At 46.2% G+C, this 72089-nt stretch overlaps 4 protein-coding genes across 4 annotated transcripts; 1 reads left to right on the plus strand and 3 right to left on the minus strand.

The window, feature by feature from the left end:
- Positions 1-8290: 8290 nt before the first annotated feature.
- LOC131272065 (dystrobrevin beta) lies at positions 8291-16766 on the plus strand. Its single transcript, XM_058273686.1, has 10 exons — positions 8291-8414; positions 8484-8783; positions 8862-9504; positions 9583-9706; positions 10723-11086; positions 11147-11320; positions 12201-12362; positions 15441-15566; positions 16573-16616; positions 16695-16766. Exons 1-10 carry the CDS (start codon positions 8291-8293, stop codon positions 16752-16754), a joined length of 2121 nt encoding a protein of 706 aa, XP_058129669.1. The 3' UTR covers positions 16755-16766.
- Positions 16767-19554: 2788 nt separating this feature from the next.
- LOC131272083 (translocon-associated protein subunit delta) lies at positions 19555-20571 on the minus strand. The gene is made up of 2 exons (XM_058273701.1): positions 20230-20571; positions 19555-20161 (listed from the first exon to the last, which is right to left on the minus strand). The coding sequence occupies exons 1-2, from the start codon at positions 20482-20484 to the stop codon at positions 19901-19903; spliced, it is 516 nt and encodes a 171-aa protein (XP_058129684.1). The 5' UTR covers positions 20485-20571; the 3' UTR covers positions 19555-19900.
- A 785-nt stretch (positions 20572-21356) lies between these two features.
- On the minus strand, positions 21357-25717 carry LOC131272082 (uncharacterized). The gene is made up of 6 exons (XM_058273700.1): positions 25577-25717; positions 23821-24027; positions 23189-23731; positions 22589-23116; positions 21666-22524; positions 21357-21591 (listed from the first exon to the last, which is right to left on the minus strand). The coding sequence occupies exons 1-6, from the start codon at positions 25715-25717 to the stop codon at positions 21452-21454; spliced, it is 2418 nt and encodes an 805-aa protein (XP_058129683.1). The 3' UTR covers positions 21357-21451.
- An 8774-nt stretch (positions 25718-34491) lies between these two features.
- LOC131258494 (uncharacterized) lies at positions 34492-58903 on the minus strand. Its single transcript, XM_058259819.1, has 9 exons — positions 58858-58903; positions 54651-56290; positions 41223-41314; positions 38429-38662; positions 37922-38349; positions 37533-37843; positions 37295-37453; positions 37151-37224; positions 34492-34936 (listed from the first exon to the last, which is right to left on the minus strand). Exons 1-9 carry the CDS (start codon positions 58901-58903, stop codon positions 34492-34494), a joined length of 3429 nt encoding a protein of 1142 aa, XP_058115802.1.
- Positions 58904-72089: the final 13186 nt, after the last annotated feature.

The following is a 72089-nucleotide window of genomic DNA, read 5'->3' on the forward strand; positions in this document are numbered from 1 at the left end:
AAACAAAGTGGTTGTTTGCAAAACTTTCGCTGGAAACTAGTTCAGAGTTATCGAGCTTGTTATAAACGCTAATTCTGATCGTGTCCAAAATTTGAAACAATTGTTTGAAGAACGAGTTTATTTGATTTGTTCTATATTATTTTGTCAAATAAAGAATATGAGAGTTCCTTTTCTGTAATTATAAAGATTCAAGTTTAACTTAAATTTAAAACATTGCCCGATTTTTCATCGTTCAAGTTGTTTTAAGTTTAGTAATTGATTCAGAAGATTTCCGTATCTGCTGCAGCCCAGATTGAGTCGCAAAACCGATATACTTTCGCACGTTTCAAGGCATGTGTTTCGCACGGGAAGCCGACCACTAGCGATAGTCGAGGGGGTCCACTTCCGAAGGCCATGGCAGTGTAGTCAGGCCGAACGGTTCCATCCGCAGCGGGAGTAATTTAATCTCTGCGACGATGTGTCCCCTTATGCCGCCTGGCTGGCTGGATGCTGCCATGGTACGCACTGCGCATTGCATCCTGCCGAGTGGCCAGTACCGAGTGGCAAGGACACCACATTGTCAGCCACATGGGTAGCCGAAGGTTCCATAAATCATTAGCCTCGCGTCCGGGGCGGGGTTGCATGAAATCCGCAAAGCGCCGGCCGCGACTCATTTGGCGTGCAGGCATGGATACGGTCGGGTGGGATAATTTAGCCTGGTGTGACATTAATCAGCCACCATCGACACTCGATATGGGTTGTTCGCGAACGGGTGCTTCGTCCAGCACCGTCGCTTTCCCAAGTGGAAGTCGATTGACGTCTCGCAGATGGGGGAGTTTGCTTCCCCGAGCTAAGCGATAGGCGAGTTGTCACCTTGAGCTGAGGCCCCTCCCTTCACCCCACCGCCGGGATCGAATTCTCCCGATTCCAGATGGATGGTAAAACCAAACCTTTCGACCACAGACCACAAACTGCTACCAGTCCCAGCAACTGGTCATCCGGTGGCACCATGTTTGCTTAACTCTCGTATTAACCACACGGAACATGTCGTCGAAACCCCATACTAATTAAAGAGAGTGCCAAGATAGACCCCGCCGTTCGGTAATCTAATCCACACACACAGGATGTTGTTGTGCTGATTGCTAAGAGTGGTTGTTTAGTCGATTGCAGGGTAAGAAAACTCGTCCGGGAGTATTTCCTATCCGTTTCTTTAATAATTCTTCACTTGATAATGTCGATGAAAACCGTATAATGTAATTTTTATTTGTAAAGAACAAACATTAGCGCACCGATTCGTTAACAGTCGATCAACAGGGGGGTCAAATTTTATTTGCGGGAAAAATTAAAAATCTTATCCGGATTTCCAGAAAAAGGAATCAAAAGGCTTTGCCATAAACTGTGCTTTGGGCGGCTTGTACAGGTCCACAATTCCTTCCATAACCTACAAGCGGAAGCAGAAAGGACCGTAATGAAATAACCCTGGCGGGAAAAAATCTTTGCAAACCCTATAAAAACCCCCAAAACACCCTTTCTCTGCAAACCAAAAAGGAGAATCAAAAACGAAAGGATCCAAATATCTTGAAGGGAAACTCAATCAACCCAAAGCCTAGAACTTCCCGGACGGTAACGAGCCATTTGGGTGAACGAGACAAAAAAACACGCGGGTGGGTATATTTTACATCCCCCTTCACGTCGCCATGTTCCAATTACGTGCGTACAGCATCAATCATGCGGCATTACACACCCGCCTGGAGACATTGTCCAAAGTGTGTGTGTGTGTGCCCGGTGCGTACAGCTTTGGAGCTTTCTTTTTGTGGTTTCTGATTTTGATTTTCTAAACCCTTTTTTCCTCCCGTTACGGACCCCGAACCGATCTGACCAAACAAAACCCCGACACAAACTTTTATTCCAATTTTCCGACCCATATCCTTTTTTTATTGCCGGCATGCTGGAAGACATTTTTACGTCAAACCACACAGGCATCCGCTTCAGTGTTTGGGACTTTTTTGATTATTGTTCAAAAATGTCACTCGTTGAGTTTTCTCCCCATCACTGTCACCGCGTTGTTGGGTGGAAAACTTCGACTTCAAAAAAAAAGGGAAGAACGTGCACTGAAAGTTGTGTGGTACTCCAGTTCCAGTGACCTTGTAGCTTCTTGAAGTATTAGGATATCGAAAAAGTATACCTTTAGGGTAACAAATACCTAGTTTTAGAACAACAAACTTTTTACCGACTGTTTAAAGTCTACCAATGTTGATGAAAGATGCTAGACAGTTTTATTCCCCTTTCTTGCGTTTTCCTGTTAAAAAATTTACAAATAAATTAAATACGCTTTCGACCCTATGATGAATCGAAAACATCACAAGACATTCGCACCCACTGTTAGTATCAAAAGCGAATTCATTTTGTTTGTCACCATCCGCCATTCTCAAAATGATAAATTACATGAAAATGGAAGCCTATTTGGAAACGAAATTTTCCTCTGATTGCAATCAACCGGGACTGGTAGGAAAATTTAAATTTATGATCTATTCAAATATGCCCAACCATTGGTTTTTCGCGGAACGCTCTTTCTCTCCACTGAACGAATACTCGGTGGAACGCATTTTCTGCAAAAAAAAAGGCCGGCAAGTCCCGGCAACCACTAATCGATGGTACACCGGGTAGATGATGGAGATGGATGCGTCCGGAGGGGAGGTGGCCTTTTACCGGGAAGTTTGTAGCCACGGGCGAAAAATCTCATCTACCACAGAGCAAGATCTGAAAGGTTTTCTCAACGAGTTCCACCGAATCCGCCGAAGTTAAATGTTTCAGCCTTTCAGCTTCTCCGGTGCTCCACGACCGGATGGGTACACGTGCGTCTTATGAGAAACGTTGAACGTTTCCACCCGACCTTCCACCGACCACACAATTACAACGATTTGCGTGCACCCGAGCCCTGGTGCTGGCTAGAGTCAAATTGACAGTTCTTTCATCATTGCAAGCGATAGCGAGAACGGTGGAAAAGGCAAATAGCGTCTGTCAGCCATCAGCACCCGTGATTCCGGAGCGCTAGCGGGGCCAATGATTAATCTGACGTTTAATTACATCCCGCGACAACGTGCGGCGGTGCTGGGAAGGCCGGGAAAATGCAGGGAAAAAGGATTGAGAACAAAGACCGCTCGTTCGTACGGTCGTACGAAAACAAGACACTTCCATCCCGACGGAAGAACATGGTTTACATTACTTTTCCCATCGCGATCGAGTTTTCCCTCGCAGATGATCGAGTGCACCTATGGCTGTGTGTGTTGAGCGCGTTTTTTTTTTCATTTGTTTCACTTTTATCACGTCGGCTGTCGGTGTGAGCGGAACGATTTTTTTACGACTTCATAAAACTCACCTTACCATAACAAACACATCGAAATGGACTCCTTGGCCCGCGGTGCGGAGCTACGACCTGCTGCACAAAGCCAAACCCATCGCAACCCTCGCCAAGGTTGCGCCTTTTGTTGCGCCCTGGTTGATGCGGTTTTCCTATCGAATCGTTGACCCGGAAGGCGATAAACAAACACACAGCACAGCACCGTCCGTCGGCGTCGGAACGACATTCGGCGTCATCGTCACGTCGTCATCTGTTGCTGAGGAATTGCTGAGCAGTTTCGCTCGAAATGGTTAACAGCACTGTTTACATTTTTCCAACACTCTTCTTTCCACTGGAAGACAATCGAACAGAAACGTTATGTTGCCGATCATAGTCTGTTTGCTAACGTGCCTGTTACTTCATCACGCTTCCCAGCACGGGGCCAATACAAGTAATATGTTTGAAAAGCGGGCAACATATTGGTTCAATAATTTCAAGATTTATTTATGCGCTCCTCGAATGGCATGGGTTGATTTAAAAGCAAGAAAAACTATTTGTGATACCATATGAAATGTTTTACAAGATGAGATAACATTTTTAAATTATGTTTTGAACGATTTACCAATTCTAAACAACGCTTTGTTTATGAACTTCAATCAAATTGTTTAACCTTTTTTTTTGAGAAGCATCAAACAAGAACAAATGCATGCAAATAACAAATTGAAAAATAAAATTCAATACAAATAAAAATAACTGTGTTTCAACAAACGCTGCGGTAAAAGCACAAATCCCAGCTAAAATCAAAAACACCCGAAAAATGTTCGTAGCATGAATTTGCCTTCGTAACAGAACATAATCAAATTGCACATCCATTTCCTATCAGATCGTCGAGTGGTGAGCACGATGCACTCCACTTTGCTTTATTACGAATTCCACAGCGCTCTGTCGATGCCCGGCAGCAATCTCTCGTGTTCATTTGCCAACCGGAAATTTGAACTACAATGTAGTCCCCGCTGTCGGTACTGAGCAACATAGTATGGGGTTACTTTAGTCATCGCAGCAAAACCATCATGGAACGATAGGTCACGAACAGAAACGACAGTTTAACAAAATTTTAAACAACCATGTAGGAAACTTAGGTTGCAAAAAGAATAAGGGTTGTTTTAAAACCGTAAAATAACATGCTTGATAAAGAAAATGCTCTTAAGTCATAATTTTTTTTTAAAACCTTCAAAAAAGTACATTCCTATTGTGATGTGACATTGTTTGGGAAGTTCTCTACCATTACTTTGAGTTGGATAATTTATCAACCGGAGCGATCCTTCGTCACATCCCAGCGGCCATCAACGACAGGCCCATCATCGGACTTTTCCTCCGCCTCCGGGTGGCGAACGCAACCGGAAAAAAGGAAACCTTAACCTGATCACATCGTTCGGATCCTGCCCCCCCAGTACACGTTTGAAGGGGGTGTATTTTTATCACAAAACGTCGATCGATTACATCGACCCACCCGGCGTCCCGGAAGCACACAACACGGGTAAGTGGTGGTGGCAAGGCAAAGTGGACAGAAACCTGTGAGTAACAATGTAAATTTCCCCGAACGATGGCCCGATGATGATGGCAAAAGGAGGTTGAAGGTGGAGCAAAAAACAGAAAAATAAACCGTACCAAGTCCCGCAGGATGCTCCCATTTCAAGTGGCGTGGTTGACCTCGTTCGAAGGGTCTCCTTGCTGAGGGTCTGAACGGTATTTGCTCACGAACATAAACCACTAGGGTACGCATATACACACCAACACACACACACACACCCGCCCGAACCTCCTGTTGGTCCATAAGCGAACTGATGATGGGAAGATTAATTGTGCAGTTGTTAGACAAATTTATGGAGGGCCAATTTTGACCGTTGGCAGGGAGAGGGGGCAAATGGCGTGACCGTTAACGAAAATGCGTCGAGCACGAGCCATGACAAATTTCCCTCCCTTGTGCGAGGGGAGGCAATACGTTGGTGAAAAACAAACCCCCAAGAATATTTCCTCCCGGGACACATTTTCACCCATCGTTCAGTCTATTTCGTTAATTTTTAACGCACGCCATAACGTCGCGGAAAAACATGAAACTTCACCTCGAGAAAGCCACTTCAGATGTGTTACACACTCATCGTAACGTTTCGTTTTTCAATTATGTTTGTGTACCCCATTTCAATTTCACCCGCACATCCAAGCAACAGTCGAAAAAGCCGGAACCTTTTACCGGAAGCAAAAAGGAGCTGGGTTTAAATGAACACCATGCCGGGTTGGAGCGGTACCATTCGTTCTGGAAAAGTTTTTCTTCTACAACAACAACAACAAAAAAAACACGGCTGAAACGGAAAGCGTCTTGATTCGCGATTGTTTACCCAAAAAACCACTTGCTCGAGAATTTGGGTGAGGAAAAGGAGAAGGGGAGTCCTTTGAAGTACCGGAAGCGAAGCTACTAAACCGGAGAAGCAGAAAAATAGACGTTCCAATGGAAAGGACGCCCTGTGACATACTGAACGCGGGCGAGGGTTACAGGGGAACGAAATCTAAACAAATTCCCCGTAACACAAGGAAGCTTTCAACGGCGATAAAGTAAGCCCCGGAGTTTTCCACCACTCCGGCGAATTCTCCATTCCCCCGGGGTTCACCCCATGCTAGTGTCTCTCGATGGGGAAGTAAAAATTTAAATTGGAAAAGAAAAACCAAAGCTCGTTGAAATTTTCCTTTACTCGGAAGGGTATGCTGTCGCATGGGAAAGGCGACTATCTGCCGTCAGATATTATATGGACACGTAATTGACCTTATCGTTGTTATAGGCGTGTGGTGGGTAAAATGAAAAGTGGGTTGTTTTTTTTCGAAGGACACAGTAAGTTAAAAACCGAAATTTAAAAAAAACGCTCCCCGAAAGCTTGTAGAAAAAAATCAAACAAATAAACATGGTTCTTTGAGAGGGTTTTGGTTTGTTCGGTGGAAGAAAATAACGAACGAAGTGCGAGAAGGAAAGAAAGCTCTCGAACGATCGGAGAAGAAAACCCGCAAGGCACATCAAGCCTTCGTACAAAGAAAAACAATCCACAGCAATCGAAAAGTCCGTGTGTTCGTCTTGCTCCCAGTACCCTCGGGCTCGGGTTGGAAAAACATTTTCCATTAAAGCGTTTGAGCGTTCATCGTTTCATTTTGGTACGCTTTGATGAAGCCGAGTCTTTGAAAGACACAGGTGGAAAGAAGTTGCACAATAAGGTGTTTGTGTATATGATTAGAATGCTGGCTCGTCCTACGATTCCCTACTAGAATACACACACACAAACATGCCCCAAACAACCACGAACCTTCTTAATTCGAATGTCGCGTGACATTTTCCTGCCACACAAACGGTTGTTTTGTTTTGTCGTTCCATTCCTTCGCCGGTTCCAAACATTGGTCTGGTCTCGCCCAAACAGAAGCTCATTTTATTACACCCCTGCCGATGCCGTAATTGGATAGAGGGAATAGAAGCGCGCGGGGTGGGGGTGTTTTGCCCTGGTTGGCAACACAAATACACACCGTCCTCTTACACTTTCCCCCGGGGTACTTGCCGTTGCGAGACCTTGAAAAATCGCGGATGAAAACAACGCTTTTGGTTCGCTTTTATTTCCCCCAGTTTGGTGGGAAGGGATTCGCGCGAATTCCTAGCGAGTTTGTAATTGTCGTTTCGGATGAGCAAGAACCTTTGGAAGCCACAACCGACGGAATTGGAGAGCTGTCGATGATGATAATGTAAATACCAGCCGCGTGAATGTTCAATCTGGCGGAACGAAGTTTCCGCTGCGAAAGTGAACCACAGTCCTCTCTAACAGGTGAATGGGATGTGGCAACACAAAGCTACGGAAATGAAAACGTTTTGGAAAATAATAGCCGAGTAGAAAATAATGAAATCAACTTATCTGATCATCTTACGCGTATCTGAACAACGGAAATTGGCATGAGAACTGTGTTCATACGAAAAACAACCATAATGGTTGAACAATCGGTTCAAGCTCGACAATTCATTTTTTAATGTTAGAAATGCCTTTGAAAACATTTATTGTATTTTAAAATTAATTTACCCAGACCAAAAGAACGTTTTTAAAATGTCTGAAAATAGATTTTCTCTTGGGATTACGTATCCAGGAAGCGGAAAATAAATAAAAGAACCCAAAAACACCAGGCGCCTCCATCGTCCACCTTAATTTGTGTTGATCTAGGAACCAAACGGTTTCAATTTTGGAAACCGTGTTCTTTTATTTTTGTTTTAAAGATAAGTTATTAACTACGTCTAAAACTAGTTTTCTTGATAACTTTGTGTTACTTTTCCCGTTCGCTAATGCTTACCGCAGAATTTGGCAAACAGATTAAACTGATCGTAACGAACTGCACCTTTAAAAGACAGCAGAAAAAGTTCACTAAGCCAAAAGATAACGTTAAATTTTGCGGACCCAACACCATCTGGTCCCTGGTGCTGGATATCCCGAATGAATGGCTGGGCACTGAAGCGCTAGTGTTAAATTAATCCGCACCACTTTTGAGGCGAAAGTTCGTTCGACGACGTTGGATGGAGAGAAGAGAGCGAAGAATTAAACTTTCCCCCCCCCCCGCTAATAGTGTAAAATTAACCGGCACCGTAAACGAATTTAAACCGCACGCTGGTTCCATTCCGGAGCGGAATCGAGGTTAAAACTTTAGCCCCGGGTGTTAGTGAACTTTTTCTTGAACGGTTTCATCCTCATCTGGTGGCGTTGGTTCTATCCACCAAGTCAAGTAACAGTTTTTCTGGCCGGTAAAATTAGAAAATCAACGATATTTCTGAGAGGGATTAAACATGAAAATTGAGTTTATCGTATTTAATGAATTGAAATTGCCCTAACTTTACGTTTCTTGATAATAATTGTTCGCAGGTTCATCCCTTAACGAACTCCAACACACCCCCCCACAAAGATGGAACCGATGGAAGCGCGGGTCGCAATGCTGCAGGACCTGAAGATCCAATCGTTCGACACGATCCGCTTCGCCTCGTACCGGACGGCCTGCAAGCTGCGCTACGTGCAAAAATCTACCAACCGTAAGTTACCGACCCATGGGTTCGCGTTCTCAATAATGGCCACGTTTTCGCTTCCCCTTTTCCCGACAGTGCATCTGGTCGACATTTGGAACGTGATTGAGGCGTTCCGGGAGAATGGACTGAACACCCTGGAGCCGCAGAATGAGGTTAGCGTGAGCCGGCTGGAGACGCTCGTGTCCTCGCTCTACCACAACCTCAACAAGCGTCTCCCGCCGACGCAGCAGGTGCACGTCGACTCCAAGGCCAGCCTGCTGCTAAACTGGCTGCTGGCGGCCTACTCCGGCGACAATTCGGGCAAGATACGCGTCTTCTCCATCAAGGTGGCCCTCGCGATCATGTGCGCCGGCAAGATGGTGGACAAATTGCGTTGTAAGTAGTAGGTGGGACACACACACATGCCGGGGAGAATGATTTTCATGGGAGGATTTTGTTTTCTCGTTGCAACAGATATTTTCTCACAGATCTCGGACGGCGCCGGGCAGCTCATACACTGGAAGCTGGGTGACTTCCTGCGCGAGGTGCTCGCCCTGCCGGCGGCCGTCTTCGAGTCGCCCACTTTCTTCTACAAGGAGGGGCTCGAGTCGGAGATCTTCCCCGTGGAGAACAAGATCACGGTGAACGACTTTATGGCCGGCTTCATGACCGAACCGGGGCCGGCCTGCCTCGTGTGGATGCCGCTGCTGCACCGGCTCGCCACCGTCGAAACCGTCGTCCACCCGACCGTCTGCTCCGTGTGCATGCGGGAGAACTTCACCGGCTTCCGGTACCGGTGCCAGCGCTGCCACGGGTACCAGCTGTGCCAGGACTGCTTCTGGCAGGGGCGCGTCTCGCTCAACCACCAGAACGACCACGAGGTGAAGGAGTACTCGAGCTACAAGAGCCCGAGCAAGCAGATCGGCCACTCGCTGCGCAAAAGCTTCCGGTGCGTGCCGGACAAACCGAACCAGGCGCTGCCCCGGTTTCCCGAGCAGCCGGAGAAGACGCTCAACCTGTCGCACATCGTGCCGCCGTCGCCGCTGCCGTCGCACAACGGTTTCCCGGACGGCGGCATACCGGGACTGTACGACCGAAGCAGCACGCTGGACTCGAGGTACGCTTTGGGCGGGGAGACACGCACTTCGCTTGTAAGAATTCGTCCCACTAATCGATGGTGAAACCCCTTTTCCAGGGCCACCGGACTGTCGCTGGACAGCAACGGAACGTCCGGAACGCGCGGAGCGGTTAATTCTAACGACGAGGAGCACAGACTGATCGCCCGATATGCGGCACGGCTAGCGCAGGAGACGCGAACGGTAGGCAGTGCCCAAAAAACCCTTCAATAACTCCCAAGCAATTGAGGTCTTTCTACGTGAAGAACGCCTTTTGATGGCACATTCTGGTACACAATCCTGTACCGGAATCCTGCAATGAGTGTGGGATGACCTTTAACTCAGATAGATTTCGATCGCGAATCGTGTCTATTAAAAACGGAACGAAACATATTCTAATGATTCAATGTTCGATCTCCAGGAAATTACATAGCATCGCTTGGTTTCTGTTTTGAGCTTTAGTTCAGGAAACATACTACCTTGAAATATTTTCCTGCATTAAGTTATGCCGATGGGCATTATTCGAATTAGAAAAAAAAATACTTTGATAAACTAATCCAACGCTACTATTAGAAAACGAAGGATACAGTAATAGCCATCATGACGATCAACGAAGGAGTTATTGAATTGAAAACCTTTACGTGAAAATTGACTTCCCATAATAAGTGATTTTTTAACATTAAACTTTTTAAGTAAACCACCAAAAAGTGCTTTAAAAGTTGCCGTTAAAAGAGCAATTCGTTTATAACTTATATTATAACTGTATATTAATATTTTTCCCACAACAGTCTTATGAATGCAAAAAAAACTAGCAAGCGATCCACCATCCGTTTTATCAACCTTCATGACTAACAGCATTAAAAGTTTGTTATGTATTGCTTATCTTAACACAGTTTTTTCATGCGTGAACTGCCAAGCGATTTTAGCACACTTTTTTAGTATAATCTTTTATGGTAAAATGTTTTATAACATTTATTAAATCAACGTTTTTGATAGCCAAGCTAACACTTCCAAACTTCCCAAAGAATTCGGTTTTATTGTTACTCTAATTTTATTTATTACAATTACAACCTTTTTAGGATTACAAACTTTTTAGAACTATGTCAACGTTGCAAAACACCAGTTATTATAACGAATTGCATTTATATTTATCATTAATATGTTTATGTTTATCAACGAAGGACAAGCCTCCATCACCGTTGTCGTTTTTCCTCTTCCAGCCGGGCGGCTCGGCACCGGATCCGGTGCAGATAGGGCTAGACAGTTCGCGAGCCCAGCGCGAACTGATCATGCAGCTCGAGTCGAAGAACAAGGAAATTATGCGCGAAATCCAAAAACTGCGCCGCCAGCAGGAAGCGGAACAGGTGGCGCCGGAAAGTCCGGCGCTGATGAACGAGCTGCGCGCCCTGCGGCAGCGCAAGGGCGAGCTGGAGGGGCACCTCGGAGCGCTGCAGGACTCCCGCCGGCAGCTGATGGCGCAGCTCGAGGGCCTGATGCGGATGCTCAAGAACCACCAAACCCAGAGTCCCCGCTCGACGCCCAATTCTAGTCCACGGTCGGGCAAAAGTCCACCGTTACCACAAGGTAAGTACGCCCCATCGGTCGGCCTGGATGAGTCATTAATTCGGCAATCGCCATTCGTAGGGCCACCGATGCCAAACCAGGGCCCCCGGCAGGGGCCGATGAACCCGGGCGGGTCGGGAATGCCACAGAATCTGCCGCCCGGCATGCTTCCACCCGGCGTGGTCATGCACGGCGGACCGGATCCTCACATGGGCGGAATGGACATGCGAGGCTACGCTCCGAACGGAAACAACAGTAAGTAGCGCCGCAGGGCTCGCCAGAAAATCCGTCAAACCGGTCCTTTCCGCATCTCTCCCTCTCTCTCTCTCTCTCGTGTCCCGCGCAATGTCCTTTCCTTCCGCAAGCAAACGCAACTAAGCTAAAACAAGACCATTAAAAAACATGCTGTTAAAAGACGATCCATCCATCACGACTCGGGTGGCATCGCCGGCTAGAGGGTGCGCGGTCTCCTGACCACGGAGGTAGTGGGGGGCGAAGGGGTGGTAAAAAACCACCCCCCTCAAGTCAACACCCATTCGCCGTTGTTAGCAAGCAGCGCGCTCGCTTAAGCTTTCTTCCTTCCGCCAAAAGTTTTCGTTGTGTGCGTTTGTCTGTAACTTTCGCTGTAATTTAATATCGTGCAGTATTAGTATCACATTCAAATTACTATTTCAATGTTTGTTTTCACGCTAACAAACCCAACATGAAACAACACGTTCACACTCTTTCTCGGTGTCGAGAGGTTTGGTTTACAGTACATGGTGTTATATTTTTTTATCACCTTCTGTTGAAATTTTCCTATGTTTTGTTATAACTTGAGGTAAAAATACGGTTGGTTTCCTTTTTTTTAAATACTTTTAAGCTGACTGGATTTATATTTTTTATCATTCTAATTTTCATTTGTTATTTGTGTCACATTTGAGTCATTTTCTTCTTAAACACAGTTTACTTTCGCTTCTTTACCATCATATTCTCGGGGGGTCAGGGTTAAACCATCTCCCCGTCAACTTGGGACTTCTCCAGTCACTCACTTCTCTCACTTCCCCCTCTCGCCCCCTTGGAGAAGGATAATTATTAAAACGTTCAATCTCGCCCCGCATCACCTTCGATTGCGCATTCAACACTTGCTTCCAAGATGGTGGCCATAATGGTAGCGGTGGTGGTGGTGGTGGTGGTCTCAGATCGAACACCGCCGCCGTCGCCTGTCCACCATCGGCCGCCGGACGGTCCGATCTGCACTACGCGGCCGATTCCGTCTCGAGCGCGATGTCCTCGCTGGTGCGAGAGCTCAACTCAGGTACCCGCACGACATCATCCACTCACGCTTTTCTGTCTCCACTTACCCACCACCACTCTCTCTCTCTCTCTTGTACCTCTTCTTCTCTGGGTTTTTCTTTTTATTCTAATGGCACCGCAAAACTCAAAACCTCTTCACCGGATGTTTTAAAAATCACCATTTCCATCACCACCACCACCACTCAGTGTTTGCCGTGGCCAGAAAAGGGTTCAACTCCACCACGGGGGGGACCCTTTTTGATCGTCTATATTTCCTTTTTGTCACACTTTTTTCCCTATCGAACACAGCTCCCGGATGTTTTGTCTTTTCGATTTTCAAACATTTTCTATCTTCCAATTGCTTCTGTGCTCAATGTGTTTCTAAATGTTTTATTTCAAATTTCCTTCTCACTTCTCACTAATACATAGTACGCCTTTTACGTTATTCATCGTGCAAAAATTTGAAAAATTTGTTATGGGTTATATGTCGGAATTTTTATCGGAAACATTTTAAAATTTTCTCATTCGCTACCTTTTCCATGACTCTTTGTATGTTTGTGTGTATGTGTTTGTGTTTATATGTGCACGTGGCTATGTGTGAGCACGATCTTGACTGAAACATTGCGCGAGCGCCTTAACTAACGTTGACCAAGCTTAGAGCCGAAATAGAGCACAAAATGCCGCAAGGAAAGGTCTCATTATTGTCAAACATTACTACCGCATCAGAACGAATCATGGAGGGCAGTACACATTTCAGACACACAAATCCACCACAAAAACAAATGAAACCAATTTTAGTTCCATCTTCATCAACATCATCAGTTAAGGGATCGGAGACAGTTCTCCGGGTTCCTTTGCATCGGAGATCAAAATGCCTTTAAACAACAAAGCAAAATTATTCTGAACTCGTTTCGCTTGTTCGCTGCGATAGAATTTATTTATTTCCATTTCGATGTCGCCCGTTTGGTAGTTTGGTTTTTCCTGTTTTGCTTTCATGTTGGACATGCAAAAAACCAAACCCGCCCCCCTACTAATCTTTCACCCGCCATACACCAAGTACCACACCAATAGCAGCTTCCAGATAGGCGCGCTACTGCTCTTCATTCCTTCATACCGGCCCCGCCCCGCCTTCCCACAGACGTTCATCTAGATTCGGTGTTAATGTTGAATGTGTTTTTCTCTAACTCGCTATTTTCGCTACTCGAAGTAGAACTGGTAGGCGCGAACTGCACTGTCGTCCGTTTTGGCCATTATCAATGTGCGCATGTGTGATGAAACGCGTGAAGCTGTAACTCTTTTATCAAGCTATCCTGTTCCCAAAAAAAACAACATTACAATTAAGTAACGCTTCAAAAACAAAACCCGTTTCTCCACGTGTCCGAAGCCCCACACCGTTGGGCGATCGTCAGACGATCGATTCGGTACACACACTCTCTTCGATGTAGCTTCTCAGAAGAAAAAAAAACGCCAAACCAAACCGAAAAAAAATCCCAAAACCACCTTCCACCGATTCTCGCTTTCTAGGTTCCTCCCCGCCGGAAGCGACGTTCCTGAAGGAGCGCAGAGTTTAAGGGAGGAAACACGATCCGGCCCTTGCGCGCCGCGTCGGCTCCTCCTTCCCTCCAAAAGACCAAAATTCCGGCCGCGCAGTATAAATCACCCTCTCTCCCACCGATCCGACCTAGCGAATGGACTTCCCGACTCGGAGGGGCGTGCTCTCGCTGCGTGAGTGAAAAAACCGGTGCAATGTGAATATCTTCCGTACGCTGCCTTAATCTGCAAGGCAACCATCTGTTGGCTTTAATGTACTAATCTTAAACCAGAAAAAGAAACCATAGGAGATCGTTGCAAAAAGAATACGCAAAGTGCACACGGGCACACCCTGTGTTAGTCTGTGCCAGCTCGATACATACAAAACGGCTTCCAAAACGTCTCTAGAAAAGGATAATAAATTTTACTCGAAACAACCTTAAAAGCCTGCTCACACATCAATGCTAACACATTCACACCCAACACACAAGCAACATACGTTCGTACGGACGTACAAACGCCAAAGTAAACGAGTTGTTTTGTTTTTTTCAAACATTTAATACCTTTGCTGCTCTTCCTCCAAGGATTGAACCGTTTTACTTTGTAAGAATTTTGCATTTTGTGTTTTCATTTTTTGTTTTTTTTTCTAATTCGAATTGTTTTTACATTTTTTACTAAAACTAAAAGTATACCAACACGTATTTTCTGATCCAAACCCGCATAATCGACCCCTCCCGTCGATCCCTTGCAGACACCAAAATTATGCGAAAGTTACCGTGCAATATCCTGACACACAACACAACCTTTAGGAGCACGCAAGGGAAGAGTGCACGTGATCAATGCATCTCCTCTAACACCAGCATCGATCATATTTTGATGCATTTTTTTGCGTGCCATTTTTTTTATAAACTATCATTCAAACGGTTTGTTATGTAAATTTAAATCCGGTGTGCTGCCACCAACAAACACCTTTTTACCAACCCATGAACACAAACTTCCCGTGATATGCAAAAAAAAAAACAACAAACCCACACCACAGCCAAACTTGCTGTACAACCCAATGCCTATAAAAAAAATATATGTTTTGTAATTTAACTCTAAAACACACAAATTTGTAACACACACGATCGTAACAAATTCGGTGTTCCGTTTCCGTTCTGTTTCACTTCTATTCGCATGCGCAATGACAATGATCTACAACACGCTCTACAAAACCACGATCACCACCATCACCATCACCACAAACAACAACCACTATCGACAACAACGAAACGACAATGTTGTCTCTCGAATGCGCCGTTTGTATTTTTGAAAACAAAAAAATAACCATTTAAAAATGTGCCAAATAACATAAACCAATATTCGTGCAAAATAACCACTGTTGAACTATCCAAACTAAAACCAAAACTAACCACAAAACTCACCCACAACAACCATCGATCATCGTTGTTTCTTCCCAAAAAAAAAACAAATCAAAATACGAACAAAAAACTGCAACACCACGTGCCTCTGTGTGTCCGTGCGTGTACGTTATGCGTTTGGGGGCGGGGAAATGTGGGTGGTACTACAGTTTTCTTTCCCCACTACGATGGACATCTTCCGCCCGGCGTCATGCACAAACCGCCGTTGCGCTACTTTTCAGAGGGATCCGACGACGATAGTATTCCGTCGCAGCACGGCATGCGCCACTCGCTAGGTAAGCATAAACCCATTCCCGGCTCGTTTCTATGATCATTCAAAAACAAAAAACAAAATAAACAACAATCGACAAACGAGGAAATCTTGAGCATCCATCGACACTGCCCAACCGCAATCGCAAATAACGATCGCACGTGGAAGGCCAGATAGCTTCGAACTCTCCTGTGTGCTTTCGGAAAGTAGTGGCTTCCGTCATCTTCTTACTTTTTATTTTGGAAAACAATTCGCAAAAAACACAACCAAACAACTTCACTTTCAAGCCATCTCAATTCAAACTATTTCAATCTCACGAAAGTTAGGAATCCATTTGGGGACATCGTGCAGGGATCCGTGCCAAGATTATTTTTTACCCATTGTTTCATGTTAAAATTGTGTTTCGTACATTGTCACAAACAACTGCAAACATTCACCTCCAGAGAACACACTATCGGGGGTTCAGTTTTCGTGTTTTATTTTCTTCTTTTTGCATCGACCATGTTGTTTTGTCCATGTTCCACCCAATGCACAACCGTACACTGCAGCGTTTGATCTGTTTGGCTGTTTGTAGAGGAATGTCCAGGAGTGGAATGACCATCAACTCGCACCATGCAGCACCGAACACAAACACCCGTCTCTCTGTGTTGATGTCATTGTTGCACAGATTTTCTATTTTATTGTACAGAAGAAATTTAATCAATCAAGAAAACATAAAAAAAAGCATTTGCTTACAAGAAATAATTAACCAGCTGCTAATTTATACTAATACTAACTACTGAACAGAAAATTCATAACACAACTAACAAATTAGAGATGTAGTAATTCCATCAATTAAAACCTCGAAGGCAATTAGGAAAAAATAATACCAAAAAATAGTAACTAATACTTTTTATTTAGTTTACTGCACTTCTATTTCCTCGTCTTTATGTATTGAACGAACGCAGCATTCGTTTTGTTAGAAAGAAGCATGAAAAGCAACAATGTCGATTAATTTTTATCACATGTATGTGTTTTACTCTTCTTTTCAGATTTCGATGAAATGCACATGACCACGCACGAGTGGAGTGAAAAGGTGAGTAAGCATACTAGAAGTGCAATATCAAGATGAGACATTAACGTTGTTCTTCCCCATTTTCCTTATTTTTTACAGGACAACACACAGTGGCAGGAACAGTTTGCCGCCTGGAGTCTAAACTCTCAAAACCAGTGAACGAAAAGGAGCACAAAAGCTCATGGAAACGAGTCACGGAGTACCCGATTGTACCCGCCGACCAGAGGACTGTAGTTCAAAGGAATATACGATCCTTAGATCGGTGAGGTAGCCAAACAGAAGAAAACCCGCACACACGTCATTCAGCACACGTGGTTGCCTTCCGATCGCGGCGGGGAGAAAATCGATCGCGAAACTTCAAAACTGAACCATTCCACAGAAACAGTCATGGAACTGGAAGGTGATACTGTAGGATGGTTTGCAAACGAGAACGCATTAAAAGCATATGACAGAACCATTCGATGAAAGAGAGAAACAACCCCTGAAAATGGAGCGCCGTATCTTGCCAGCAATTAGAAACGATTGTAGATTTCATTTTTACCTACGCTTGCCCCACGGGCAGGTAACAAAGGGTATTTAGTCGGTTAGTTCTATCGCAACGTTCCCCTGTAGTGTTTAAGTTACGTGATGCGAAAAGTTTTTTATCTACGTCACATTGAAAGGGCACAAGCTGAGGATTTCATTTGTTACAGGAATTTGTTACATCCCTCACTCGCATTCGTTTTTTATGCAAACTTATTTGAATAAAAGATACCTCCTTACGTTGTCCATTTTACGCTTTTTGTTTGTGTTGTTTTTTTTTGTTTTATATGTTTTATGTGTCGTCTATTCTCTGTGCAATATTCATTTCTAAGGCTTAGACATAGACATATTAGCGACCTAGCAAGAATTGTTATCGTTATCATTGATAAAGCGTGCTTTGTTACAAATGGAAGCATTTTAATCCAACCAAAAGGCTGTCCCTGCTTATAGCGACGCAAGGAAAGTGTTCTTTTTATTTAAAAAAAAAACTTGAGCAGCATTAGGATCGATCGACATCATTAAACGATTATCGCATATCATCAAAACGATCAGCAACATATACACGTACCATCTTCTAGACCATCTTGTAATCTACCCTATATCATAATCATTTTCCGCTTGTTCGGCCAAGATGCCCAAATCGTTGTTCTGCCCGAGAAACTTTAAAGTGGAGCATAACAACTTGGCAAGTTTGAGCAAACGTTGCGTGAATCACACAATCTATGCGTGAATGCAACAGACTCAAGCGCAAAGTAACTTAGTCAAGTTTAATTTGACAACTTATTAAAGGCAAACAAGCTTGAAAAGATGAAATATCGCGTAACATATTACTAGAGGAGCAAAACGGTAGGAGCAGATTTGGCTGCTCGGGCAAGGAGGTAGGCAAAATAATCAAACAAAACTATAACTTCAGGTTTAAACAAAGCATCAGTATTCTCAATAAACATTATTTCAAAGAGACGTGAAAATACCTACATTCGGTGGAAACAATTAGGAACAAATGTAGCAAAATTTAAACGTACCAATAACGGTAACAAAAATTAATAAAATACCCCAACAACGATTGGTGTAAATACATCAGTAGTGTAACAAAAACAATACACGAATAAACTAAAAAAAAAAGATCATTCATGAGCAAACGGAAACATATTTCACACCTAAACCTTAGCAAACAATTGAATAAAACACGACATCTTTCCAAGGAAAAGTAAGTTCCAGGACAACAGGTAGGACAGGAAGTCTTATAGAAAACTTATACCAGTAGCTAGCAAACAACGATTTACAATTACGAGCGGGAAGCGGATGCAGCTTTCTACATCACCCGATGTACCTTTTACTATTTCGCATCCTGTACGACATGGCAACGACATCGTTAGACCACCGTTCAGAGAGTGATTCCGTTTTTCGAACTAGTTTTATCCATTTTCTAATGTTTACCCTTCTCTTCAGCTACCCTTTTTCTAATCTTAAAACCATGGTTGTATGGTGCCTCTTGTTGCTTTACGGTACTCTCCGCCAAATCGCTTGCGTGAATCGTAGCTAAACGATTGGCATGTATCGACGAAACTAGCATAATGTAGGCAGCGGTTCCAATGCTGGGAAAAGCTCCATGGCCGTTAGGGGAAGAACAATTCCTCACAGTAGAATCGAACACTAGGCGCCAAACGTTACTGAAACCACGATCATTTACTACGAGTTCAAACAGTTGTTCAAAAATTCGAACACCCATAATTATGTAGATAGATGAACGTTTTAACGGATACCGAAACCCCGATCCCTGACCATATAGAAAAATATACCTTCTTGCGGGAAAAAAACATACTGAAAGAATGTGACCTGGCGATGCGTACATACAAAATATTTGAAAACAAAACACTCGTAACATTATTTCATAAAAATAGTTGTTTTAAAAACGGATGTGGAACGGATGGTAGAAAACGATCCCAAACGTACGTACATTATCGCAGTTATCGAAAATTCTTAGTGTGTTAGTACAGGAAATTATTTATGAATTCAATGGCATGGTAATGGCATAGCTTTTTGGGATATTTAAAGGAAATATGTCCAACACAAAAAACCCGATACTCAAAACTCTGGATGAGAAGCTCGAGCTCGAACTCTTCAAGAAAAGTAAACGCGACATGTGCACAGCTGCGTATGGAATTATGAAAAACAGTAAAGTAGCAGGAAAAAGGGACAAATTAAAGATTCAAACGCGAAATAACGGAAATACATTACGAGCCGGGACAATGGTGGCATGTTGCACTATTTCGCTGTTACGGAATAAAATAAAGACTAAATGATAACAATACACTTACCAATGGGGATTTGCTGTACACTCCTTTTCTTGTGTTCACTTTCTCGCGGGTCATTCTTCTCGTTCACTACTTCTTCGCGGGGTGATATTCGAAAGGAAAGAAAAAAATCCTAAAACCACTAGGTAAGGCGGCAAAATATGTCGCATCGGTCACCGGAACGGAGGCTTCTCTTTTATTCCATGTAATCTATTTCAGTCTCAGAGGAACGAAAGCACGGGAGCACCTTTCTTGTTCCACTTTATTCCGGAAGATGGTTAGTTTGCTCTTTTGCTTCCGGACGTTGGGCGTGATGTTATTCCCGAAAGGATGGATTCTTTGTAACTTCTGAAGCTAACAAAATCGGTCACATAAATAACAGTGACACAATAGCACATACACCTCCGATGAGTGTCGTTGATGAGATGAATGGTCAATCGAAAAACAAATTAGTTAATTAACGGGAAATTATGGGTAGATGGGTGACGTTTACGCAACCAGCTTTGACCGCGTGGTGAATGCAACGTAGGCAACGAAACCGACCAGACCGGTGGCCAGGATTTCCGAGTTGATCCAAGGACCCTTGTACGCACCGGAGAAGTGAACCGAAACGGTCGTGAGGGGCTTCACCGAATGAACGTCCTCGCCGGCCCGCTGCGCCTTACGCACCGCGGCGAACGATTCCTCGTCGAACAGGCGGATCGTGTACGTTCCGCTGCCGGCCTTCTTGATCTCCTCATTCCAGCTGACCTGAAGGTGACAAACCACGTATGTATGTTATTAGAATACCTCTTTTCCTCGGCAGAAAGTGCACTTACCTGGTACTTGTTTTCACCGAGACGCACAACCGGTGCCAACTTGCCGAGGACCTCGGCGAACAGGGGCAGCTTCTCAGCACCAGCGTTCGAGCACTTCAGTGTGAACTCCGTCACGAAACCGATCTGGCTCACAATCGTGGCATCCGACGTGGAATAGAAATTTGTTTGAACCTGGGGATTCGTGCAGGAGGTTGCCGTGGCAAAGCCCAACACAGAGCAGGACAGCGCAATCGTAGCTAGCACAAACTTGAACATTTTGTTGGTTGGTTGGTTGCTTAATGCACAAACTAGCGTTACTCGTAGGTAAGAGGATGGCGATTTGTTGATCGCAATGCGAAAACACGGTGGCGTACTGTACCGGGGACTGAATTTGACTGCGAATATTGACTTGTTGGATCTTTGACATTCCAACGTGGATGTTCACGACAGCAAGGTTACTAGAGTGAAGCAGTACTTGCTGCATAAGGTTAGTACAATGAATTGACAGACAAATAAAGTGCCATTTTAAAATCTTGATTTCGAAACAATCGTTGATAGCAAAATGTTCAATTCATAGGAGGACCCAAAATGGGTCTTCGGAATCTTTTTGAGGCCATTTATTGACGACGCCTTTCGTATGAATATTCATATAAATTTACTTTATTGTACGATTCACCTCTTGTCAGTGTCTCCCATAAAGTCAATAAATTCTGATGGATAGTAGCGTTTTCCTTTTTATTTGTCATTATTCTTTAAACAACTGGGTATCGAAATCATAATAACACAAAACCAACACCTCTTCTTCATTATACTTGTTATGCATACATATTCTGCTTGTTCAATATTCAAAGAAAAGAGCTGTTAAAAATATTATCACATATCTTTGGGCGGATTTCATGGTGTGAACTTATATTGGGAAACACTGTACTTCACTGCGATTTAACGGCTGCGTTCGTTCGTACGCAGCCGTTGGCTGCACACAGCTTAGAGGTTGCTATAACAATGTCAAGGTTGATAAATACTTATTCGAATCCGTTCGTTTCTAGTTTTGAATGGTTTTAAATGCTTTTCCAATCGAAATATGGTAAATCATGCCCATTCAACTTACACTTGTGTAGCAATTCAATTTTAACAGCTCTTTGGTTTGATTTTCATTGGTGTTCCAGCGTAACTCTTCGCCATGGGACATGTATTGTTAACTGATTATTAACTGGTTTCGTATTTAAATTCCTCCGGATCATTTCTAGTACACATCCATTCCGGCGCAAAGACAGAGACAATTAAGATTGACCGCCCGTCTATCACGGGCACGCAACTCAAGCCAGCGTTTCTGATTCGGAACAAACATCTCCGGGGGCAGTGGTGCTTTCTCGTCGGCAGTTTCTGAAACGATATGATCATTTGTTACTTGATTTGTTACTTGAACTTGATTTGTTACTTTGAACAGGTTTTCCTACCATCGCTCTTTTTGCCCGCTTTCGATGGACTTGGCAAAATGGATATGGTTTCCTCGGGTTTGCGCAGCAACAGTTTGCCCACCCCTTCGCACATCCGCAGCACCTCGTGGTGGCTCAGCGTATCCCGTAACCGTTCGTCCAGCGCCTCGCACGCATTGATCCACTCGGCAACGCCATCAAAGTCCTTCAGCAGATTCAATGCCCCGGCACTGCTGAACTTGGTCTTCTTCATGTAGATGTGATCCAACCACGCCTCGCAGATGATCTTGAGCGTTAGCTTCAGTATTTCGATATCCTTCGTCGCCTGGATGACCGGCAGATAGATCTGGTTGAAAAAGTACGAGACATACTCGTTGGCACGCTCCTGCAGGGCCTCCGTCTGCCAGTGCTTAAAGTACGGGAAGCAGAGCGTCAGCGAGGCCAAACTCGTCGTGCGGCAGACCGCCGCCAGCACGTCGATGCATTCGGTGCAGGTTGCTTTTAGTTTGATAATATTTTCCTTGATCTCCGATACCAGTTTCGCCCGGAGTGCTACGCAAACCTGAACCTGCACCTCGAGCGGATCGTCCGCCGATAGCTCCGGCACGCGGATGTACTGCAGCTGCTCCAGGCACAGCCCGATGTCGCTGTGGACCACCTTGAAGAACATCATCATGTTCCAGTCGGTGCACAGTGATCGGGCCTTGTTCGCCGCCCAGATACGCATCGAGTGAATGGAATGATCGAGCCTATGCAGGACCGGAATCTGTTCGACAAGCGGTAGCTCGTTGGCGATCGTACCGATGTCACAGGTGTTTGAGAGCTGCACCAGCTGGTAAAGAAGCTCGCTCCAAACTTTGCCGCAAATTGTTCCTTCAACCTGAAATGGCATAACGTAGGTATCATTAAGATCGGTAGAATGTAATACCATTGTTTGGACATACATTTACGCTCTTTCCGCAAAACTCACTCTCCTCAAACGGAAAGTCTACCGGCAGGCTCGAAGAGACCACCGCCAACCGGAACTGCTTGTCCCAGATCGTGCTCGTCACGTGTACGGTCAGCGTTTCACCCAGTCCCTTCAGTGTCGAAAGAATCGGTTCTGGTGCTTCGTCCGGCAGCAGCAACGATAACCACTCGCGCAAATACTTTGCACAGGCCGCCGGACGGCAGGCCAACGGAGACGAGCTCCACCACAGCACCACGTGCTCCAGCGTACCACCGATCTGCGTCCAAAGGCCTCGACTTCCCCGGTTCACCCACTTGAGCAGTTCCGATTTCGTGAGCTCCCGATCGAACGCCGACGGGCAGAACTTGATCACCTTCATTATGACGTTTGCGACGAAAATCTCCTCGTCGGCGATCAGATTTTCCAGCAGATCCATCCCGTCCGGTTCGTTCACGAGATAGTTGATGGAGTTGTACGCCACCGCTTCGGCGGCCATCTCGTCGAAGAAGTTTATAGCGGGATCCTAGCGAACCAAAGAAGGGAAAAACATTTGTTTTTAAACCGAATCTCGACGAACACCATCCCACAACCTTACATTGTGCTCCGATGCATCCGGTTCGCGAGCTTCCGGCCTAATGATTGGCGTAACGACCACCTGCCTTCCCGGCGTCATCTTTGGACGCGCGTGAATATCACCACTCGAGATCATGTTCACGCTCGCCTTCCGCCGCACGTTCATCTCCTCCTGGATCGGATCGATGTGCTTTCCCCCTTCAGGACCCTGCAGGTTGGTCGTTAGCGCTCGTAGGATCTCCACGCTCGATGTGTCGGAAACGTTGTCCTCGTGCGCCACCGTCAGCGCACCCTTGCAGGTGGTCAGCAGACAGTTGATCAGCGTACTGCAGCACTCTTCCGCCCGCTGCTTGGTGATGATCTGCAGGATCATCCCGATGTCGATCTTTTTCGGCGCCGACATGAGCGACGGGAACGAGTTGCTGCAGATCTGAGCGTTGGTCTGCGTGCGCGCTTGCGTTGTTTTCTGCGCCAGGATGACACTCTCGTTGTGAAGCGTGCAGAGCAGCAGGGCCCCGTCGACGACAACCTCCGAGCTGAAGGTGGCAGCAAGCATGAGCTTTATCTGCGGGCAATCACAAACACAAGAAACATCCATCATAACGTCTCCCCGTTGGAGAACAACTCCTCCGACCGAGCCCTCCCTTTACCCACCATTTTGTTAATGATGAAAATCAGCTGAAAGTTGCGCTTCCGCAGGTTCTGCCGTATCAGGTGGGCCTTCCGGTTGAGCAGGATCTTGAAAAAACTACGCTCCACGTTCTTGTCCGCCGACGAGGCCGACATCCGAATGAGGCGCGTCTGGACGTGGGCCGACCGTTCGAAGCATTCGCGACTTTGTTGTAGCAACCGTTCGAATTCCTGTTCGACAGCAACGAGGGGATGTGCGGGTGATTAGGTGTGCGGGTCCGGAACATATACATTTGAATGAAATTCGCAAGGACGCGATGGATTCGACCGGCCGTGCTCCTAGACGAGCAAGTATGCTACACCACGTGGCGCTAGCTTTAATCCTTAAGAGGTAACGGATGTGACCGAACCTTTTCGTTCCGGAGTTCGCGTTCCGTGCTGGACGGATTTTGCGCACCGAAACATTGTGGGCTTGGCTTGGTGGAGGAAACACTGAGTGGCACTTCCCCACCGGCGGCGGTGGTGGTGGTGTTGGTGTGCATGCCCTTCGATCACGAACAGCCTGTTTAGCTGTATTTCATTGAACTTCGAAAATTGAGACATTCGAGGACGAGCATTCGTCGAAGTTCGTCTTTTTTTTTCTATCATTCCAGTGAAAGCTATCACTCATACCCGAGCACCAAAGTGAACATCTCCGGTGATCGATACGGCAAATAACATCTATTTAATTCAATATGCTTTCCCTGCGGACTAGCCTTTGTTCCAACTTACTTGCCAGCCAGCAGTATTCGCGGCATTGGGTCAAGGATGTTTGGAGCGGAAACTTTCACCCGGTTCGGTTGTGGAGCTCGCTTTCCGCAAGGTATGATCAAACCGAGCCGCATTTGCTTTCTACCCAGGCCATTCCAGGGAGTCACTTCCATGTGGAATGTCAATCGCAATTAGGTCAAATATGTGTAGAGCAATTTAGTCAGCAAATTGGAATAGTTTTGTTGAATGCCTTTTGTTTCGAAATGTATGGGAAAGGCACGCCAGAACTCGACCATGTTTATGGCGATCCTTGAATGTTAATGGGGCATGCTTTACATGAAAAGAATTCTTTAAGAATGGAGCTATTGATCTAATATAATCTAAGGCTTTTAAAGCAGGTAAAACTATACTGGTTCAGATTTTAAACGTAACGCAAATATATAAAAGTATTAAAGATTTTTTTCAATTGGTGCAAACCTGACAATCAACACTAGTCAAATAATGCGCAATGTGATTTATCCTCCTTCCTTGACTCGGAATTACCTAACCACAAATCAAAGGATATGGAGTTCTTCACCCCAGCAAACCGAAATCCATTCCTTTGAAACCAAGAAAGCGCGCCGCGTGTATCAACGAAAGAACATTTGTCCATTTAATGGCCGTTTGTTTGGTGGTTTGTTTTTCATTCTCACATTACCGAACACGCGAGCGCGCGAATGACTTGCTTTAGGTCCTTTGTCCTTTTCTCGAACGGAACAGCCATTCTCGCCTTCGCACCGCCTGCGCCATCGTCACCCTTTAATAACTCAATATCAAGGCTTCGGGATCGGAGTTCGCAAAGAAGCACCCTTCGACGACGTTCAATGTCGTGTCCCGCCGATTTACGGTCGAGGATGGCGTAACCCTGGCACCCCCGACCCCAACACTTTCCGGTGGTGTACTTGGGCGATTGGGTATAATTCGCACCGAAATCGATGATCGGGCTCTCCGCAACGGTTTGGAAGTTGGGCAAAGCACTACTACTACTTACGTAGTAATCCGGCAGGTCGATGTTGATATCCGTGGCGAACTTTTTGCCCAGTATCCGCAGTTCGCGCTCGAGCTGGCGCGATTGCTCGAACAGCTTGATCACCTCCTGGTGCTGCTTGGGAAGCCACTTCGATGTGTTCATTTCGCGGTGTTGGTCAATTCACTGCACAACGAACGCTGACGACCGCAAAGGTTCGCTAATAGGCATGGCCCCCCCACAAAATGTTGGGTAATCCGAGTGGCCAACTTGGAACACTTGGGTGGTTCAGCACACAAAGCACATTCGGTTGCGGACACCAGTACTGCTGCGGAAAAGTTACGAAATTAGGTCATCATTTAGCGATGATGCACACGCGATCCGAGACCACACCGACTCACTCGTACTCGCCTTACCGGGACACACGGGAAGCGAAGATGTCCATGGTTATATCCGACCGCTGGAAGTGCTTGAGACGGTGCTACGGTGCTACCGTATGCGCCAACATTCGACCGGGAACTGAAACCGAAAGTAGGATTCGCCGTTGCCAACCCTCGCCGACCGTGATATTGGCAACCTTGAATTTCCGATCCAATACTCACCTATGTTCGGCGGAATTCAGCGATACCAACAACTGCTTTTCCTTCCTAGAGGTGGTGTGTTTCTTGGTACCCTTTATCGATTAAGCACCGCGAGGAGAAATCCCTCTGAACGGGCGTTTCCGATTGAACCCGAACCCGGGTGTCCGAAGGAACCGCGCTGCAATCTTGAAGCCCCCGCAAAAGTCAAGTTTACTCCACGTGCCCAAAAGGCAGCTCCGCCACTGCAGCACGAAGGTGGTGGTGGTGCTGGTTGATTGCTCGTTCCGTATCCGGTTGCCATAGTTTCCCGAGGATGCGCCCACCTGATCCGACGATGGATCGAGCCGAAGCCGACTCTACGCCGGAGTCCGTTTGCGTTTACACACGGTGGCTCAAACCATTTGCCAGCGCGATGCATTTTCTCAACTCTTCAAATAATGATCAAAGCAGCCGTCGAAAATGAAAGTACATTCGACACAGTGTTCTTTGTTCTGGTTTACATTTTAATAACTTATCGATCAATTTTACACAGAGTCGGGGTTTTTTTAGTTTTCCTCTTTTGTTATCATCGCTCCCGTTTACGGTTACAGTTTTCTTCCTTTTTCACGGATGTATTTCCTTTTTTTTAATTTCTAACGTCTACATCCACGTCCACGTGTAGCTTTTGCTGGCTCAAAATCATTTTACTTTCATTTTTTCCTGTTACTCCATTCCTACACTCCACCACTTGTCATGTACATCTAGTTATTGTTTAAGTATAAAGAGAGGATTTCTTGTTGGTACATTTTGTCGGGTATGTTATAAATAGGGTTGAACAACTAAACAAACAATGTGCAAATAAAAATAATAGAAAACAAACAAACAAAATTTATAATAAAATTAATAATTTAAAATAATAAAAAACTCAATCCTAGCGCAGGTGCGGTCTTCTTATGGGGCCCGCACCCGTTGCCTGATGTGATCATTTCTCTGGTATCCTTTCCGAACGCTTCTACGCTTCTGCTACTACTGCACTATGGCCACACACACACACACAAACAAACACATGACAGAGGTCGTTCCGTTATTCAGTGCTCCTTCCATCGTTAGTTTCAATCGGAAAACACTTTGAAATCTACAGATAAATTAGTTTCGCAAAAAATAATGTACTCCTTTCACCACCCAAATGGTGGTTTCGAGTGCAGGATCTTCACCGGAGAGATCCTTGAACTTGCGAATTGCTTCTTAAACTAGCTAAAAAGACCATTCCATCGCATTTTCTTTTGTTCTTTATCACCCTCGTCGCGTGGTTCTTTTGTGTCGGTACTTCGGTTCAGTTCATTCCTTCTAGTACACCTATGTGTTACACAAATCTAATATATCCTACATTTGGAGGATATCTTCCAAACAATTCCATTGTTTCGGCCAACTTCTTTTAAAAAGGTGTATAGCTCCATCCTGCCAAATACATGTGTTCCCTAAATCACTTCCGAGTTCTGACCATTTTCTATTCCATGCAGCATATCAATTAATTTGTTTCGAATCAATTTTAGGATTTTGTGGTGTTATATGTAGCAGCAGTCATTTCTAGCACTTATTATTTTGTGTAGCTCCCTCATTCGTTTCTTTTTGCAACGTATTTATGAGATGACATCAAGAACAAGACGCCAATTATTTTCCCCACAGACAGATGAAAGAAAACATATTTCAAAAATTTCCGAAATATATGCCACCCGTTGGACTAATAACAATGATTTTTCCTATGAAGCTCACACCAGTATGAACATAATTTGTTAAAGTAAGCTCTTCATACGAAAAGGATAACCTCTGGTCAACGGCCGGCTCTCGCGAGAGCGCTTCAGAGCTGCAGGAAGGCATCAGGTTAGTGTGCATCAAACATAACATAACATGGTCGCTCGTCAGGACAACTACTAATTGTCGTAGGGTTTTTGGCTCGCAACGAACTCGAGGGAAATTGCCACCATTTCCGCGTGCGCTTCAGCCACAGTCAAAAGTAGAACGATATGAAACACATTCGAATATCTAAACACGCATCAAACATTTACAACCGATGTATGGAGAATACTTTGCTTAAACCGGAACTTGGCTTACTTTCGCATATGCATGGCGGCAGGATTATGAAATATCGTGTTTGTGTGTTTTTCTTTCGACTGGCAGCGCATGCACACAGTTTAGATGAGTGTAAAGTTTAGCTTAGTAATTTAGCACTGATATAACTGGACTAGATAAGACTTACACAAGTAAACTATAACCTAGATATGCGCATGAAGATTTCCATTTTGTTTTGTTTGCTTTTGCTTTTCCCGTCGCGGGAGTTTATACCAAAGTTCACATTTATGTATTACACCACCATGGGGAGCTTTCTAGCCGTTTGATTCATCTTTCTTTTCCGTTTCGTTCGTGTAACCTTATTTACAGACAGTTCCTCTTACCTACTATGACATCGAGAGTACTTTTTCTACCCTTAATCTTACAAAATCTACTTTGATTCCCTAAAACGTTATCATATTGTTGTTTCGGTATGGTTTTCTTTTTTTTTGTTTTGTTTCGGTTTATTCATTTCCGTTACGTTTTTGTTCATATTTGCTCTCAGTCACATTCCTCTATAATTATGAATCGCACAAACGATCGTTACAGTACTGTGGTTGTTTGTTTCGGTTATCATGTCTATGGTAAGTTATCTGCGAATGGGTCATGCTGAAGGATTAGCAAACCGTTGGTGTGAGTTTGTAGAAGAAAAAAATCACCTACTTACACCAATCCATCTCCACCCATTACAGAGTGTACGGTTCTATTATTATTCTCGTTTGCTCAATTTATCAAGTCGTCCCTTCCGTAGGGATGTCAGTTTCAGCGTTGATTATAAAACTAATCCTTCTACAAGATGGCCACTGGGTACACAGTCTCTACCACTGCAACTGCTAAGTCCTTCTACAGAGCACGATCCACTAACATACGCCAGCCATACGGGGTATAAAGATGCTCGTCACGAATTGAATAACGATGTGAGGGGGGAGGAGAGGAGGGGCTGGGGATGATAAGGGGACGGGATCGTATCGGGTCGCGCACCTAGCGTCTATCGGCGCTTCTTCTTGTTGCGTCGCTTGCGTAAGTACCGTTCGCGCCAGCTTATCCTGAGGCTGATCTTTTCACTGTCGCTCTCGTCACTGTCGTCGCCATTTTTCCTAAGAGGACAATTCAAACACAATCATCTTTAATGTCCGCTCGGGCTGGGCACGAAGGGAAGTGAAATACGGAAACGGAACAACGGTACAGAGGGGGGGTGGGGGGAAAGCCTCTCCCCACGGGACAACACACACGTACACACGAATGCAATGTATCAGGGTCCGGCGATCTACTACACAGTAGTAGCAAGGGAAAATCGGGAGTTCAACAATTGGAATTCTTATTCTTCGTTTCTCGTCAACTTCACCAAACGAGAAATCAAATCCTAAACCATTTCTTTGCTCTTCATCTCTCTCGTTCTGAGTTGAAACTGAATAAAGCTATACATTTTTTTGTGTGTGTTATAGTACAGATGTCGATTGCGTTGATGGCGATGATGATCGGCGTACGGTTTATGTTTGATGATGCAGATGGTCAGGATGAGCCGACGCGATGGCATTTACCTCAGCATTGTAACCTGGAGGCGATGGAGTTGGCAATGTAAGTTCATGAGAAGCACGTGTATGAATAAGCATACGCTAGACGAAGATCGACGCTGGTGTGATCGCTTCGCTTTGTGAACGAGTCGGCGGACGGACTTCAACGCTAAGACACAATCTGATATCCGAATATCTGCTAACTTTCCTGCACATGAAGTATATATATTGTTAGGGAATTTGCATACGCGGTTATGCCTACCGACGAAACTGCTTACTGCAACGCAATTGGGGCATGAAAACAATAACTCATTCAACGTGTCCCTTTTCCGGTCACCCACGTCACATCATCTTTGAACTGGCATTTAATAGGCTACAGTAATCATAACGAAACAAACATTTTGGCACCATAATAAAGCTTATAAGAAAAAATCTAAAATCTACCGTGCTTGCGCTGGTTCTATACCTCTTGCAGGAGAACATTCGGCACATTTGCACAACGAAGAACGAATCTATCGTCCAGCGCGAACAACGAGGAACCGTTATTGGGCCCATCGTTAAAATCAACACACCTAATTGACCTAACAACTAACTGCAAAAAGATAAGACCATTGAACGGATATACCACCCTATCTCATGATAGTAGTATTTCTGCTACCCAGCACTGTTGGGCATTATAAATAAGGTCCCGTTATATATAAAGAGTGCTAGAAAAAAATCCTAGAATGCGTTTACAGGTTTAGTCTAACATCTGCTTTCCGTTCTAGCTCCCCTCCCATCTCAAATATGGCTTTGTGACGAATCCTGTCCTTGTTCTTTTTGTCGTAAGCTATAAAATCCTAACATTCTTGGCCGGATGGTAAGCTATTTGCCTACACAAGTTCTTCGGGTCCTAGCGCGTGGAAGTGGTAGTGTTTGTGCATGCCCGCTCGGTACGCTCGCTGCTCGTGATACCTACAAGAAAAGATGAGCCAAAGGTACAAGAATGATGGTGACAGTTCACGGCGAATGGCTGTGAGAGATGGAGATTTTTTTGTTTTTTGAAATTTAAAAAAACGCTTGCAACGAGCGTAAGCAAACCACGCACAGACATAGGAGGAGGGCGGCATGTGCCATGGATATCCTGCCAGATGTCGCTAAATGTTACGCACAATCCGTACAACAATCAATCGATATTACTGCAGCAGTGCGAGCTAATGGTAACTGGTCCAAAGGTGCCTCATACAAAATAACAAAGCTAGGAAGTGGTTTTATGACTTCCAGCGACAACTACTAGCAGGCTGATGGGGTTTGTTTCTGGTTTTAAGTTGTCACAATGATTACTTCATTTGCTCGCTTCTGCTACTGGCTATTTGTTAAAACAAGCATTAGGAGTGTCACTGATGTACATTCACTTATATCCGATACACATCGACTTTCAGTTAAAGCGCCTCTGAGTAGTATTCGAGTAGTAGTGGCCGAGTTTGGCGTGCCTGAAGTTGTTGGCAATGGCTGCTAGTAGCAAACTATCGCTGTAGCAACCGTATTGGCAACGAAGGTAGTGGTAGGTGGTAGTAGTGGTAGTAGTAGCAGAAGTAGCATTACCGCATTGGCAATTTCTAGCAACTAGCTGTGGTTATGCTAATCGAGTTGTTGTTTCCCCTCTTGGTAGCAGCAATGGTAGCATTGAGTGTTCTGTGTTGTATCCTATCACCTCCAATCTGTTCTTTCTCTCCCCCTCCTTAGCGCACCAAATGTGGGTCTGTATGTGTGTATGTGTGTTTCCAAAGGATTCAGTTCTGTGGTTTCCAACAGCTCGCTTGCATTTCACTCCTGGTCCGTCCTGGTTTTCTTCGTGCCCGTTCATTGATGCGCCCCGGGAGCTCCGTGCGTAAGTATAGTTCAAATTAGTGACGCCGTTGACGTTGACGATTTGTGTGAACGATGGTGCACTTGGCTGCCGGCGAGCCTAGAGTCGATCCAACTGCTCCTGGATGGCCCGTTCGGCCCGTTCGAAGTCCTCTTCCGACTCGATCTTCACCGATTCTCACCACTCGTTCAGTATACAATCATCCAGCTGTGACTCGAGTATGTCAATGTTTGGCTCGTAATCATCATCCTCATCATAAGAACTGTTTGCAGTTGATCGATGCCGATGGTCGATCGGGAGGCGGCGTGAGGAAGGTGGTAGTAGTTGTTTCAGTTCATGTTGGTGTGCATTTACGGTGTGCGGTTACATATGCGTGGCACATAGTTTTCGTTTTAGAGGGCGTTAGATAATGGACGCGGCAATGTTTGTCATGTGATTTTTCCATTTTGGTTTTTTATCAAAGGATGCACCATCGATACATACACACACACACATAGCACGATACACCGAACGAGTCCAATAGAATGCGATTTTTACGGTTTAGAGGAAGATGTATATAAGGAGAGAGAGAGAGAGAGAGAGAGAAAGAAAAGAAAAAAGAGATGATATTAATTAGTACATCAACAGCAGCGCGGTGTAGATTTAGGCTAATGGCAGATTAGGGGATTTTATCACGTGTAAGGATAGCGATTCCAACAGTTCCTTCTATCACTTTGGCAATCATTGTTGTGACTAAAGTTATAAAAGCATTAATCTGTTGCTCAATTCAGGATGTGCAAGATAGAAAGCAGTCTGCAAACGAATTTATACGCTATGGAATGCGGTAAGTTGATGATGTTCGGAAAAGCGCATTTATTAGGATTACGATTTCAAACGCAAAAGTAATAATTAATTTCAGAACAAACATAGTCAAAGCATAGTGCGAATTTGTAAGTAAAGCTTTGCTGCCAAAAAAACGATAGTTTTGCAAATAATGGAACGACAATTTTGCGAATAACATGTGAACAAATAAACTCCAGCTGGCTGGGAATAATCACAGAAAACAAATTGATATCTAAGTAGAAAACATAAAGCTGTACCATTGTTTACATTTTCACACTGGACAGGAAAAGTATAATTTACATAGGACATAACACAATAAATTAATACATATTTAAATACACAATGTGCAAGGAATATGCGGTAATTACTCAAAATTACAAACAGTATATATGAAACAACTAAATATTACAAAAAAAAAGATTAAACAATAAAAAAAAGGAAAAAACTATAATAAATTGCCACGGTGAGCTACAGAACGTAAAAGGAGGAAGGCTTATCAACCTTTTAGTATTGCATGATATAACCTCATATTTTACATACGTAACACGGTAGGAATACTACAATTTTCCATGTATCCGGCCGCCTCGAAGCAAGAGGGAGAGAATTTTGACACAGCACACACACAAACACACACGCACACACACGCACACACACACACACGAGTGCACATCTTACATCTTATAAAAGCCAATATCGTAAATCGAATTAATTTGTTAACAACAAGACCTTCATTTATTGTTCAGTTTGACCCAATACTAAAGTTTGTAACTATATACAGAATTCAAAAATGAATGCTAAACTAGTTGAAGAAATATTCTCACCAATTGTGTTTCACTTAAAAGATATGTTAAGGAAAATTAAAAATTGCAAAACCCCAAAATAGTAAAACGGTCAGATACACACTCTACATGTACAGTATTATGAATTTCCGAATATCACCAAAGTCAAGGGCCAATATTGAACAAACGTGAGGAAAGACTGAGACACATAGACAGGAAAATAGACTGACATAAAGAGTTTGTACAAAAATGTGTAGAGGAGCAAAAACAGACAAACAGCGACCGACACAGAGATAGAAAATTGGTAGAGATAAAATAGAAAGAAAGATACGAATTACACGACAGGGTGGACCGGGTTTTACGGGGCCCCAAAATAACGATTTGAGCCCCGACAAAAATCGTCCTGATACAGGAAGCACACCAACTGACAGGAAGAACCACTGTCGGCAAGCACTGCCAAGCTGCCGATGATCGGAGGTCGTCTAGTACAGAAAACATTTATTTCGCTTTAGCGTTTAGCATTTTTCTACGTAAAATTTTCAGCTCTCGCCGGCCAGTGGCATTCTAAAACTCCTTGCAGTAGCTGTCGATCCCACGCACGACGCATTCGAAAGCGCACAGACACGCAAACAGAGAGAAGTAGGGTGAAAGGCCAGATAGTAGTAGATAGATCAGACGAACAGAGAACAGTCAGAGAGCGGGAAAACGTAACAGATTGTGATAGAATACGAAAAAGAATGCATGATGTACCAAACAAGAGCAATGTACAGGGTAAACCAGGTGGTCTATCTGCGAAAAACACTAGATAAAAACAGAAACCTAACCGAAGGTACAACAATTGCAGAGCAATAACAACTCATGAAAATAAAGGCATACACGATTACGCAATGCAAAAAGGTTCTCATTAAACAAACTAACACAAAACGTAAACGAGCAATAGAAAGAAAGATCCTTCCGACAACGTATGGTACACACAACGAAATAAGTGATTGTTCCGAGGCCTAGTAACAGGTACGAGAAGTATGAAAGTAACAGGTAAATTTGAACCTTCGGAAGGTGACTCGATGCAAAAGTCAACTATTAACAGTCAATCAAATAAAATCAGCTCAGATAACAAACTGAAAAACGAAATTGAGTCCATCTTGGTGGAAATAAAATAGAGAAATAGAGTTAGGGAGGATGATAGGGAAAGGAAGGGAGAAGAAAAAGTTTGATAGATCGTCGTTAGGACAGAGATAGTAACAGACAGAAAAAAGAGAGCGAGTAGGGCAGTAGAAAGGAAAGAAAGTGCTGGACGGTTAGTTACTTACACCAAAAATGCGCTATAAAATGTATTAAGATCACTGTCGAGTGCCATCATTTTGCGGCTCGATTGCGACGTTGCTTCTGGTGCAGCAGCTCGGCCGGCGGCAGCATCAGCAGCGGCAGCAACATCGGCAGCAGCGGCATGCTCTGGCATATGCATAGTTTTGCGAGCGTTGTTGTTAGCTTGGGGGCCGCAGTTAGTAGTGCTGGTAGTGATGCCGACATTGGCGGCCCGCGTACCGCCGACCTTCGACCCTTTGCTTGAGCGCGCGTGGTGCACGGTCGTGGCGGACACCGACGTGCTGTGCACGGTGCTGACGGTGGACGACGCACTGCGTCCGGCCGACGGACCGGGAGTACCGGTTTGCAAAGGCGGCACCGGCAGCCGAGTTCTGGCCGTGTCCATCACGTTCGATAGCAAGGGATGGGACGAGATGTAGCAATGGCTGATGAGCCCAGCGGCGGAAGTGGTGTGGTTAGTTTGCAACAAAAAGTTTTGTAAATTTGTTTCGCGGAATATCAATCATTCCCAGTTTTTTTTTGTTTTTTTTCGTACAGTTCCGGCAGCATTTGTGTTTGATGAGGTTAGTGAATGCAGCGAACCAATTTGTTATGGCACATTTTGTGTTCGAATTTCGATTTTGAGCATAATTAAACCACATTTAGCAGTGGAGCGCGGTAAATTACCGGAATGTGTTAAGTTTGTATCATTAGTGGAAGAGTTAAAGGGATAATTTAGAGAGAAAGAAAAAAAGAAAATCACTTATTCACTCTGTGTTCCGAAATGCAGTCAACCGCGCAGGCACACACACACACACACTCAACATTCTCTTCGAGCACTCACAACATTCAGGTACACAACAAAACCGGGTACGAACGGGGACGAACACGACACCTTAGGTTCTACTACTGCTGGTGGCAAAAGCTTAAAGGATGAAGATATTATACATCATGTAACAGGACGGACATAAAGACTTTAAAACACACGCACGTAGCACAGGGAATTTGTAGGCCGGCTTGCGGTAAAACATCTGGCTTATCCATTCTTCTTATCATAGAAGAATTGCGATACGATCAACCATGGAATGGATAATGGTGGACTATCAGGACAGGATTGTCCAATCGACGTTGTTCTTCCAATGCAATCATATTTCTATTTTTAATTTTTTGCAAACCTCACACATGGGAAATAAACCAACAGATGCAGAAGCAATAAAATGTATTATTATCTCGGGTCTGTTATTCACCTAGATGCCTTACAGCACACACAATGCAATGAAAGTAGAAGGGCGCTGGTGTACACAGTGACATTAATTTCCAATTAGGGGTAGCTTAATGTGAACGCAGTCTATTATTTTCGACGTGTGGAGTATGTAGTGTGGATTATGCGAATGTTTTTTTTTTTTGCTGGAGCTTAGTGAACATCAGAACACGACCACGGTGGGTCCATTGATTCTTACCCCTTAGTAGTGTGCTACCCTTAAACATATTGCTCTTCAAACTCATCTTCACCTATCCCTATCGGGTTTCTTCCTCCCTTCACCGTGAACGCAAAAGGGTACACCAAACGAAAATCATACCATCAGTAGTGTATTGTTGAACGAAACGTGGTGTCGCGTGGTGTTGTGTGGAAAGGTATATGGGTAAACAGATTGGTGTAATTCAACAACAGTGTAGAAAAGAAAAATACAAGAGAGAGAGAGAGAAAGAAAAACGGGTAAAAAGAAAACAAACACAAAATAACAAACAAGAAAAGTTGTAGACGAAACGAAAACAAAACAATACATATAATCTTAATAGTAATATGTTCTAACTACATGTTGTAGAGATAGAGGTTTGGACTCTAGGAAATGTACGGCAGGGTACAAAGATAGAGACAGAAACGCAGCGACAGTGGATAGTTGAAAAGAAGAAATTTGCCAGGAAAGACCTAAATTTAAACCGTCCAGAGAGGTGATGTGATTGAAAAACCGAATGCCAATGTTACACACAAATATATGTTCAACAAAGCTGATACAGTTCTCTAGAATCTAGCTCAAATCTGTCACTTACTTAGAAGACTTAGGCAAATAATCTTCGTTTAAGCGAAAAATTAATCAATAAAATCAATACGCATAACTTAATATTTGTATGAGTTCAGAAAAGAAATGTTATCAAAGTGCAATTTGCCATTACTCACTATTCGATTAAATGGTAAAGAAAAGCATAACAATTTAACACCCAACGCATTTTCCATTCTAAATCTTCTCCACGCAGCGGTCAGCGCTGCTTGGGATCGATTTGGTGGATTATCCAAACCTGAACTACTTGAAATAGCCAACAAAACGGTAAACGATAAATACAAAAATCAGCCGCACTTTGTTCCGTGAACAGTGCATCCGATCCGATCCGTTAAAAAAGGATTCAGATTGAACAATAGGTACAACAGCACAGAGAGAAAGAAAGAGTTAGAGAGTGATAGAGAGAAAGAGAGAGATAGAGAAAAGGGGACGAAGAATAGATTCAGGAGAGCGGAAATCGCAGCAGAGGACAGAATAAAAGTCCGTTTCCGGAAAAGCGAACAGATTGAAACGATGGAACGACAGGAAGTATAGAAAAGCAATAGTAGAAAGAGAAATAGGAGCAAGTCATTGAAGCTTGGAAACCGTGAAATTATTTACCCTTGCGTGTCTCCTCCTTCCTCGGCAACCAACAGTTCGTACTCCTGTGCCGCGTATCGGTCCCAGTCGGAGAGCTAAAATCAATGAAATCGGAATTATGATCATGTCCAGGGGCCTAAATCCGCCCTCCGGCGTTCAACTTACATCGTCATTTTCACGCTGTGCGAACGGATCACGCTGTTCGTGCTCCATGTACTTCTCCAGGTTGAAGAACGTATCGAAGAAGATGGGGGTCATCTTGCATCGTTTCAAATCCGCCAGCGTTACACAGCCGGGAGTGGAACACTTGATCATGTCCAACATCTGGTAGAAGAGAGGAAGAAAAAAAAACGGCAACTCTGTTACCACCAAGGGCCATACGCGGACCAATCCACTACACTACCTGACACAGGCAGTCTTCAAATGGAAGCGTTTCGATGCCGAGCGACTCCATGCGGTGCTGTTGCTCCTCGTAGAAGTACTCCAGCTCGTACATCGACAGGACACCGTCGCCGTCGACGTCCATGCAGCGGAACCAGTACTCGATGGCGGTCGGATGGGACTTGTCTTCCTCCGCCAGCAGGAACCACACGAAGTCGGTGTACGACATCTTCGGCCCGTTCGGGCCCTGTATCATCGGGTTGTTGTTGCCCCGCCGCGGGCTTCGCGTCACACACCCGGAGAAGATCCGCTCGATCATGCGCGATGACAGGGCTGAAGAAGACATTTCCAACATGGCGTTAGCTAGCGTAGAGAGACTTCAAAACAAAACAAGCCGAGCTAGCTACATACCGTGATCGTTGTGCCTGGCCAGATCCTGCTGGTCAATGTAGAGATCGTGATCACGGTCCAGCTCCCAGAACTTGCAGTAGATAACGTAGAAGTGCTCGTAGCTGAAGTACGCCATGATCTGGTTGATGTCCTCCTCCTCCTCCAGCAGCTGGATCACGTCCAGCAGGTTCGACTTGCGCAGCTCCGTCGTCGTGATCTTGCCGGTCCAGCTGCGGTTCACGTTGTAGTAGATGCGGGCTATCACGGTGTGCACGTAGCGTGAGTGGAACTCGGCTGCCTCCTTCAGGAAGGCGAGCCCCGGATGGGTGTCCACCACATCCTGTATGAGCGTCGCAAAGTCCTCTGGTAGTATGTAGGGCCGTGAACGGTCACCCCGGGACATGATGTAGACGAAGCGCGATGCCGCATCATGGCAGACAGATGTCATTCTAGGAACGGAGCAGAAAATGGGGTAAGATGAGTTTCATTTTCCCACCCACCGGTGGATTCAAGTTGCCGGGAACTTACTGTCGCCAGAAGGTAAGGAATTTGTCGCCATCGACGCAACCACCGGGCGTTAGCGGGGTACACATGAACAGCGGCAGGCGCCAGTACTGCGGTACCTGGCACATCTGGACGATCACCTGGAAGTTGTCCCGGCTGCACTCGTAGTTTGGTAGTTTGTCGAACACCTGTTCCAACCGCTGCATCGTCGTTTCCGTCGTAATCGTTGGCGGGGGCTTGCCATTCGGGAAGTGGAATCTATGTGGTGGGAAGAGGCACAAGACCGGTGTCAGATGGCATGTGAGGATAGTTAAATTCACACCACTTGAAATATTTGGAAAAGCAGTAAACCGAATGCCAAGTAAATTAAAGTTTCACCCGCCAAGAGTAGTGTCCCTCCTCCGCCGAAGGTAGAGAAGGTGCCAACATTTTCGCATACCTTTCGCCAAACAATTTCATTCACAAAAAAGACCCGTCCCGTCCCAAGCCAAATCCGCTGTGTCCGTCATCGACGGGGGAGGGGTAAAAAAGAGAAAAAGTCATTTGTCGGTCTTTAATGAAGAAAATTTCCCGTACCATCATCGGACACAGTTCTGCCCGTCGGATGTGGGACGCCGTGGTCGCATACAGCGCGTAGATTAACGGCAAATAAATTACCACCCGAGCGAAGTGAGCAAGCAAACTATAAACACCCAAACAGAACCAACATCGGCTATCCGTAGTTGGGTTGGTTTGTGAGTTTGGGTGTGAACATTTGCCGAACGCTGAACCGACAGACTCGCGGACCAAAAACAACGTTGATATTTCCCCCGGTCAGTTCCGGGGGTGAGGGGGAAAGGGGAATGGTCCAACCAAGTCCCGGTAAACGAAAGTACCCCTAAGGGGTCGAGAAGATTGTCGCGAGCTAGCCGAGGCCGCGGTGCAACGGGCAACAGAGAAAAAGTTGGTGATGATCTCTGATGGGACTTAATTTAGATCGAAAAAGGGCCATTGTTGGGTCATAAAAATCCCCCCCGTTTTTTCCTCTTGGGTGAGCCAGACGGGGACGACAGAGTTGTCATCAGGGCTCGAGGGAAGTGTGGCGGATGAAACGGAAAGTTTTCCCTCAATAAAGTTGGCGTCGAAATGGGGCCGAACGAGAGTTGTTTTCGTGACGGTATTCATTGTATTGACAATTTTAGTTTCTCGGCGTTCAGTAAGAGATCACAATTTATAGCGATGTCGTCTCTCGTGAAAGTTAATTAGGAACCACAACAAACGTAGATTCATGCTTGCTTCGGTTGTTCCAAATGAGAAAGTAGAATCGTTGTGGCAGAATATGGTAAGACCACTTTGCCACTCAGAATGATACAGAGAATAATCTTTGCTGCTTTGGCGTCCTAATACGAGCTGAAATATATCTGCTGTTTTTTAGGAAGAATCACAGAAAAGCGATCTAAACCGGCGCAAAAAAAAAAACAATCCGGCAAAGGAATTCGCTCGGGCAAACAAAAAAACAACCGGGCTCGGCACCGTGGAACGGGAAGAATCCTTCCAACTGTCCCAAAAACCGCAAACCGTGGAACCTGAACCATCGCTTTCCGGAACGTCGGTCAAGAGTACTCTGGGATGGTTCGGGTGTATCAAATTGCACGAGTTTAAGACCAGTTTCTTCTAACATTTTTGGTCCCCGAGAGATAGCCCAGCATAAAATGTCACTCGTAAGAGCGTTTGCCAAATATGAAAATGTTAAGTATCAGTTAAATATACGCATCAAAAACCGAGAACGCAGCCAAGCTACTACCGTGCTCTTCGTTCAAAACCATCGCAAGAGAAAACGCAAAACAAAACCCAAAATCATTCAAAAATGCCCAAGACAAACATTTCCTCCTTGTTTCTGCGTGCGTCGACCGAGTGTGACGTTTTTTAAAAGGTGTTTTCCCTCCGTAATGTTTGCCGAGACGCTTTTCTTGACGGATTTGTTTGCTTTTCAGCTTGGTCCACACAAATTCACTCGCTTCCTGCCCCGGCCACAGAATGAAAAAGCCGGTGTTATTTACATTCGTCGTTCAGTCCGTCACTACGGCGATGTGGTGGTCAGTTGACCAGAAGGAATAATTAGAAGAAGCACGGACAACCACCGACCGGCCGTCGACGGATCGGGTGGCGCTTACAAACCCTGCCGCCGCCGTTGACGATGTCCCGCCGCAAAGAAAGGTAAAGAATACCGGCGGGCGGTAGGTATGCGAAGAAACCGGTCTCCTCGATTGCGGCCACCTACACCTCTCGATTTCGATATACTTATATTTTTTTCTAGTTTCATTCTTTTTCCCTGCTGGCCCGATTACAAAACTACGCGGCGAGTTTTTGGGACGACCGAAAAGAAATATCGGAGTCTGCGTTGGTGTTGACGATTGCTACGTAACGACCGAAGGAATGCAGCGGTCCGGCGGCATGCTTACAATTATGCTTACGGGTCTCCTTCCCCGGGGACCGGTTCAAGTGCGGTTAATTTGACGAAGATGCGCTCCCGACGAGTCGAGCGGATGTTGACGGTGAAGATGTTTTACTTTCGAACACCCATTCGAGCGCCCTGTTTAAGCTTGCTGTTTATGTAAATTTCGTTTGTGTGTAGGCGGCGGTCGTTCGATTCGGAACGCCGCTTCTCGAGCACCACACATTGGCGCACTGACCAAAGAAGAAAGAACGGACGAACTGAGTCAACAAAAAATTTTAAAAACCATGGCTCTAAGAAGACAAAATAAAAACCAAAAATCTAGCAGACATGAAAAACGTGAAACGCCAGGACATCGACGGTCCTCGCCGGCGCAATACTTACTGCGGTATGTAGGGGGCCTTCGTCGAGTTCTTCAGATGTCGCTGCAGCGTCGTGTGGATGTTTGGCGGGACGAGCCGGTTGACGGGTTTGGACTGCGAGCGCCCAAGCGGTTGACGAGCGGGAGGAAAACAAAGTAAACAAATAGACAAAAAAATACGATATCAGTAAGAACCGCGCAAAAAGGAAATCTGCTTTATCTCGCTGAAACACGGGTAAGAAGGCAAACAGCAAACAACGCACGAAGCATAAGAGAAGAACAAAAAAACAAAAACATACCCAAAGGTTCGGCAAACCTTTTGCCAAACAGCCATCAACAACAGCGGCCGAGGCCAACGACAAAATCAATTAGTTCGTTTCGTTTCCCTCGACCGACAGTGATGAGTTTTGTCACCTTCTGCCAAGACCCGCCGAGGCCCGACCAGAAGGCGCCACAAAATTAAGATAAACCGGATACCGGTGACAACCGATCTCGCGGTCTCGCTGGTGGTGGTGTTGTTGTGTCACGCGAGTCAGGAAGGACACCGATGACATCAAATATGACGCCGATGCACCATCGCGCCATGACGTGTGTGCGAGTGGGGAGGTTTTAATTTTAAACTTTATATGACACCGACCAGAGCAATATAAATGTACGATGTCGAAAATCACTCTAGGATATTCAAAAACAAATCTTTATGATTAAAAGCGAACGTTTATCAAAGTGATTAATGATCCTACGTTGAAAATATAATTTTCTAAATTATGTATTGCTATACCCCAGCAATTCAACCTCCCAATTCCATTTTTCGGTACCAAACACATTACGAAACCGAAACCAACGCTCGCACCACGTATAGCTTCACGTTCAGATTCAACATAAAATAGACATTTTTTCAATCCAGTAACGGGTACGTAAGTTGTTATGTTTTTCGCGGAAAGCTACTCCGGCGAGCGACCACATTTACTCTTTCGTCACAACCACATCGTCGGATGACGACGGGTTACGTTGGCACGAAATCCCTCACGCATTGAAAGATGCAATGACCCAGAAAACAGAACCTTAAGCCCAAGATGAAAAATCAGAATATTACGAATCGGACGGACTGCAGCGCAGAATGAAACGACAGCGAGAGCACGTTTTAGGGAGCGTTTCAGGAAGGAACATGTTTATAAATGACGACACAAACCTACGCCACCAGTGACAAACACCAGAGGGAGGAGAGGGTGGCACACAACGTCTTGGGGTCGGCGAAGAAGATGGTTCGACAAAAATAAACAACAAAAAAATATTATAAAAACGGCGACCAATAAAACACACATGGTGATGGTGTTAAACTAATCAGGCAGTGTTCGTTCCATCAGCCTTTAGGTCACACCAGTATGGCAACACTAATCCATACCCGCGCGTTCTCATATTCACCTCCCGTTGGTCGATGCTATATTAGGTTTCCTGAACTCTTTTCTGGCACCTGGCTTTTTTGGCCGATTTTTATCTTCAAGATATAATTAATTTCCCATGTTTATGGACACAGATGGAGCGAAGTTTTATTACACATTAGTTCTTCCATTACCTTGCACCAAACGAGCCAATTCACTTCACATTACTTCGAAATATTAGAAGTGGAAAATGTTTAATGCTTAGAGGAGAGATTTATCACCACGCTGACGTGTCTCTTTCGGTAATTAAAAGAATAAATATTTTATTTAGGTAATTTGACATGCGTTTCGTCAAAACAAGCAAGGATCAATTTTTTGTTTATATTAATTAACGTAAATAATAAAATCCTCCCTTCGACTAATTCGGTTTCGTTCGATTAATTTTACCACCGACTCTCAGTGTCAACGATCGCATAAGAAAATATTAACAAATAAATCCACATTTGCGACCTGCAGCGCGCTTCGCTGGTTCGTTGACTTTTGCGATCGCGATTCGCGATGACCATCTGTTTGTGTATGGGTGCCTTATGAAGGCAGAAGACATTCCGATAAATAAACATCTCTATAGGCTGCCTTTCAAATGCCCACAACAAGAAAGAGAGAAAGAAAGGGCATCGCTTTGGTAAATTGCTAGTCAAAACACAACGTTCAAGGAGACAATAAATTACAAGATACAAGGAAACAAAAGGAAAAGCACACGTGGTGCATGATGCACCGTAAATGCAGGGACATAATAAACAGGTCAAAAATGTAATTTGTCGGTCTTTTAGTAACATACGACTAATTCGTTAGAGTGTTTCTTTAGCCGTGAGTAAATCAAACAATCGATGTTGAATACTACACCTAAAACCATCAATTTTATTTGTTGCCAAAGCTGAGATGTTAATATTAGTTTTATGCAAACCCACTGAAATAAACAAGCAAAACCGCAAACCATGGAATATAGTTTGCAGATAAAAAAAAACACGAAACCCACCAACTTGAACGATGTGCCAAAAACGTTGGATGAAGAAAAGCAAATCGCTGCACATCACCGATCATGCGTATCGCAGCATAGAAGCATGTGTGTGCGCGCGCGGTTTGGTGCGGTTTTTCGGGGCGGCAGACACCCCCCCGGGATGGTGAAATGTGCCCATCCGATGAGGGGTAAACCCGGCTCCATCGTCGGCGCACATCGGCTACCGTCTCATTTGCATGCTACGCGTCAAAATTCCTTGTACGGAAGGTAGTGGAAGGTATTTGCGTACGAGAGGGGGCAACAAGCGGACGAAAAACCGCGCTCGGACAGTTCGATGGACTTTGGCGAACGGATTAGGGGTGGGTAATTTAAAGCGTCCCCTAACTAACGGTTGTGGTCCACCGACTAACTGATGCTCTTTGGCCTTTCCCAATAGCGATCGACCAGGGGACTTCAAATCCTCTTTGCGAACGCCGCAATCAGAAGTTCACATTAGCTTCTCCATTTCCAATCCATCAGCTTACCGGTTCGGTTCGGGGTGGTAAAAGCGAAGTTTATCCCACGCTTAATACCGCTCCGCAATCGCCAGTCGATGAGGCTTACCATCATGCCCTCGAGCGCAACACATTCTCGTCACTGGCGTGGAAAACCTCCTACGAGTGTTTTCCGACTACCATTTCCGAGCAAGAAATTCCCTGTACAACGGGCGAGAAAGCAGAGAGCCAGCGGAACCGGTGGCAGGTCGAAGCGAGGCGAACTACATCGCACGAACATTCAAATAAATCACATTTAAAAAGACGAACAACGCACCGGCAGTGGCGTGTAACATGTTAAATGGCCCCCCGAGCGAAGTTGAACCCAGATGGAATTGTGGTCCCTGCTGCTGGAGGTCCGAGAAAAGTGGTTGGGCAGAGACACAAGGGAGGGTGATGGTAAAGTAAAATAACAAAACAAAAAAAAATTATATACAAAACTGTAGCGCATTCGTGCAGAACGATAACTTCCTCCCTCGGAGACGCACGCTTGCACGTGATGTAACGTTGGAAAACATAACCGACCGAATACCCAGCACAAAAAGGCTGCCCATCGATCCACCCCGATCACCCTTTTCGATGATTGGCCGGCGGAGGTTTTGTTCGGTGCAATAATAAGGCATACGGGACCAAGGAGCTCATGCGCAACGCTGTGCGCGATCGTTTTGATTTCTTTTCGGTGGAGTGACTTCTGAGGGGAACACCAAAATGAAAAACCATTTCTTGTGCAATGCACCACACGCCCGCTGGTCAGTTCCGCGAGGTTCGAAAGAATCGTGTTTTGATGTTTTTTTTTCTTTTCAGATACAACTGAAATCCATTTTAGTACACACTTTTTGCTAGCTAATTTAGTTTCCGGTATATGTTACAACACGTTTATGTTTCATCGTCCTCTATTCCAAAATGTTGGATCGGTTGAAGCCAGTTTTTTTCCCTTTTTCAATGAAATGTTTTACCCCAAACTAAATGTTGTGTCAGATTTAGTCGATAGCTTGACGTTGATGACAGTATCTGCGGAAAGATCAACCACAAGAAACACCCACCAGGTCGGCTGAAACAGGTATGCCAATCGCTCAAACTAATGTGAAGTGTTCGAGCCCGATATGAAAAAAAAATAAATTCTGTGGTTTTCTCCTTTTAAGAAGTTTTGACTTCGAATAAAGCCATCACCAACGGAAGTGCCCAACACGACAGGAATTCTCCCGTTCTTCGCGCGAGCTTTTCTCTTCTAAGGTAAGAGGAGATTAATTTACGTACGATACTGCAAACAGCCACAACACGAATAAGGAACAATGAAAGATCAACAGTTCATTCGAATGCCTTCTCCGGTGTAGATTTTCAGGTGTGAAACAATCAAGTAAACAATACCCCAACACCATCATCTCACCCCGGATAGACATCTAGAAATTCTTATCCAAAAATAGCGATTAAGAAGAACGAAAAAAAAAACATCACATTGGCAACTTGTGGACAGAAGTGAGCAAACAGAATCCAGCCCGCTAAATGCTGTCGCAAAAGCGCCAGACAAAATAGAAACCGGCTCGGATATGTACTCTGCGCCAACGGTCTACTGCCGGTCCTGTATTTGTTCTCAATCGCACGATAAGTTACCGGCCAGTAGACGTAAACCGCAAACACTGTGCTAAAGCTCAAGCGGATAAATAATTGCCTATGGCTTCTCGAATTTCTCATAAAAATTCTGAGGGTTCGAAGGCGACGGAATACGGCGGAACGATGGGATGGTAAACAGTTGAGAGTGTTTCCGGAACGGTTTGAGGTTCTCGCTTTTCCGGTGTCTTGCTATTTACTCTACACTCAATCATTACAGGGTTTACTTGAATTTGACTTGGTTTTTAAAGCTGCATTATAGTTGATTGTACAATTCAAGTGTTTTAAAAAATGTCAAAATGATGGCATCACAAAGGCCTAGTTCCACATTGATGTAAGCTAGCTACAAGTAATGGCCAAGCAATTAAATTTGCTTTCGATTCCATTGTCCCTTCGCTTCACAAACCTGCTGATCCAATGTGTGCTTGTCATAAATAAATATAAAACCTGCTAATTGAAAGCACACAAAGACCAAGAAAATTATACCCCATACCGGTAGCATAACACGTCGGTGCATTCGCGATGCATTTGATCAATCAACAGTGAATGCATGTCAGCGGGTCACCCTCGACCGGCAACCGGGGACACTCCCGCACCTCGGGGCCGATTGTAGTAAAATTCGACTGCAGCGAGGGCAACCAGCGGAGTTCGGTACAACACAATCGTCATAAAACACGTCCATTCGCCGAAGGGGGGATTGGTTCGTCTCGATTTATCGCGCCGAATGGCGCAGCAGCGCCCGGTCGGAGGCTGCTGTTGTCGTGTGCAGGGGAGAGCGAAAAATAAACTGCCGTTCGTGCAGTGCAGGGATTTTAACTATCTGCCAGCTCGGGCGTCCGGTCAGCTGTTACGGCGGCGGCGGCAGTAGTATTTATAGTATCCCCGGATACCACTTGCCGTGTTGAGGCCGATCGCTTCGCCATCCATTCCAATCAACCGTATTCGAAGATTCGGATACTGGTGCAACTGCACTTGGTATGTATTATGGACATTCACTCCAACTAGTTCAACAGCCACATCCCAGACCCTCATCGTCCAAATGAGGAGCAAGTTCCCGAATCATTACAACTATTAAGCCACGACGAATTTACAATGTATACACTGTATACTAAATTATGTACAGACATGCACAGATTCTGTTGTACTGTTCCTACTTAGGTGACCGTCCTATACTGGAGTCTCACGAAAAGGGGAACCATAGCCTCAAAGATCAATAGTGAAGGTGTGCGCCAACCTGCCTGCGGTATCGATGGCAATCTCGGTACAGAACCTGTCCCGAGAACTCCGGAGCCCTACCCATCGGCGACGACAACTGTACCTCGTCGTGCACGAAACCGTCGTGCCGCGGCATATGAAGGCGGCGTAATTGCACACTTTTCCGGCTCGCGGGTTGCACACGGAGAATGTGCACCGCCGCCAGTGGAATGTGTGTAGAGAGTGCCAATGCCTCATAACAAAAAAAGTGTCTACACGATCACGGATCAGAGCAAAGCTCAATGACGCGTAAAACGATAGGTACAAAAACCGGGCCACACGCCGTGGGGCAGGCGTGCACACCAGAAGCAAAAAGTTTGAACCCTTACCGAAGAGACAACAACGTCGACTGAAGATGGAGAAGGCAAAAACCACACTTCAAGTCGTCAAGTACTTGGCCGGGTACGATTGAATACGCAAACTAAGTCTTCCGTGAGATGCACGGCGAGAGAGGGCCGAAGACCGAATGGAAGTAACCCGTCGATGGTAGTGGGTCTTACGGGTTTTACGAGGTACCCGGGGATACTAAAACGGTTACGTCGACGTACGAATCTTGCTTTTATTGCCCCACACCGTTCCTCCTGCTCCGTTCGTTCGTCCGATGATCTCGTAACCTAGCTCGGAATTCTCATCACCAAAACCGAGCGCGCTCTCCCTTGCCATCCCTGACCATTGCGCAAACGAATAAAACTTTATAGCCCTGTTGGCGGCTCCCATAACGCCCCAAAACTACGCCCCACGACCTGGGCTCGGTACGTTCGTGTTGTTCGCCGTACGCCGTACGGCCTGGCGTTCGGGTTTGGTCATACTTTCCACATATTTTTCGACCAAAAACCCGCCGCTCGACAATGGCCGACGCAACAAGGAATGTCGTGGGGCCAAAGGGCAGCCAACACACCCGGTCCCGGTCCTCCTTCAGATGGGTTTAGATCGCCTGTCAAACTCGCTGGACCCGAATGTGAACGAATCCCGAGAGCAGAATCCCGGGACCGCTCGCTACTTGCTCCAATTACCGGACGAGTAATAATGATAATTGACTATCCTCACTTCGGGTTGTGGGAGGCTACCAAAGGGCGGTTGGCGAGAGGTTTAACACCAAACATACTCGATTACGCCACAGCGGGTGACATGCACGGAAAGACGGATGCAGACCGCAACAAAAAAAGCTATTCCTCCGTGGGGAAAAACTCATTTTCAAACTGTCCAAAACTTTTAATGCCCAAAATCGCTTACGTAACATGTGGCTGGAAATTAGCTTAGTTTGGTGAATGGAGCAGCTCAGCTAAACCGAACTAATGAAAAAACAGCTGTAGTCATATTCGGATAAGTTTAGTTTTAAGCCTAAGCTCTGGCAGGATTATACCATCAAGTGAAAATTATAGCTCAGGAACTCACACTCATAACATTCGCTATCATTCAACACTTCAAAACGGTGAAAGTTAAAATGAGAAAAGATTTCTCAGCTTCCTTTATCGGTGTGTTTTACTCAGGAGATATTCAACGCACCTTCCCATCAATTAGTCATCTCCAAACCAGTCACCCATAGCTCATCGCAGCGGAAGAGCAACAATCATACAGGCTAGACAACGGTTGACACCATCAATCTTGCCCCAAACTTCCCATATCCAGCGCGAACCATGGTTCATTTTGTCATCCCAAAAAAGAATCAATCGGCATAAAAGATACCATTCGTCAAGATACGGTGAGAGACGTGGCAGGCCTTCCCTTTACATTATTCTCTTTCGATTCTTGGGGACACACCGCAGCTTCACGCGGTGGATGTGGTTCTTCAAATGCCACAAACATGACAGGACGCACCCATGCGCAACCAGTTCCCTCTAATTTATGGTCGGCATTACTTTAATGAGCCGTCAGACAGGGAAGTCTTCTTCCCCGAAACCGGTCAACGGCACCCGTTGTTCACCCAGCGAAGGCTCTGTACGTTGTGGTCTAAGGTCTAAAGAAAGGGCGCATACCTTTCGGGGGATTACGTTTCCGTGATGAGCGCTCCATCTATTGATGAATTCTGGTGTGTGTCTTTATATGCTGAACCGCACATACCATGAGTTATGAAGAGCACATCCCTCGTAGGAGTCTATCTGCGACGGGAATTAACCGGTTTGCCCACACAGAATACAGTATACATAGTTAACCGTCCGAGAAGGGGAGCACCACCAGCTCCCTGACAGCTAAATCGGCCCGACGTTGCTCCCTAAAGTGGTCCATTTATTCCGCGAACCTCTCCACCATGTGCACCACGGACACGGACTCACAAGTACACGCATCCGGCAACAATTACAAATTCAACGTCATTTGGCTGGTTCGCCGTGAAATGCAGACGAATTCACCGTCGAGTCTTCAATTAGTCGACGTGGGATGCTCGTAATGGTGCATTGTTGGCCGTGGGGAACCGTCTGTGGCCTCGTCTGCCAGCAGCATTACTCGGGATGCAGTCTCCTACATCCAGACACACTCACGCCCAGCCCTTATGGAGCACGGTGCGTGCCACTTGCCAAGCCTTGCATATTTTTTCCACAGGGTTCCAGGAGGTTGGGTTTGTTTTTTCTTTTCCAGGAACATCCCAGTCTCGGCTGAATCGATGGAAGGTGGTTGACCTTCCGAGGTTCATTTCTAGGGCGAGCGCATAAGCCCAACGTACGAAACCTACACTACCGGGCCCGCGCCAGGTGGACAGCCAGGGTCACCAGCATACTTGCCTGCTGCCCAACAAAGGCCATCGAAGGCTACACCTACTTCATATCATACCCATTTGTCCCTCAAGACTCTGCCTTATCCCGCTGTTAAATGGTCCCGCACCTCATGAATATAACGCACAGTAACCAATAAAAACATTGATTTAATTCTTCTCTCGAAACTTCTCGAAATGCCTACACTCAGCTTGAACGAAGAAGAGAGGAACTTCAAAGTGTGGATAAACCAACTGACACCAACTTCCTGACAGCTTATGGAGTGCGTTACTTACGCACGGGGCGATCGAAAAAATGAAAACGTGTTGCCCGCGTGTTTATGCGTGCGCACACGTGTGCAGCTACCATAAATCCGCCCCATACGGCACACATTGCGTAGTTCTGTTCACTTCCCCGCGTCCACCGCCACCCGCTCGACGTTTCCCGTCCCGTAAGTGATCACGTTTTTTAATCACTGCCTTTACGCACAACCAAACACACCACGGTTTGGAAAACGTGAAGCTTTGCGCGAATGCTTTCCACCAGGATGGTGAAGGATGGTGGGGGAGGAGTGGATCCGAGCAGAATATGTTGCCTTTCAGCTCCGTTCACATCAGCATCACATCCACTCTCTGGCCGCTCTGCTTCCTCCGTGGAACAAGACCACCATTTATCCGTCCCTTCGGAGGATCTTCGTCCCCCCCCCCCTCCCGATGTCGTTCCAGTTCCATACAGCCCTCTGCCCCCTCAAAGCGGTTCAAACATGGAAAGCTGCGCGTGTGGCGATGCAGGCAAGTAGAACCGACCGTGTCGCACCCTCGACGCGTCGCATGTTTTCTCTCCGCGGCAGTTTTCACGCTCAATTGCAGAGAAATTATCATTTCCTTTCGATGCCGCACGTGCGTCAACGACGGATGGATCGCGACGAAGGGGTGGAAAAACTGATCCAACCTCGTTTGAACCCCCCCACCCCTTTCAGACCAGCTTCAGAGCTGAACCTCCTGCCACCTTTGTGGGGGACGACTGGGTGGTTGAGCTGTTTTGATCGATGAATTGATGAACACCGCCGCCGAAAGCGGGTTCAACTAAGGCGGATGCAAATCGCAGCAGGAAAACAAACGACTCACGCACGCAAGCAAAGCGAAATGCATGCCGCCGCATATGAAATGAAAGTGCCCACCGAAAGGGAGTTGGTTGGCTCGGGGTGACTCGGCACAACTCGACCCACCGATTGCGTCGATGGCGAAAGTCAGACACCAAACCCTTCCTTCGACCACCAGCCGGCGAAGGCGACTCCCATTTGGGGGCCTAATTTGAGGTGGCTCCATTGAGGTAGAAAGTGCGGCGGCATTCGGTCACAACCTTTCGGTCGTGGGTTGCGGGCGGGGGTGTCCACCCTCAGGAGCGGGGTGGTTTATTGTAACGAGACAACATTTTGACATTCGCCCGGTGCGATGCTCATTAGCGTGCGATGAATTGAAGAATTCATTCCGGGAAAAGCAGCACGTCGCACGCAGACGAGACGCCAGGAAATAGGGCGGGACAGTGATGGACAGTTTCACCCGAAGACGTGACGAAACGTTTGAAAGTGTCGAAATTAGAGATGCTCTTTGCGTTCGTTAAAAATAAGGCCTTTTGCAGGCGAATGGACTTAAGTTGGGGTACCAAAAAATTTTTGGTAAATGAACAATCCACAGATAGAAAGTATGCTGCATTATGGTGGCCACACTTGGTTTGCATATTTAACCAAACAAAAAAAATTATACGCATGTGCACGCAGCGTCTCAATGAAGGCAAGATGCTAAATTGAATATTTGATTACATTGAGGAGGGCATTTATCAAAATTCAAGTCTACAATAAGACGTCAAAATAAAGTTGCCTTATTCGGTTTTGGGGAAAACGAAAAAGTTTGAGGCTGATTTGGAAAAACCGAGTGAGCTTAACATAATCGACAGCTAAAACAGTCGCATCGGAAAGTCAACACTTTCCGGTGGGTCATTGGAGCTTCCTGATTGCATGCTTACCGTCATTTAGCGCCGGTAGGGGCTAAACAAAACGCGCTATTTCGCCAAACGTTCCCACGCCACGGTCATATCTGTAATTTATGACCGTTTAAATCCCCTATTGCATACAACATCAATAAATATTAATACGCCCGGCAGAAACTTACAATCCCATGCTCTACTTCTTTGTGGCCTCCCCTCTTTTTTCCCATGATTTCTTGGGTGTTACAAGACAACTAGACACACGTTGTTCTACCTGCGGTGGGGATTTTTCTTGCCGGGTGGTAATTTCTTGAAGGTCGCCCCTTTACGGTGACGCGGGTAGCATGTTCTCAAAGCTAGGCCCGAGCGGACAGCATAGCATATAACTTTACGCCGAACAAATACACCACCAGAACTACTGCCAACAACACACGCATAATCATCCTGCCTGCCTGCCTGCCAAAACACCATCCACGCTCTTGGGACCGAGAGATTTCAAGGCCCAGAGAGCCGTGACCGATTGTGGCCATCGTCAGTCGCACAATTAAACACCTAAACGCCACCTCCATCCGGTCGGTGGTGGAAGCTGGCGTGTGGTGATGCGAAGGCAGCAAACCACCGCACGAACACGGCAATCTAGCCCCCCGTCGGTCCGAATTTTGGTTCCGAATTGAAAACGAAACCCGTACTGTTTTCCCTCGCCTTTTTTTCTATTGCTTTTGCTTTTCGTCTACGGTTGTCTCTCATCCCCTATTTCGCGCGGGGTGGGTTTGTGGCCGGCATTGTGTGCGCCAGTAACCTTGAACGAAAGAGCAAATTTAGTGGGTGGCACATGCTGACTGAAGCGAACGAGCGGCGGTGGGATTGCGATAAATGGGGCTACACTCTCGGTGGGCCGGCGTGAAGTACGCGTACGGCGGATGAATGGCGGATGAAAATGGAAATGAAGCATACACCACCGAAACTGGCCCCCATCGAGCGTTAAACGTTGCTGTTCTTCGAGGAAGTGGGTAGGGGAAGCAAATGATCATTTTACTTTCAAACCTCATTTGGCAGTCAAATTGGTGTTGCTTTAGCCACGCTACCGATGGCGAAGCGGTTGCCGAAGGAAAATCTTGGGAATTGCACAACGGCCGACCACAGATCGTGGAATTCTAATGGATATTGAGCGTGCAAGGTCAGACGATGGCTTTGGTACGTACTTTGGCAGCTGAGAATCCACTTCAGAGACCAGCCAGCAAAGTTCTACAACCTCATACCGGGGCGATGCTTCGTTCCGATTGGGAATGGGCGAAGAGCTGATAGTGAATCGCGTGAAAAAACACAACAAACCTCCACTGGGAACACATGTAATACACCACATCGGAGAGCATCTAATCTCACTTTTTTGGCCTACATTTCGCGCACACGCAAACAGTGCGCACACGCGACGAGCGAAGCGCAAAATGGCTAATAGGCTGTCATGTTTATCATCGCAACGTCACACACGACGGAGAGAGCGAACTGGCGGTGGTGACGGGGACGAAACACGGGTTTGCGGTTGGATGCGCTTTTGTTTACACCGGAACCCGGCGGAACTGCGGCAAGGAGTATCGACCACGCGAACGAGCGGCATCAGAATGGCGTGGAGTGTGTTTGGATCGGCAACCGGAGGCAGATGATTATACGCTGCGCCGGAGAAGTTGGCAACCGTAGTGGAAAGAGAAACACATCCGACGACTGGGTGTGACAATAGAATGCCAACGCCGGCCATGTTTAGCAGGGGTATGCTAATTAAGGTAGGTGGTATAATCTCCGCACCAGTGGAAACGGGGAGAACACGCGAATCATAAAGCCAAGGTCATCCAAGCGCATTCTATCACCTTATCAAAATATGACAGACGTCCTACGGAACAAAAGGAACTCTATACCAATCGACCGCACACCAAACGCTGCCATCGAGCTGAGGGCAGCATCCAAGCCTAGTAGCTACCATAACATGTCGTTCGGTCAAACGACTTCTGACAAACGATGGCACAAACAAGCTGCCATATTTGACTCTTGACGTTCGCTCTGAGTGCATGTTGAAATCGACACACAATGCTTACGAATCAAGCGTCTCCCATTCAATCCACAGTCTATCTGACAACCATTCAGCTGTTCCTAGTCCGCACCGAGGTTTGTCAAAGCCACTGGAGACTGGGTTATCCATCGGTTAATCATTCAAAGTACCTAGCCGACAATGCATGCGAGTTATACAGAAGGGATCGCAAATTGCCGGTAACAGTGGATTCCACAGCATCCACGGCCGATAGCATCTCTGTAGCCCTATTCAACTCCGAGTAAAAAACAGGCCACATTTTTGTACATTTTGCCATCATCATCATGGCCCGGGGAAAAAAGCGATCCGCCACGCTAAATAAAGTCATTTAACCGGGACCCTGGACCACAATTTACTCTACAATGCATAGTGCTGGATGACCACACACTTTTGTGCACGGTACCCCCCCTCCCGTATGGGTCAACTGGCTGTGTAATTCGATTGACACACCCGGTTCCCCGCCCTGAGGATTCCAATTGGAGCAACAACTCCAGAGACAAGCGCTCTTAGACCAACTTAGGCCAGAGTTGCCCGTTGTGTAGCCAGTGCGAGAAACGTTTGACAAATAGGCGTTAATTGGGTTAATGTTTGGTAAGATAATTTATGTTTATGGCCCATAACAAGGGCTACCGAACTGGAGCGCCGACAACGGAAGGTATAAGAGTGTGTGTGTTTGTGCTGAGGCGGAAAGTTTGAGGAGGTGAATAGTCAATTAACGGCCGGTTTAAACACATTAGCAGCTAAATGCCTGTTTGTGTTGAGCATGAGCTGAGAGCTATAGACAAACATGCCGGATCGTTTCAGGTGGAGCACGGAGTACCATTTCCCGTAGAAGACGTTACACCAAACCACTTGGCCACTTGTGTGGGATAAATCTGAAACACCATGGAGGTATGGGCGACTCACCTGAAGTTTGACCGGTTCCTTCGCACGCTCCCGTGGTGGTGCCTTCTCCGGGCACTTCTCGAAGATCAGCACACGCTCGGCGACGGACCCGCGCGACAAGAACGGCCGTATCGGGCTCGGTATGGTCTTCGGCTGGAGGCCCAGCTTCTTCTCCGCGTCGTCCGCGCCCGATCGGCCAAAGTCCTTCGGCAACCGGGTGGTCGCGACGTTGCGCGTGAAGTTCATGGACAGCTTCTCCTGCTCGCGGATCTGGTGGATGTTCAGGATCGGTATGTGGTTTGGCTTCATCGGCACACCGTTCCAGTGCTTGACGTTGGGTGCATCACCGGCCGCAGGGCCACCACCAGCGTGATTGGTGGTCCCGTTGCTGGTGCCATTTGTCGTGCCATTGCCGTTCGTGACCGCCGACCCGTTGGTTGGTGTCGCCACCATCGTCGGGCCGCCTCCGTTGGTTGCTACCGCTGCGGTCACCATCGCTGTAGGTCCCGGCTGGGAGCTGTAACTGGCACCGACACCGGTAGTATTATGGGTACCACTGGCAGCACTACCGCTTCCACCGCTCAGTTGCGCACGGTGGTCCACGACCGACCCGTAGTCCGGTACGTCCCGATCGGGCAGGGTGGAGGTGATCACCTCCGGTAGCAGCACACTATCACTACTGTTCAGCACGGTACCGGTTTTCAGGGCGTTTATGAGACGTTCCTCCTCCCGCGAGACCTCATCCATAAGATCCGCGGTGTTCTTGGGAAAGCCGCCGACACTACCGCCGGCGCCCACACCACTCACCTTCGAACCGGCGCCTCCGGTTTTGACGACACGATTCTTCAACGGCCAGCTCGGCACATGGTTGAGCAGGTGCTCCGGTTTCACCGGGGTCTGTGGTTTCTCGCGTACCGCCGCACCCACCGGCTTCGGCTCGACGATCGTATCCTTCAGCACGTCCGGCACGTTGTTCTTGTTTAGTGTGGCAAAGTTGTTGTTATTGTTGTGCCCTAGAAGGCTCGGCGTGCCATTGCCCGCACTCGGTCGCTGATAGTTCGGCAGCACACTACCACCACCAACACTCACTGGTTCACTTCCACCACCGATGGCACCACCGTTACGTTCAAACTTCTGCAGCACACTCTTGATCGCGGAACTGGTACCCGACGGTGCGCGGATACCGCCTACGCGCTGCTGCTGCTGCCGCTGGGCCGCTATGCGCGCCTTGTCCTCGTTCACGAACGAGCTCACCAGCTGCTCGAGGCTGTTGTTCGACAGGTTGGGCGCCTTGGCGAGTAGCTCGGCGACGCCAGCCGCCGGCGTGGCAGATCCCCCAACCAACTGCTGCGGGGGACTGCTGGCACCGGGAGGCCCCACGGGACCGGGTGTTGACGGAGACCCGGTGTTGCCGGCGCTACCGGGGGGGACCGTCGACGAGTTGTTGGCCGGGTTTAGTGCCTGGCTGAAGGCATGCTCGGCACCGTCGCCGGTGTGGCAGTTGAGGATCTCGGTCGGCGCTAGGCCGCGCGCCTTCCACGTCTGGTAGATGGCCTCGGCGTGGTCGGAGATCTGCTTCGCGATCGCGTCTAGATCCTCCTGGCCCTCGACGAACGTGCGCACGGAGTTCGAGGGCGAACTCGACGACGACGATTGCTTCGCTGCCGTGGCCATCGTCGAGATGCCGGGTTCGTGCGTACGGGGGATGATGTTGTATATGCGATGATAGCGTTCGGTTTTCGGTGCACACAATTTTCACACGCAATCACACGATTAGCCCGTGGTTGGTTGGTTGGATTTTACCGGAACATTTTCGTTGTTGTCGTCAGTGGGCCGGAAATGTTCATAGTTGTTGGCACCGAGCAGTAGCGTCACCGAAGGACGCGAAGGATCGGGTATCGCACCATTGAACGTACACGGTACCGACACCGAGATTCGGAAGGACAACGTGCCCGTGGGAAGCGGAGATGGAAAGAAAAAGAGAATGGCGATCAATTCGGGTGCATCGGATCACTCGCTACAGCGCTATCTTCTGCGCGGTGTGTGAGTATTTCCTTTGGCGCATGCAAAACACTGTTATCACTGACACTGATGATATCGCGATGGCGTTTTTTTGGTGCGATCCGAACACGGTGATACAAGTAGTTTAGTGACAGAAGGCGATGATTATGATACGTGCGGCGAACACTAGAGGCTGGACCGAAACCAACGCGGTCGCACACGGGGAAACGGGCAGGCGGCCAGTTTGTGGTTATCGGGTTCAGCACCAGCCACCAGCAAGCATCAAACAAGCACACGCTCTTCCCTTCCTCCACATCAAAGGCACAACAAACCGCACGCACGACGCGCAGACACACACACAGAATAAACACTAGTGTAGCGATTCTTGGTAGAACTTTCTTTTGGTACACTCCTTAAGCGCAATTTTCGCGATCATTCAACCAGTGCGATCCTTCGGATCGAGGATGCCATTTGATTCGGACACTGCGGTTTGTTTAGCCATCTACATCGCCGTGGCACACACACACAAACACGCATAGAACACAGGTAGGTATTAGCTTGATTTCACACCGAGAGCACACCGAGGATTAGCTTTTGCTTCATCTTTTTAGAACATTTCTAGCACTTTGATCAGCCATTTTTCGTGCGCATGTTTGTGTACTATGTATATGCAGGGTGTTGTTTTCCGAATGGTTTGCTGTTGTTGTTGTTTTTTTTACTCTCTTCCTTCTACTCTTCTAGCTCACTCTCGGGCACGTTACATTATTTGCACGGCAGGCACTACTAGAAAACACATCAATTCCCGAATGAACGGCCTATGACGCACAGCGAGATAGATACAGAGATAGCGGGACAACAATGTGTGCACACACCTTAATATAGCTGCCTTCAGATGAATGAGTGAAAGAGAAAGAGAAGAGAGGAGAAAACATAAATTTAAATGAAACACACGTGTGAGAAAATTGATTAGTATCCATATTTTAGTATCGCCCATTGTTGACCGGTTGCGTCTTTGGGAAAGCGATCGCCTCGACAATCCTCGGCACGGTGCATTAAGAAAACGTGGCGTTTTTTATACATTTACTAAACGGTTTAGTGGTGTGGGAAATACAATTGGCGAACATTGTTTCGCTGTTGTTCCACTGAGAAAATCCATCGACACCAATTTTTGGAAAACTATCACAAACTTAGTCGTTTTCATCCAATCTTGTATCGTTTATAATATCCCTTGTAATATGTTTACATACATCTTCAAAAATCCCACAAATAAATGCAAATAATGATGAAAGTGTATCGTTAAATTTTGGGTTATTATCGCGGTAAATGTTAGGGCACGTAAACTCCATAAGAATTGTAGTTAAATCAAAACTGATTGTACTTTGTTAAACACAAAAAAACAGTCACGCAAACACACGAATAGAAAAACTACAGAACATGATAAGGGAGAGGAAGGAATGGAACCATTTTTGACTATTGAAGGAAAAAGTAATGAAAATTCGATTGGAAACACATCGAACGCGACAGGAATATAAAATGAGTCGAACTATATATATAACGCACACATGTGCGACAGATGCAGAAGACGTTTTGCTACACTATCGGAAGGTCGATAGCTTGATAAAATAAAAAAACAAAGAAAAGATATCTATATTTTCCATTTCTAATTACCCGAAAGATTATTTAAAATTCTCTACGCTGCTGCTTTCCATTGGTACCGGCATTCAAAAGAAGGACTGAAGAAATACTTCATCTACTGGATTGGATTGGATTAGAATGGCGATACGATAACACTTCACTGTACCATACAAAGCGCACACAAGCACGTACTAGCACAAACTTTCAACAACGAATCGGAAACTCCAATTCCAATACTAGTCTCTTTATTTCCCTAAGAAATCGACGATAAGAAGGATAATCTTGCTTTAGAACTTCGTTCGAACTTTGTACGGGAAGAAAGCGGATTAGCGGCAATCGTTCTTGTTTCCCGGAACAATGTTACTCGATAGTCACACAAAGAAGGACGAAAGGGCATTCGTAGTGCACGATAAAGTTAACGTTTTAAGGACGAAACCCTTTTCGGTTATTGCCTAGTTCCCGGGGTGCCAGAAAACAGGAAACTTCAAGAGGTTTTACAACAAACCATCGGCGGGAAAGGAAGGACATTAGATAAGGCTGTAGTGGAGGCAGGGTAGAGGAGCACGCTAAGGTAAATTTATAGAAAACTCACTTAAAAGAAACAAATGCTGGTAGTAAAAGTCGAAAGCGTCATTCATTGAGGCTTGCGATGGTAGTGGTCTCGGTCGGAAGTTAATCTTTAAATTCGGCACCAGCCTCCCTTCAAACGGTCAGTGCGAAGAGATTTAAAACGCACACAGCTTAGAACACAACTACCTCAAAGCCCTGAGCCCTGAAAAGCAAAACCATTCGTTGTGAAAACACATTCGATGCTGCCTAGTGCTAGCGGCTGTGGAACACTTTTGCACAACTATTTAATGATGTTCGCATAGCCGTCAGCACTTCCTTTGGCACCGTGAAGCTCTTAAAATTAGCTAAAGCAAACTATGGCCAAACAGTCATAGATGGAAACTGAGCGGCAGCAGGCCACAGTGGAAAACGATTTAGCGGCCATTGATGTTATGCGCGAGGATCGAGACGGTGGTGGTGGTAGCCGTGTTGAGCGAAATGCGCCCGAGAAAATCCGCCGTGCGATGCTGCACGGTGCGTCACTTCGATCTGGTTCGGCGTGCGGCGTGATTTTTTCTCCCTCCCCCTCTCCCACCGGGTGGAGTGTGGATTTTTCCTTTTCTTTTCCCTATTTTTAGCGTGCGCATTCGGTAGCCTTCGGCGGCTAATGCTGGTGCGCGCGTAGGCCAAATGCCAGCCAACAAACGCAACGTCGCTAGTGCAGTCCGAGCTGTGCGTCTGTGTCTCCCTCTTACCCGGTCCCGGGGTCCCAAGCACCGTTTCCCGAGTTTCCCTGCATGTGCCGCGAGTCTCGCGCTTCGCGCTGTTTCATCATCAACACCTCACAAACTTTCCTTAATCGCGGTTCAGGATCTTACTTTTTTCTTCATCAAAAAACACAAACACTTGCTTCCGTCCCACTCCCTTTCCCGTCGGTCCGGACCATGGACGGGAAAATCGATTTTTCATCCAAGTTCCCAACCGCATCCATTCATCCGCCGTCTCACTTCCGAAAAACACCTCCACCACTCGGGTGCACGATTCGAAGGTCGTCTCGCCACACCGATCGTTATTCTTGCCACCGCCGCCCCGCTTCAACTTCACTCAACGGTGGGGTGCTGTTTTTCACCGCGGATGGAAAGAATTTTCCTTTCGATTTGTGTGTGTTGCCTCCTTCTTGCCATTCGATCGGAACGGCAGAAACGTGCATGAATCGGTAAGATGCTTCCTATCCTTTTTCTCTTAATTTATGCTCACTTTTCACTTCACGCTAGACCGCAACACATGTACGCTTCACTTGCGGGAAATTCCTTTGCTACCGGTCTGGGTTCAGACAGGCGCACCCCCCGCTTCTTGTCCAAACCATTTTCCATCTATCGCCACACACGGCGGGGGACGTTCTGTCGTACGCAGACGACGTTCGATCGACCTATTTCACTGGCGATTTATGTTACGGAAATCGTCGCCCCGACGTCACACGACGCGGGGAGGGGTGAAGTATCATATACCCGAAGGGAAAATCTGCGCCAAACGTGTTGTCTCTCGCCGTCACGATTGTAACGATTTTAACAAACCGGCCGTGCGTGTAAGCGACCGCCCGGGTGGAAGTTTCTCTCGAGACTGCGGGCCAGCACGGTGCGCGACTGGGACGTGATGTGATGTGATCGCCACATTCCCCCCCCCCCCCCCTCTTTCCAACCACCCTTCGAGTGTGGTGCATATCGATCGATTGCGCACGCGCTCCTTCGAGCCGTTGGTGTTGGTGGTGACGATCGGTCCTTCAGATCGCGGGGTGACGCCTGCGCGCACCCCAAAATCCCAACTCGCGCGAGTAAACGATCATCGGGTCGACGATCACACACACCCCACAGCCCCCAACTCTCTCCAGAGCCAACGTCTTAAAGACCGGCTAGTAACCTAAGCACACACACACACACGTTTGCAACCGCTCCAAGAGACCCCCGCATCACGGGAAAATGGGAGTCGCAGAATCGCGTCTACGCGCGGTGGATAATTAATTAGACCTGGCTTTCGTCGCGAGACCTGAAGCTCCACGAAGACGATCGCTCAAGTTTTGTCACACGACGACGACGTGCGGTGCTGTGCACGGCGTACGGGATTTGATATGGCCCCTCAAATGGGGACAGGAAAACTAATCTCGCGAGGAAGAAAAATCAACCCAGAGACGCAACTCCCGACTTCTAACATATCGCAAGAGATTGGAGGCGTTGCATTTCTGCGCCGAACGGGGCTTAATGTTTTTCAAAACTCGCTCAAACTCCCTTCGCCTCCGGATGGAGGGTTCGAATGGAGGGCCCAGTGTGCAACCTTAAAGAAGCGCGCTTGCACACACACACACACACACTCGTTCCTACGGATGGCGTATATTTAGAAAACTGCCGCCGCTGCCGCTGCCGCCGCCGCCGCCGCCGTCGCGCGATCGGATCAGATCCACCAGCGCCGCCGAACTCGTGGCTGCCTGAAAATACACACGGAGAAAGAAGCAGAGAGAAGGAAAGAAAATGTAAATGAAATGCCGATTTTATGTCTTACGAAAAAGATTTCACTTATACCGGAGGGGATAAAGGGAAGGATGGATAGGCTGAAGGAGGGTGGTTGGATTTTGGACGTTTAGAAGTTTGCGTTTCCAGCGTTGTGCGAGGGTACGAAGGGGTCATATACTGGCAGGTGAGCGGGGGGCCAGTCCTCCGAGCAACGGTACAAATCGAATAGGAAATATGGCGGATGCGGTTTTTGCGTCTCCACTGGAATATTAACCGATGGGGCCGGGTCAGGAATTGGCCAAAAACGAAAAAACCTACTCTATCTCGTTCGAACAGTGTCATCAAAGTGGACGCTGTGTGTTTGCCCGTCGAACGAATGCAACCCCGCCAGCCGCCTGTTCCCCGGGCCGCACTATAGCGAAGAACACGGTCCAAGACGAACCCATTAAGCTGTCAAGTGCACTTTAGTAACCTAGTTTTACGCGAGGGTGGTTTGGTTGGCCGGCCATAAAGCGAATGGGACAAATGAAAACACCCCAAACACTGGCCCAAGTCTGGCGTCGTCATTGGACACATTCCAAAAGGGAAACAAACGGATGAGCATACGGCATGTAGTGGTGCGTTGTCGATTTTCTCGCGAATAATGCAATTCACCATATCACCGACCTAAACCCCCGCCCAAAGCCGACCATAATTGATTACTGCGGGATGTAGCGGAATAGATTTTTTGGCACAACGTGACTCTTGGAAATGGTCGCCATCAGAACTTTAAAAGGGTTTTCCTTTTGATTGCGGATAGAAACTTTCCCCATCAACTTGTGAGTTGCAAAAAGTTATTCTCAATACAAGTCAGCCGTGATGAGGACTACTTCTTGCGACACCTCAACTTCCGATATCGCTACTGATTCTTCTAACGTAACATCATAAGAACTCAATGTAGCTAAATTGTCTTTCGATTTGGCCTCCGCTTTCAGCGAGAGAGGAAAACGAATCACTTCCTCTCGAAGGAATGTACCCTTGAGTGATTACTTCTAATTATCCTTCACTTCAGTCAGACCTTTACCAACCGGAAGAAGGCATTAGGAAGTGTGGCATTAACGGATGTCAGTGCGATGAACTGTCGAAACATGGTCGATCTCCCACCAACTTCAAGAACCCTAGCTGATCGATGCAAAAGAAACGTTAGCGAAGCCTCCCGCCATCGTTAAGTCCTCGACCTTTGACACGCATCTTAATTTCCCTTCGCTGCTCCGAGCTGGGAAAAGTCTCCGAGTGCGAAGCAATGAAAACCCGATACCTTTTCCTCCGATAAGAGGGGAAACAATTCGTCAAGCTACTTCTGCGCTACAGCATCCACCGCTTGCTTCCCCTTGATATTGTAGTGGGGACTCGATAGACGCCGAACTATTTTTAACGTGTCGTCGTCGTTTTCGAGATGTGTTTTCCCTTTGGTGCAAGCCCCGCCTCTCGACAAAGCAAAGGTAAAGGAAACGAGGACAACGGGGAGCGGATGTCACGGAACGGTGCTGTCGATCATGATCACATTTTTTTTAAACTTTGTTTCGGCCCCGCTTTCAGACGTAAGTGAACCAACCGAAAACAAGGCACTTCCGTTTTCCGCAAAACCATCGACCGGTATTCGTTGCGCTATTTTTTCAAAATACAAATCGATCCGCGGGGCTGACGCAGTTTGTCACATCGTTCGGCCGTTGACGTTCGATCGATCATGGTCGATTGGTTTGTGCCAAGTTCTCAAAATAATTATCCTACGAACCGTGCACTTCCTCGTCCTGGCTAGTGTCTCCTTGCAACCGCTGTGTTGTTTTGACGCTTCACTTAAAACAAAACCCACCCTTCACCGTTGGATTACTAATTCGTTAAGCCCAATTACTTCCGTCCAGAACTGTTACGATACCCAAATCATCGTATCTAACGGCCAGATCAGGTCATACGCGAGTGAGTTCCTCCGATAGAGATGCGATTCCACTTCGGGAGATGAGCATACGAAACGCAAACCACCTCAGTTCCCTGCGACGCAATACTGAACCGGAAAGATCTCCTCTCGATTGTTGCGTATCGGGTCGGGTTTATGGCAATTTTTACGGTCGATAAATTTGACTAAAATTACACCCACCGCGCCAATCCGAGCCCGAGACAACGCAGACCACACCGCTCACCGTCAGTCACACCATTATCATCTCCAGCTGATCTCACACAATCGGGAAGCAATTTTAGAGCATTAAGTAGTGAACACGGGCCGCGAGATGAGGTCCGCCAATGTGCGCGACCAACAGGCTGCTGCCAGTTGGTGAAATATTTCAATGTCAAGTACGGTACCCTCGGCGTGAACCGCAGGACTGGAACGACACGATCGTAATTTTGCCATGCACACATATGGAATAACTTAACGTAGTTTAGCGTACACACACACACAAATATAAATATATAAACACTTTTGATGACGGTGGAAATTGCTGCATTTATAGCACCGAGCCCGCTCGCATCTCGGTAACATTGACTCGCGAAGGAATTTCAACCATCCAACGTCATATACTCATGTACCCGTCCGTCCGTATTGCTTATTGCGCTAGGTAATGGGTAGGGTGCGAACGATGTGTGAACCCTGTACCAATGCGCTAGGACGAGAATCTACCAAAGTGGTGCCTACAAACAATCTATTCCTGGCGACTCAGCATCTATGAGCATTCAACACGCACGCTTCCAATCGTTCCCAGGGGGACGATAAATAATTCCGTAATTCCTGGCATCGTTGGACAACAAACACTGTCAAAACACACTACCGATGCTAGGGAGCAGTTTGCATACTACAACATAGAGATATATGCAAGTTTCTCAAGGTGTTACAAACTTTTCCATAGTATTCCTCGGAAAATAAAAGAAACCGAGAAATTCTATAGTTTTGAGAGAGTTATTATTTGCAAAAAACCAAACGAAACTAGGCTCCAATGAAGTTGCACAAACAGCTGACTGTTTTCGAGAGCTCTTTTCCAGGACTTGAAAACTAATTACTTTCTCAGAGTACATCTTGCTAGCACACACATTCGGCTTAAAGCCAGCAGAAGATGTTCCACATTCGCCATGAACGATTCGTGGAAATATTTAGTCCAATCTCGTGTTGTGATGGCAAAGTTTGCCCTATCGCGCAAATGAGCAACTTCAGCATCAAGAGAGACGGTGGTGAATTCTGCTACCTCGAGAGGGACGTTGCTGCAAAACCGCAAATAAATCACTGCAAAGGCAATCATCACTGGCCGTGCGAGGGAAAGTAATGTACATCATTACATGCCTCTAGCTAATATCATCTCCGGGCGTGACCCGCTTCAAGCTTCCGTATGTTCCGAGCGGGTAGTTAGTCAACTTTTAACCGCAAACAAATGTTCTGCAACGCTACACCACTTGCCATAAACTATGCTGCGACCATTCCAGTTGACCTCTCCGTGTACTCTAGGGCTCACGGGCCCTCACCTGCCCCGCGGTAGCAAATAAATTTCAAATAATACATACACCACGCTTATGAATCCGTACCAAAGTAACACGTTCCACGGTGTTATGGGCCACGCCGGGAGACGAATGGTATATAGCGACGGCTAGACACAGCGGGAATCGCACGAATATTCCCGCCAGCCAGCGGGAATCCCGCTGGACGACGGGAAACTCCATATGAAAAAAACGGATTTCGTTCCCGCTATGTTTAGAAAATGCGAAACTACGACCTGGCGAGAACGGACGCAGGTGCTTAATTGAAACGTTTCATGAAAAGTTTCATTCGCTTGCTACAACAACGTCGGTATAGGCAACGTATATGGATGCGGCCGATGTTGTTGGAGAGAAACCATAATGCGAGTAGTCTTCTACGCAAAATTTTGAAGGAGGAACTCGACAACACCATTCTTCTTCTTCTTCTTCTTCTTCTTCTTGGCGTAACGACCTCTTGGTCATGCCTGCCTGTTAAGGGCTTTCGAGACTTGTTTCCCTGTTGTACGTGGATAGTCAGTCCTCTCGTCCAGGGGACGGTCCGGTCTCAGTTGGGATTCGAACCCACGCCGTCGAGGTGGTGAGCCCTGGCGCTCATGGGCCGAATTTCTAACCGGCGCTACCGCTCGGCTGTCGCGGACCCCCGACAACACCATTCATAAACTTTATATTTGATAATGATTCACAATTCCACTTTTACCTGCCGCCAATTTAAATCACACAAACAAACTAAAACGTAAACAAAGCTTCACTTTGACAGATCGGACGAATAAGATCGTTCCCGCTGGATATTCTGTCGAATCTGGGCTACTTTTTCCCGTTCCCGCCACCGGGAATTCCAGCTACGTTTAAACAGCGGTTATGATATGTGGCCATCGATTCGCGGGACGGTGGAACGAACGAAGGGGCTTCGGAAAATATCAACATTCTCCCGGCGAATGGCAGCGAAAGGTCAAGAAACAGGTTTGCTACGCTTTTTTGGCGCACGGTCGGTCCCTGAGTCATCATCGGCGGGGAAAGCGACTTAGCGACCACGACGCTACATCGAATGTATCGATAAAACTTGGGGCCCCAGCGCTCCCGTCCCATGACGCCACCGCGGTTCTCATCATTATTATCATCGACGAGTTCTCGTCGTCGGAGGGGAAATTAGATTCGGAATCAAATGGAAGGTTATTTGATGGCCACTAACGAACGCTTTTATAGTAAGTTGTGCCATTCCGGCCTGCTCGGTCGGTCGAGAAACCGCAAAAGATTTAGCGAAAGAAGCAAAATACAAAAGTGATGCCACCAAGATCTTACGGTCCCCCAAAAGGATAGCCATAACTCTTCCCTCCTCCCATCCCTGGGACGATTGGGTATTATGCGGGTGTCGGTCCCTTATCCACAACCGGCTCCCGATCGCCGGAGTCGCACACACCAGGGTCCAACCCCGGGCATGCTTTGGTGATGATTATCATAAATCGATCGATTCTACGACGGAACCTCCATATTTTTATTTTAGTCTTCGAGGTCGAATATGGTTCGAGGGAAACAACGTTTGTGCCCGAGAAATCTCGCTAAAATCTCGTCTCGCTTTTTGCGACAGACTGGGATTTACCAGAGATTTTTGCTCTGAGCTTACTGAACGCCGGAAAACGAAACGTCGGATGCCGTCAGCCGAACGCGTCAAACCCTTTCTTCCTAATGAAATGCTAATGCCTTCCTCACCAGAGCTTGTCAAACGGTTTGCTTGTGGATCAATTTGGAGTTTTCACTGCGAATGTTTGAGTATGCGGGTATGCGTGCTTCCGAACGTTTCTTCGAAACCCTTAGAGAATCGCTATAATGTCCACCATGACCCGACCATGCATGTCGATGACATGTCCAAAGCCAATCGATTCGATACAAAACCCCTCCCCTTGGGGGAATCGCTGTTGGACCGGTCCAAGAATCATTCGCAGCCGGCTAGGACCTGCTCCCCACGGATGGGAAAATATTAATGCCCATCCGGGCCTGGGAACAAGTGATCCGTTTTCGGGTCCTTCGGGGAAAAGCGTAAGCGATGAAATTTTTCGAACCCATTTCGAAACCGGCGGCAGTGGGCAGATGCTGCCTCCGCATGTTAAGAGGTTTCGTTAAGCAGCTAAAATAACGTTACGGGTTCATAAGGTTGGATGGGGAGGCGAGACCACTTAAGCAAAGCATCACCCGTAAAACACAACAGAGGAACATTTAATTTCCAGCTAACGTTATTAAAACGAACAGCTGAGATTTGGGGCTCTAATCTAGAAGAACAGATTTGCTCTAGTGTTTTATGAAATGTTATGTTTTATTTTGTTTCTGATTGTCTTCCAATAGACTTTTGACTTTCGAAAAACGGTTTTTTGAACACTGAATAATATCGAACGTCTTTTCATGTACTTGTACACTGTGCCAATCGGTAAGTGGGACGGTCATAAAAAGAACACTTGTCTGACTTTGCGATCAATTTTAGGGTACTTAGAATTGATAACAATGAATTTCGCTTATCACATCTTCTTTGTCTATCTTTCTACGAAGCATGTGCAAAAAGAGAGAGTAAAAATCGGTCACCAAGCGGCGCAATGATCGAAAAAGTGCAAAAAGTCAAAATTTTGTCAGCCAAACGTAAAGTTGGACACTTAGGATTCCTAAGAATGTCTGCGGCTGAAGTGTTATGGAAGCTAGCTTAGGCACGTAAAATCATTTTCTGATGATCTATGATATACTAAATTATTGTTATATGTATAAAAAAGATGAGTTTTGATAAATTATTTACACTTTGTGGTTGAAATATGTTACACCACTGCAAGGAATGAAATATTATCTTTTTATCATATAAATCGATTAAAAATGCCGAAAGTTATCAGGTTTTATCAATTTAACCAAAGTTACTGTTTTGCGATACACTAACAATCGATAAAAAAGCCCATATTGTCAAAAATATAACTTGAAATGGGTCGTCTTACAATAAACTTAAAGGACGATGATGTGAGATTCATCAAAAAACCAACTGAATTGAAGACTTTTCCTCAATTATAGATGTCTAAGAATTTAATAAAACAATGAAAGCATTTAGAAAGTTCCAAACTATTTCCAGAACATACCCGCAGAAACCGCAAACAACGCCTTTACTTTTCAAAACCTTATATAGACGATGATTTTAGATTATGTTGAAAGGTACTCTCCCTATCTCGTTCAAATGCATTCATTTAATGTGGTAATTGTCGTCACAGTAAGTATGACTTACATATGAAGCAAACATATACACTTTTGGTTAGAAAGGCAGGCAGTTTTAGAACGTAAAACGGAGCTGACGAGTTTTAAAAAAATTGTTGTTTTAACTTCTATTCCTTGGAGGTCATTTGTTAATGTTGTAGGTGTTTATGTGATCAGAATGAACTGAAAAACTTGTTTTTAATTAAAGTACGATAAGTACCCATCACAACGTTCATATGATGAAGAAAATTATGACAGATGTTGTTGATATAGTTTGACTATTCCAAGATTAAGAGTTCCGCCAGGTTAACTATACTCACTATAAGCTACGAATAACACAAAAGTTACTACTCTAAATCAGCCTCAAAGTTCAGAAGAATCGTTCTGAGTCTTTAGTATGAAATCCAATAGCCAATTTGAGTAAAATTGTACAGTATCCTATGTTACAAACACTGTATAGTATAAATTGGTAACAAAACAGCAATAGGAAGAAATTTAAGCAGAAATGTCCAATAAAGTTAGAAAAAACTGTTGTCAAGCATCAACAAACAGTCATAGACTATAACAGAAATAACATTAAATACCAAAAACTTCTGGAAATAGTTCAACAAACCACGTATTAAACCTGAAAAGCAAGTGTCCAACTTTACGTTTGGCTGGCAAAATTATGATTTTTTGCACTTTTTCGATCATTGCGCCGCTTGGTGACCGATTTTTACTCTCTCTTTTTGCACATGCTTTGTAGAAAGATAGACAAAGAAGATGTGATAAGCGAAATTCATTGTTATCAATTCTAAGTACCCTAAAATTGATCGCAAAGTCAGACAAGTGTTCTTTTTTTGACCGTCCCACTTACCGATTGGCACAGTGTATGTCCTAAAGTGAACATACAGCGGCATTGCTGCTTCACAATGCACCATTTTGCGACCGCCGTGACTGGTCTGAGTGTTTAATTTATGAGTATGCATTCCATTCGGAACATTGGAACAATGTATAGCATGGGCTATCCGAAGTACAGCCAAAGCCCAATGCTGAAAACATGCGCTATTGAGCAATAACTTTAACAATTCATTCGTTCAATGAAAAGATACGCTGCCAATGCAGTATCTACATGGAAAAGGTTCTGTCAAATCCCAATAACCCAATAACTACTAATGCAATGTAGCATTGCAACGAAAACTTTAATTCTTTTTGACAATGAAAAACAAACCAAACGCTTACGTGATTTTTGATGATAATAAAATGAATAAACGTTAGCTTCATCTTTACGATAGACTTGACTATAAAATGGCTACAGCAAAGTTGGAAACTATATTCACCTAATTCTATTCTTATTTTTCGTGTATTTTGAGATTTTCATATTACTTTCCATCGGCAAATTTCCTTGCACCAAAGAAATTATAAACTCTGCATAAAAAAAAAATTATATCTATAAAAAAAATCCAGTGGTTATCATTCTGTCACTCTCTACGGAGAAGTTTAATATCCAGCACTTGCATTTGTTGCAAACAATAATGAATGGCACGGGTTTGCCATGCCAACAGGCACTTTTACACTGGCTCTGGAAGCGTTGTCACACCGCTAGATACATCTGTTCAACGAGCGAAGCTTGCATGCACATATGCTAAGTACAGTTTCGAATCACTGAATCTGACTCCAATGGGCGAACTTGCTTTGCTTAGCCAGTGGATACTTCCTACGTTTTCTCGTTACCTTTCGACGAGGAATATAAGGTATAGCGTTTCAATGGAAGTGTGTGTCCTATCAGACATTAACATCCCTAACTGGCGCGTCGAACGCAAAACTTCCTCCTTCTAATGCCTATATATCAGCTTCTGGCAACCGCTCGACGGGAAGACTAAAACCAACCCCGGTGTAACGGTTGATCGCGAAAGTGCCCCATAGACCCATCGACGCTGCTCACTTCACGCTCGTGCCACCACCACCCCCCTGAGTTTCTCCCACCCCCTTGGTACTTCATTTTACCCTTTTTAATGTCCCATCCGCCATCCAACCCGTGGCGGCTAATGTTTTTCCGCTCGAAGTAGAAAGTCGCGGCAGAATCGCAAACGCTAAACACGTCGTGAGGTCGCGAAAGTGAACGCGTTGCGAACCGGGCAGGCAGTTACACCGGACCATTTGAACTGCATTCTGCGATGCACCCCCTGCCACTAGCTACCATCGGAGTAGTGGTGGAATTGTGGACACACAGGTTTTGCCACTATCGAGAGAGTCCTCCCCCCGAAAGGTCTAGGAGAAGCGCATCCTAAACATAGCTTTAGCATAATCTAATCGGCCAAACGTTTAGGGCGTAAAACCAAAAACCACCCAACCGGCGGGATCATAACGCGCGTGCACCTGCCACCTCGGCCACATACTTTCCACTATCCATCAACGAACGCCTCTTCGACCGAGTCGGTCTCCGTCATACGAGGACAGCCCACGGGGTTCAGTGACCCTCGCGATGGCATGTTCGGGTACATGTAGCATGCTCGCTAATCGCTCCCGACATCAGCGGACCGACTCCGGCTGCGTTCGAAAGTGCAACTACACTGAAGCGGCAACAGGCCTCGGGTCTATTCCGACCGTTTTTAGCATTGCAATAATGCTAGAGTGCGACGCGGTGAACATGGCGACGATACAAATTCTTCAGCCTTCAGGCGTTATGTTTCCCGTGAAGATCAACAAACCATGATTTGCGACATTTTTGCTTTCCTCCTCTTTGGCCCGACGCATGTCTGATGTTGGAACACGGTCATATAATTGATTCAGTACCAGATGAAAAATCATTCCAAATTTAAAAAGTATCTCGAATACATCGTCGTCGTCTACCTAAATTTACTTTGAAGTTCAACCTACGTTCACCTCTGACTAGGAAGTCGAAAACGTCAGAATGTCGTGCTACCTTCACCAATACCCTCCTCCTGTTGGAACCACTTAGGAATGGGAACCTAACATTAATTTTACATCCCATTTAAATCATACCGGCATTTTGAGCATGGAATCTCATTTCCATCGCCGTGTGGTGGTCCTCTCGAGTGCACCGATTTCTTCTGGATGCACCACCGTAATGTCATCGTTTTACCTTTCTATCATATCGTCTCCTAGCGAATAGTTTTTTTTTTTCTCTATCGCCTCTATATTCTCAGACTTTCCAGCTACACGAAGGACCAACCCGAGCCGAGCAAAACGGTTTTCCATGTTTCCATGTTTATTTTCAATCACGCCCAATCTATCCGAGCCAGTCACCTTGATCCCAACACACACACTCGCTCTACAACGGCTTGTGCATATCGATGCATACTATATGTCCCGTTCTAGCAAGCCAGCCAGCCAGATGATTTCGATTCCGCGGCACATTTTGATCTTCGCTGCATCGGGAAGAATTTCCCCGCAGCGAGTGCTACCACCATCCGTGGAAGGAAGATTAAAAACGATGGAGCAGCGTGAAAGCTGGGTGGTGCTGAGTGCATTTACTATCCCCGGGAAACAGGTGCATGACGGCCACAGCGGGTCCCGTTTCGCGGTGCCATTCCTTTCGATACCAGCCGAGCCGGAGGGATTTTTTTAGATTTTCCAGAGAGCGAAAGAAAAACGCCCTCAGGCCCAAGCCGAGTGTGGCCCCGTCTGTTCAGCATTGTGACACGTTGTTGGCACAAGCTGGTGGCACCTCGCAGCACGGCCCATCCTGCAGGACTTCTGCTGATGCACGGGGGGGGGGGGGGGGGGGGGGGGGGGGGGGGGGGGTTAGCTACCGGCACTTCGTAGCCCGGGAAAATGTTGGATTTTTGCCAGCCAACAACAACACCGGACGCCAGCAGGCAGGGGTTCTTTGTTATTCATTTTCAACTAATGCCATTCGTGATTCCGAGGAAAGCGACCGAAGTGGGCAAAGACATATCTTCCGACGCCACATCGTACCTGCCGTGGTAGGTTTTCTCCAATCGTTGGTGAGTTTGTACACATGCCATGAATTCCACACGGTAGCAAATGCACTTCCCCCGGGGGGAGGGAAGACAGACGATGCATCTGGTTTTGTTTTACATAAATTTTAGTC

The sequence above is a fragment of the Anopheles coustani genome, chromosome 3 (assembly GCF_943734705.1).
Source record: "Anopheles coustani chromosome 3, idAnoCousDA_361_x.2, whole genome shotgun sequence".
Taxonomy (NCBI): domain Eukaryota; kingdom Metazoa; phylum Arthropoda; class Insecta; order Diptera; family Culicidae; genus Anopheles; species Anopheles coustani.

Coding starts and splice junctions, on each gene's coding strand:
- LOC131272065 (XM_058273686.1), top strand. CDS start 8,291: ATGGAACCGATGGAAGCGCGGGTCGCAATGCTGCAGGACCTGAAGATC. Junction 8,415..8,483: donor CGTGCAAAAATCTACCAACC/GTAAGTTACCGA, acceptor TTTTCCCGACAG/TGCATCTGGTCGACATTTGG. Junction 9,505..9,582: donor AGCAGCACGCTGGACTCGAG/GTACGCTTTGGG, acceptor CCCCTTTTCCAG/GGCCACCGGACTGTCGCTGG.
- LOC131272083 (XM_058273701.1), bottom strand. CDS start 20,484: ATGTTCAAGTTTGTGCTAGCTACGATTGCGCTGTCCTGCTCTGTGTTG. Junction 20,162..20,229: donor TCGGTGAAAACAAGTACCAG/GTAAGTGCACTT, acceptor TGTCACCTTCAG/GTCAGCTGGAATGAGGAGAT.
- LOC131272082 (XM_058273700.1), bottom strand. CDS start 25,717: ATGAACACATCGAAGTGGCTTCCCAAGCAGCACCAGGAGGTGATCAAG. Junction 23,732..23,820: donor TTTTCATCATTAACAAAATG/GTGGGTAAAGGG, acceptor GATTGCCCGCAG/ATAAAGCTCATGCTTGCTGC. Junction 21,592..21,665: donor AGCGGGCAAAAAGAGCGATG/GTAGGAAAACCT, acceptor ATATCGTTTCAG/AAACTGCCGACGAGAAAGCA.
- LOC131258494 (XM_058259819.1), bottom strand. CDS start 58,903: ATGAATGACGCTTTCGACTTTTACTACCAGCATTTGTTTCTTTTAA. Junction 38,663..41,222: donor AAGGCCCCCTACATACCGCA/GTAAGTATTGCG, acceptor CCCACCACATAG/ATTCCACTTCCCGAATGGCA. Junction 38,350..38,428: donor TTCCTTACCTTCTGGCGACA/GTAAGTTCCCGG, acceptor CTCCGTTCCTAG/AATGACATCTGTCTGCCATG.